The following is a 72,089-nucleotide window of genomic DNA, read 5'->3' on the forward strand; positions in this document are numbered from 1 at the left end:
AATTAGACCAATATCTTTTCTTTTTTTTTCAAAAAATGATGAAAAATTGTTATTATTTATATATTTGTAAAGGGGCCAAATTGTTTCAAATGTATATACATTTTATACTTATAATCTGCATATTGATGGCTATTTTCAAATTATTAAACTTTATGCAACTATATTTTGATTAGCCTCTTTTAGTTATCAGCTGAAGACAGAAGAAAAGTAAAGGGGGGAGGTGTATTTGGAGTCAGTGAGACAGAAAAAAAGACGTGAGTTTGGAGATGAGAGTAGTGACTTAAAAAGTAAAGACTATGACTAGTAAAGGGAGAGAGCTGGGTGAAAACTGCTCAAAGAAGTCCTGCCATTAATTAATTCTTCAATCTTAAATATGATCAACCTATCTCTAATAATCGGCTATGTACCACAGGCCTTCAAGATGGCTGTAGTTAAACCTTTACTCAAAAAGCATCTCTAGACCCAGCTGTCTTAGCTAATTATAGGCCAATCTCCAACCTTCCTTTCATATCAAACATCCTTGAAAGAGTAGTTGTCAAACAGCTAACAGATCATCTGCAGAGGAATGGCTTATTTGAAGAGTTTCAGTCAGGTTTCAGAGCTCATCACAGCACAGAAACAGCTTTAGTGAAGGTTACAAATGATCTTCTTATGGCCTCTGACAGTGGACTCATCTCTGTGCTTGTCCTGCTAGACCTCAGTGCAGCGTTCGATACTGTTGACCATAATATCCTATTAGAGCGATTAGAACATGCTGTAGGTATTACAGGTACTGCACTGCAGTGGTTTGTATCATATCTATCTAATAGACTCCAATTTGTTCATGTAGATGGAGAGTCCTCTTCACACACTAAGGCAGTGCTTCTTAACCTTGTTGAAGGTACCAAACCCCACCAGTTTCATATGCACTTTCACTGAACCACTCTTTAGTGAAAAATAAAATATGATTTTTTTCAAATTCAAGACATAGATATGTTTTTTACTGGTGCACAAAATGAGCCGTGCATGTCACGGCGGAGGCTCTGCCGAACCCCTAGGGTTCGATCGAACCCAGGTTAAGAACCACTGCACTAAGGTCAATTATGGTGTTCCACAGGGTTCAGTGCTAGGACCAATTCTATTTACATTATACATGCTTCCCTTAGGCAGCATCATTAGAAGACATAGCATAAATTTTCACTGCTATGCAGATGACACCCAACTCTATCTATCCATGAAGCCAGGTAACACACACCAATTAGTTAAACTGCAGGAATGTCTTAAAGACATAAAGACCTGGATGGCCGCTAACTTTCTGCTTCTTAATTCAGATCAAACTGAGGTTATTGTACTCGGCCCTGAAAATCTTAGAAATATGGTATCTAAGCAGATTCTTACTCTGGATGGCATTACCTTGGCCTCCAGTAACACTGTGAGGAACCTTGGAGACATTTTTGACCAGGACATGTCCTTCAACGCACATATTAAACAAATATGTAAGGCTGCTTTCTTCCATTTGTGCAACATCTCTAAAATTAGAAATATCCTGTCTCAGAGTGACGCTGAAAAACTAGTTCATGCACTTATTACTTCCAGGCTGGACTACTGTAATTCATTATTATCAGGATGTCCTAAAAACTCGCTGAAAAGTCTTCAGTTAATCCAAAATGCTGCAGCAAGAGTCCTGACAGGGACTAGAAAGAGAGAGCAGATTTCTCCTGTTTTGGCTTCCCTTCATTGGCTTCCTGTTAAATCCAGAATTCAAAATCCTGCTCCTCACATACAAGGTCTTAAATAATCAGGCCCCATCTTATCTTAATGACCTTGTAGTACCATATCACCCTATTAGAGCACTTCGCTCTCACACTGCAGGCCTACTTGTTGTTCCTAGAGTATTTAAAAGTAGAATGGGAGGCAGAGCCTTCAGTTTTCAGGCCCCTCTTCTGTGGAACCAGCTTCCAGTTTGGATTCAGGAGACAGACACTATCTCTACTTTCAAGATTAGGCTTCAAACTTTCCTTTTTGCTAAAGCATATAGTTAGGGCTGGACCAGGTGACCCTGAATCCTCCCTTAGTTATGCTGCAATAGACGTAGGCTGCCGGGGATTCCCATGATGCATTGAGTTTTTCCTTTCCAGTCACCTTTCTCACTCACTATGTGTTAATAGACCTCTCTGCATTGAATCATACCTGTTATTAACCTCTGTCTCTCTTCCACAGCATGTCTTTATCCTGTCTTCCTTCTTTCACCCCAACCGGTCGCAGCAGATGGCCCCGCCCCTCCCTGAGCCAATGTGGGGACATGGATTCAAACTCTATTACTACAGTGCAGATAGTAAATGAAATGGAGAATGGGGAATCTTGAAGGAGTGTTATGGAGCTGAAGAGAATGTCAGACAGGATCGTGAACTTGAAGCTGGAAACTAATGGGCGGATGTCAGAAATTGTCTACGAAATCATGAAATCATGAAGAAGAAGTGAGTGAATGCAGTGGCAAGGATTAAATGGAGGAAGTGAAGAAGGAAGAATGCTTTGCAGAGTTTAGTGGCGAGTTAAAACAGGCTCGGGATGTTAGGGAAGAATATTCAGATGACTGGGAAAGTACAGCTAAAGTGCTGAGAGAAACTGCCCAAAAGGTGGCATGTGTTTCCTCTGAGCAGAAGAAAGAGGACAAAGAGATGGTGGTGATGCATCATTTGCTAGGCAGAGAGATGAAGTTAGAAAGGATGTGCAGCAGGTTAGAGTGATTAAGGATGGAGACAGAAATATAATAAAAGAGTGTGCTGAGAAGATGGTAGAAGTGCCTTGATGAGTTGATGAATAGAGAAATTGAGAGAGAAGAGGACAAATGTTAGACAGTTAGTTAATTAGGAAGTGCAGTGGATTAGTAACGAAGATTAGAGTGGAAGGGTGCCGATGATATACCTTTGGAGGAATGAAGAAGGCAGTGGACTTTAAGCTATGGAAAAGAGTTTTTGAAGCTAAATGCAAAGAAGACAAGTTACAGTCAGTGAGCAGCACTATGGCAAGAGTGAAAGGGAAAGTTTACAAGACAGTAGTGAGACCGGCTATGTGTGGTTTGGAGATGGTGAAGGTAAAGCTGGAGGAGGCAGCACTGAGGATGCTAAGATTTTCAGTGGGAGTGGCCAGACCAAGAGTATATCAGAAGGACGGCTCAGGTAGGGTGTTTTGGAGTCAAAGTTAGAGAGGCAGGCTCAGATTATCTGGAGAGATAGTGGATACGTTGGATGAAGGATACTGGATATGGAGGAAAGAAGAACACAGAGTGGATTTAGGGAAGGAGGACACGCATACAGTTGGTGTTACAGATTAGGATGCTGGGTATAGGGTGAGATGGAGACAAATGATCCGCTGTGGCGAACAGTAAAGGGAGCAGCTGAAAGAAGAGGAAAAAGATAGCAGTGACTTAACATGCTGTTTTATTTGTACTGTTCAATTTTTTTAAGGGAAAATAAACTTATTAGCCCAATGGATGATTCTCAACTCTTGTCCCTTGATCAGAGTCTACATTACGTTTTAAACTAACATGTTAAATGTGGGTTCTCTCCAGGTAGTCCGGCTTCCTCCCACAGTCCAGAGACGTGCAGTTACTGAGGTTAGGTTAAATGGTAATTCTAAATTACCCATAGGTATAAATATGAGTGAGAATGGTTGTCTCTCTGTGTTAGCTCTGCAACAGACTGGTGATCTGTCCAGTGTGTACCCCTCTTCTCACCCTATGATAGCTGGGATAGGCTCTAACGCCGAGCTAGGGTTGCCAACTTTTTAATTATCAAATAAGAGACACTCTGACGTGCCAGGAGCACAATGCACAACCAGCTGGGTAGTGTAAATATGCACGTGACGTTGCGGGTAACGGTCAATATACGTGACATTTAAGGTAGAATACGGAACCAATTGAGTACATTCAGTGTTAAAAGAGAAGGTGTGCAGGTCTGAGATCAGCAGCTCTCTGAAAAACCAACTGAGGTAGTGTTTATGCTCCTATATAGTGAAACTGTTATATTGATGATTAATCCCTTTGATTTTTTTGTCTTTAAAAAGCTGCAACTTTCACCGGGGGCACATCATGTGGTACTTTAGACTTTGTACTTTTTTCAAAAGTTAATTTTAGAGTTTCTACAAACAGTGAACATACAGGATGATTTGTCTGTTGTCACTAGGTGGTGCTGAGGTCTGAGGGCAGCTCCTGTTTTCACAAAGAGAACAGAATCATCACCAAACATGAAATATAAAGTCTATCCCTCAAATCTGAAAGTAAGTTCTCCTCTTACATTTTTTTCAGTTCCACAGTTCTGCCAACAGCTGGCATATGAACTGTTTATTAAAAAAACAGACAAAGCCTTATACACTAGCACTTAATCCAGTATAATATTTACCTTTGAGTTATTGGTGCTTTTTAAATGTATTTAAATATAGTTTGAAACAGTCGGTGTGGTTTTGGAGCATGGACCTCCTCTCAGCGTCCCTGATCTATCTGCCATTCCAGAACAGACATATGCAAACTTCTCCATGATTGCAGCTGCCAGTCAAAGCTGTCATGATGATGTTGTACCCCAATTTAACAGCATTATGTTAATAATTAGAATCAAACTTATGAGAAAGGAGACCACTTGAACCAATAAAGCATGTTTGGGAAAATTTTTATCTGAGTAGAACTTATTTTAGTTTGACCTCCATCCGCTAAAATGGAGGAGGCGGGGTTTAGGACCACCCAGACACCAGGGGCCATTTTGGCTTCATTTTGGGGGCGATGTTAGGTCGTCCATGTGTGTCAAAAAACTAAAAAAAATATACACAAATTGATCAGAACAGATCTGTAATATTTTCTCTTAGGAGAAGTGGCTACACTGCCACTTAGTGGAAGAAATACGAACTGTACCAAACTGGAAACGGGAATTTCCCAAGTTTTGGATTCACCTTTCAGTTAAAAATAAATAAATAAATTAATAAATAAATAAATAAATAAATAAATAGTGCAGAATGGTTGTCTTAAATGTATTTTTGATAATAACTAATCCGCACAAATATCCATTACTACACTATCCACATCACAATTTCACTATGGCCTATTCTTGCTGCCTTCAGGTACTCCTCGTGGTTCAAACCATTACATTTAAGAACAGTATATATTGCACTTTTTGACCCAAAGACATTTGGTTGTCCCTCTGTTAATACTAGACTGTAAGTTTAGTTATCAGCTGTGGCTTTATTCGTTTTCTTAAATGTAAGGCTTCTGTGCAGAAAACTGAAGAGATGTTCTACCGACCTTGACAAAGCTTTGGTAGTTGCTAACAAACACCCGACTACCAAACCTTGTTGGTTCCTCCACCCCTGACGGTGAAATTTCAATACTGCCCCTGAACGCAACACTAGGCCCACTGGAAACCGTGTAGTGGCTCCATGGATCATATCCATATAGTAGGGCGGGCCTTTTTCCGTGTCGCTGCTACAGGGATACCAAGATGGAAATCCAGGGGCTTTCTGATGCCCAAAACATTCAGTCTCAACATGGCGCCCTACACAGAAGCATTTCGTCTTCACATCGATCGGCAACGGGGTCAATACCTCATTTTATTTCCAGCGAAAATGAAGCGGAAGGACTGCTGGAGTCGCTTGAGCTACACAGCGACAACAACAACAACACTAGGCCGAGAACATCGCCGTTTCGCCTACTGGCGGAAAATGGCAGCGAGGTGGCTTGTTCGCCTGTCAGCGCACCGCAAACTACGCTTAAAAGCAATTTACCGGGTAACAGACCGGGTGTGGGATTTCATAACGTGAACCCGGAGAAGGAAAATGAGCTCAGTGCCCTACTAGCTTCACAGGAGTTTGTCAAGACAGCCTGGAAGTACGGATTAGAAAGCGGGGATGTTGTAATGCAAATGGCGCTGCCTCTCTTTGAAGGGGAAGAGGAACCGATGCCGCAGCGGCAACCAACGTTTCCAGTTTTACGGCAGCAGCGTGAGGACGGCTCCTGCAAACAGCCCTCAGTAGGCAGCCATAGCGCTGCGGCGCTGGGGAACTTGAGCACGGTAAACCTGGCGGAACAAACCACCCAGGAGTTTTATGTTCTTTTTAATGTCGTTCAAGACGAAGGCAGCGGCGAGACGAGTAAACAGCGCCCGGATGTGCCTGAGGATGGCGATCAAATGAAAGGTAAAAAGCAGTGTTCCAAAGCAAGTCACTGTGGCCCCATGGAGGCTGGAAACCGCAGTAACGTTGTTTCCTGTGAATCTAATGACACTTTGAACTGCCTCGATACACAGGGCTTGAAACCTGAGCATGTTTTCAATTTGCTGAACGATAATCCCGCGGCGGGTAACGTTAAACAGACTGCCTACCACCCCACAGTCGAAGACGTTGTTTTGACAAACAAATATGGCGATAGGATTTGTGGCCAGATGTGTACCGAAAGCAGCGAAGGTAAACTGGTCAGGGAGCTCTCGTCGCAGCCTCGCGTTGACGAGAGCAGTACCTTGATTTCAGGGACTGCGGGGATCGTGGAAGCCATGGACACATCGGACTTTGGTACAGATTCAGCGGGGCCGCAGGGCGGTGCAAACCCGGTCACGGCCTCCACGAGTCCGCCTGCTAGCGAAACATTTTCCGGAACTATCACGATAAATAACCAAAGCATCATAGTGACTATTGAAAACGGGATACTAACTCTTGCTGCCCCACCCGAGGGCTATGTACATAAGGAGGATGACATGGTTAGCTTGAAGGAGCACTTAGGAATGAAAGATCATGAAGATATTGTTCTCCTTAACTATGACAGTGGTACTAAATCGATCGGGAAGATCAGCACACTGGCAGTAGCCAGTTCCAGCCATCAGGAAGAGCCCACACCTGGTTTGTCTGTCAGCGACTCAGAGCTGGCTCTGGTGGATGACTGTTCCCTGTCAGAGCTAGGTACTTCACTGGACTCCTGTGCCATTGTCAAGCAGGAGTCAGGGTCACTATGTGCAGTAACAGAGGCAGATCTGGGCCCTCCGCCTCCCGAAGCTGCTGTAGCTGGCTGTGACAATGTAGAGTGCCACTCTGTACCAGTAATCAGGTCCAAGAAAGACACCGTGTCCACCTTTGACTGCCCAGAACCAGGCTGCCCCTCCACATTTGACACACGACAGAAACTCAAGGTTCACCTCCTAAACCATGCTGAGGACCCACGTCCATATCAGTGCACTGTGGAAGGCTGCGGCTGGGCATTTGCCACCTCCTACAAGCTAAAGCGGCATCTCCAGTCCCACAACAAGCAGCGGCCACATACGTGCCAGTTTGAAGGCTGTGGGCGGCGTTTTACCACTGTCTACAACCTCAAGGCTCACGTCAAAGTCCACGAGCAGGATAACGCCTTTGCCTGCGAGGTCTGCAACGAGAGGTTTCGCAGTGCTACCCGGCTCACCAACCATCAGAGGGTCCACTTTGAGCCACAGAGGCCTCACAAATGTGAATTCCCAGGTAACTCATACATCAAACAGTGAATTTTGTGCTTTTATGTAACCATTTGGAATTTCTAGCTTTATATTCTACACTTGGAATTGGCTGATGGGTACTTCACAACATCATTGCTATGATACTAAGCACTTTACCAGAAGGTTTGACAAGTTTTGAACAACACAGGGCATTTGCTTATTTCCTGCTACACATTTCTATTCATTATCTGTGCTAGAATAGCTTCGCATGACTTGCAGTTAAAAAAATACTCCAAATTTATCTTATACTGGGACTCAGTATCAACCTCTGAAACGAGCTGTTTTAAACAAACTCTGTGGCTGCCCTACCTAAACAAACTTAAAGCAGCAGGTGGGTCGGGCCATCGTATATTGCCAGTAGTAGAAAAAAATGTTTAAAGGTGAGTGTTTAAAGCAGTCTAAACCCTGAGCGTTTGTCTCACAAGAGTTAAATGTAGATGCACTGATCTATGTTCAATATGAGGGTACATGATTATAACAGTTTCTGTTTAACAGAATATGATGAAAAAAATATATACATATAAAATATGCCTTTATGGTACTGTTGGTGTCCTACATGTTTGTCTTTCTGTCCTACGCAGGCTGTGAGAAAACCTTCATCACCTTCAGTGCTCTGTTCTCCCACAATCGCACTCACTTCAGAGAAACTGGCCACTTCATGTGCACCTACCCAGGCTGTGACAAGACCTACGATAAGGCCTGTCGTCTCAAGATCCATATGAGGAGTCACACGGGTAAATTGAGAATAGATTTAAGGGTCGGTTCAGCTGGGCCTGTTGTTTTCTGTGGTTAATTTTTTTAAAAGCAGCACGTAGCCTACTAAATTAACTCTGGCTTATTCCTAATACATTTTTGTGAAGCAGTCAGCTGCAGTGCCACAAATCCAAACACATTAGCTGTGACTGTTCTTCACAATACTAACACTAATGCAGAGAGTAAAAGTTCCTTCTGAGCTTGCAGCGACAAGTAAACTTGGTGCTTTTGTGGGGAATATGTACAGCTGTAAGTTATTTAAAAAGGCCAATAATTGTGTTGTTTTTTTATGAGCAATGAATTAAATAGAAATCACAAACATAAGTGTGTATGTTGTCACTTTTAGTTCTTAGAAGGACAAAACCAATCAGCAGCTTTAGCGTTCCGAAAGAAAATTGGCCAAAAAAATCTCGATCCAGCTCACAATAAAAGATTTGTGAAGTGAGGATCCTTGCAGCAGTAGGTGTAGTGTAGCATTAGGAATTAGAATAGAATAGAATAGCTTTTTATTGTCACTGTTACAAGAACAGTGAAAGGCAGTTTGGCATCTCTCCATGTGTGTGGAGTACACAATAGCGTAAGTATTTACACAATGACAAATTTACATTTACACAAGAAAGATATGTACAAGTTATACATACACCTGCAAACATACACGCACATACATACATATATGTATATATACATACATATATGTATATATACATATTTGCATCCGTACATGCACACACACACATATTTCCACATACACGCTTACATCTATATACATACACATACATGCCATCTAACTAGCAGGTGCATTGAGAGGTGCAGTGTGATCAGTGATATTGCACATTGAGTGGGGGGGTGCTGTTGGAACTATACTAAATAATGTTATAATAAATACAGTTTAAAGTGGTAAGGGTGTTGTTTGCATTGAAGTATAAACAGAAATACGATTTATAAATAAGGTGTAATGTCCATGAGTGTTGGCAGTGCAGTTATCCTCCAATCAGGGTGGAGGTAGGGCATGTTTGACAGCCTGTGGGTAAAAACTTCTGTTGAGTCTGTTTGTCTTCGACCTGATGGACCTGTAGCGTTTACCAGAGGGAAGGGGGGAAAAAAGTGAGTGTCCAGGGTGCGAGGGGTCTTTAATGATGATGCTGGCTTTCTGCTGAAGTCTGCCAGTATAGATGTCTCTGAGGGGAGTTAGTGAAGTGCCGATTGCCCGCTCTGCTGCCCTCACCACCCGCTGCAGTTTCCTCTTGTCCTCCGCAGTGCAGCAGTTGAACCAGAGTGTGCAGCAGTAAGTCAGAAGGCTCTCAATGGTGGAGTGGTAGAAGTTTACTAGTAGTCTTTGGGGTAATTGGGCCTGACGTAGTTTCCTGAGGAAGTACAGCCTTTGTTGTGCTTTCCCTACCTGGTGGGAGATGTTTGTGGACCAGGTAAGGTCGGCCGAGATGTGGACTCCGAGGAACTTAAAGCTTTCTACCCGTTCTACCTCCTCCCCATCAATGTAGAGGGTAGAGTGCTCAGATCGCTTTGTTCTTCTGAAATCGATTACCATCTCCTTGGTCTTGGCTGTGTTCAGATGCAGGTTGTTGTCGTCACACCATTGCTTCAGATGCTGAACCTCCTCTCTGTAGGCTGAATCATCGTTGTTGTCGATCAGTCCTATGACAGTGGTGTCATCAGCAAATTTTATAATGGTGTTACTGGTTTTTGATTAAAAACTTGTAACTTCCTTTCTCCAGGCGAGAGACCGTTTGTCTGTGACTCAGAGGGCTGCGGCTGGTCTTTCACAAGCATGTCAAAGTTGCTCCGACATAAAAGGTGAGTGAGTGCTTATTCATTTATGTTTTGATCATGGTATAAAATAGTGGACACACTCCATTTGTGTGTAACTTACTGTTAGGAACTAATGATACTGTATCTTTCTGTTTTTTACGTGCCCGGGACTGCAGATGGAAAATAGCTGATAGCTAGATCTGATGCAACACAGCTTTTCCTTTTGTGATTTGTGTATTTTCTACATGTGGCTACCTTTTGATTGACAGGGTGTTGCTCAGTGTGCTTGGTATTAGAGATGGACCGATCCGATATTACATATCGGTATCGGTCCAATACTGACGTAAATTACTGGATCGGATATCGGAGAGAAATAAAAAATGTAATCCGATCCATTAAATATCAAAAAAGCATCTCACAAAACTTGCGACACGGCGTAACTCGGCTCATAACCGTAGCACGTCGGAGCAGTGTGCTCACGTGATAGAGCGGCTGTGTGTATTTGTGGCCTCGCTACCAATCCAGCATTTCATCTCCGAGGAAGTTATCCCAGAGAGAAGTAAAGCAAGTGTGTAAGTTCATCTCTGAATGTTTGTAAAGCGTTCCCACGTTAAGCTTAACAACCGATATATGGAGCGACTGCCTCTCTCTCTCTCTCTCTCCTGCTGCTACTTCAATCGTGAAACTGATCAATGATCAGCTGATCGGCTTTTCTGTTGCGAGTCCGTCTCTCTTCTTTGTTTTTGGCCCACTTTGCACCAGAAAGAGGAAACCAGCAGCGGAACAACAGCAGCACGTTTAAGCTTGATAAGCTGTTGTTAGAATGTATTTAATATTACTTTCTACACCAGGATCCTTTTCTACGTAGCTGACGGCTGGTAACTGTGCAGGGGCGGATCTAGCAATGTTTAGCCAGGGGGGCCGATGGGGCGTGAACAGGGTAAAGGGGGCACAGAGACTTTTCTTTCTTATTCTCATTTAAAATGTCGAGCTTTTAATAAATAATTATCTGGATCTTACACCCAAAGTTTTAATCTGATGTAAAATGTATAGAAGTCCATTACTGTATATAGTAACTGTTAAGTCTAATATAGTAAGCTATAGTACTTTTTCCTTTGGGAAGGTACACAGCAAATCCAGCATGTCTAAATTAACACTGTCAGATTTGATTTCAACACTATTAAAGTGTCTATATGGGTCCACACCAGAGAGTGTTAATTTAACTCTTTTTGGAGAGTTGGTAAGTTAACTCTGATTTAGTGTTAAACACCAAATCTATCTGGAGTTGATAATTTAACACTTACTAATGCTAACTAGGTGTTAAGAGTTTATATATTAACTCTCAAAGAGTATTTTAGTTTAACTACATAAGAGTTATCTTCTAATTAATTCTAAAAAGTGGAAATTCTACTGTTCTGAAATTCTAGAAATTCCTTTGGAAATAAACATTAAAAAGATGCAATGGTTTTTGAAAAACATTTATTCTGAACTGTGCACCACAATTTCAAAACATTTTCTGAAAGATGTAACAGTGTACATGTTCTCACTTTCATTAGAATTTTGTTTATCAAAAGGTTCTCATCACTTATTTCTTCAATACAATATGCATGTCCTTCATTCATCACTTTGTGGAACTTCAACACACTTCTGCTCTCCCCCATATTCCACCTTCATATTCACAGCATATTCTGTGTGGAGATTGATTAAAAATTAGTTGACACTAATTAATTGCACAATTAATCCGGTAATCTATTGCAGCACAGTAAAAAAAGGAATCATTTTTGAGCCATTACTTGTGTAAAATATTTTCCCAAAAGACAAGGACACAGACAACAGGTAATACTGAACTAAATTTAAAACTTCACCTTTTTCATTTTTACCTAAACCGTGTGCACAAAACTCTGGAGGGATCTAAATGCTAATGTAGAACCCAGGCAGGACATATATAGAAAAAAACGAGCAAACAGCAGCTACTGCTGTTTGCTCGTTTTGTTTTGTTTTTATGGGAGATCGTTTTCAGGCTTCAAGTAGCACCATTATACCAACATTTCACATTCTAGACATTGTTTTAAGGGGAATTTAAGTTGACCAAAAATTTGACTGAAAATTCACATGCAAGTTTTTTTTCAAGGCTGTAGTATTTGCCCGCAAACAATACCTTTCAGCTAGCTAAAACAGAATATTATGCTATCACCGAGCAACATGGCTAATGCCTTTCACACAGCTTTGTCTCAACTCCAAAGAGCCACAGAAGTAAAAGCTAATAATAATAATTGAAACAATCTTTGAAAAAATGACTTACCAAGCATGGCAAACAACTCAAATATGTAGAGCAAAAGATTCTGAAAGGCTTGACTTCAGCTTCGATTGGAGCCTATGGTACTGGGGGCGGAGTCTGTGAATTTACTCTATTAGTGTCATAGCCCCTCCAGGAGTTCGGAGTTAAGAGTTCAAGAGTTAATGTTTCCATTGTAACACCTCCAGATTTGACATAGAAACACTCATTTTTAACACTCGGTTTTAACTACTATAATTTTACACCTCAGAGTTACATTAAAGGAATGTGACTCTACTAAGAGTAAAATTAACTCTACTTTTGCAAGAAGACTACTAACACCAATACATTTAACACTTTTGAATTTGCTGTGTACCATCTGTGAATTCTGCAATTCTGTTGAAGAAAGATGTTGAATCTATTTAATTATTCTTGAAAAATAATTTATTTCTGTGCATTTTTTTTTTTCACCCTGCATCAAATTAAAGTTGATTACATCGATTAAGCATCATGAGGTGGAGGGTGGGGGGTGGTTCCCTATGTTTTTTTTGCTGGGAGTTTGCAACCCTATTAGTTAGGTTGCTTAATATTTCTGCTAAGTACTCTTAAAAATACCAGAATAGGGAGGATGGAGTAGGTTCAAGTTTATTAGATTGATCAGTGTTGCTGAACTATGAAATATTTTGGGTGCAGTGTAGTTTTTTACATACAGGTATAACAGAATAGCTTTAGTGTTGTTGTTTATTTAAACTTGAGTATGAACTTATACAAAATGCAGCAAGATATTAAACAGTTTTATTGATTAAAAAACACAATATCGGATTCATATCGGTATCGGCAGATATCCAAATTTATGATATCGGTATCGGACATAAAAAAGTGGTATCGTGCCATCTCTACTTGGTATATTTGGGCTGTCAGCCAGACCTCTCATCATATGCTTCTTTTGGCTCCAAATAATCAAAACAGTCTTAGCAAAATATCTAAGTGGAGCCTTGCGAAAAGCAGCCCAGTAACAACACAGGCTGCATACACCCTCCTCTTCCGTGCTGTCTGTGGGAATGTTTTGCCACTACGTGAAGTGTGATTGCTGTTACATGCCTGTTTTTGTTTTAGTAAACTTGAGCTTGTCACTGCAGTTCTGTTTTACTGGTGCAATTTGACTTTGAAGGCCTTGATTTCTTGTTAAGTTTAGCTTCAGTTTGATCTAACAAAATCTAAATGAATTTCTGTTTTTGTGCTATGACTTTTCTTACCTTGTTTGTAAATGTATGTTTGTGTGTGTGTATAAGGAAACATGACGATGATCGGCGCTTTGTCTGTGCAGAGGAGGGTTGTGGGAAGTCCTTCACCCGGGCCGAACACCTCAAAGGACATAGTATTACCCATCTAGGCACTAAGCCTTTTCAGTGCCATGCAGAAGGTACAAACCTTTTATAAAGGAACATCAACAAAACTGTAATAATTTTCCAGGAGACAGATGTTCACATTTTCTCCCTGAAATATTTACTTAAGACCAGTGTTTCATTGTGACTGCTATCAGTAACATGTGCCTCCTTTGTGTTCTTCAGGTTGTAATGCCAAATTCTCAGCACGTAGTAGCCTCTACATCCACTCCAAAAAGCATAAGCAGGACGCCAGCACCCTGAGGACTCGCTGCCCTGTGGCCAACTGCTCCAAACACTTCTCCTCCCGCAGCAGCCTTAAGAGCCACATGCTCAAACATCACCACCTCAGTCCTGGTTAGTAATTGTTCTGCAGGCTCATGGCTGAAAAATAATGTAGAGAGGACTTAAAGTTCCCTAGCACTGTGCTGCATTTCAGTATACGAGTGTCATACTGTCTGTCAACATCTACACTCAGCCATCTTGATGGTAGAGCTGGGCGATATAAGATTTTTTCATATCACGATATGTTTTTTTCATTTCAGGCGATAACGATATATATCACGATATAAGCCAAATAACTATATTTGTAAGATTTAAATGTGCCGTTGCTCACAAGTAAAATGTGAAATAATTAGCAGTTTGTTTTGATTTAAATATTTATTTCCCATAATAAGTTCAACAGGGTAGATGTACTTAAGGAACATGAGACTTCAGTTTCAGATAAATAAAGGCAAATATTGCAAACTACACAAAAGGCAGCCGCTAAAGCGTTTAAGTTTCAAAATAGAACAAACAAAACAGACTAAATTGTCAATTCCACTTAGAAACAAAATATTAATTCTAAAAATAAATCTTAGGTCGTTTTACAGAAGAACAGACAAAATTGACTAACTTTTGTCAATATCAAATAAACTGAGAACTAAAAGGAAATTGTCAATCTCTCCTTGTTGTATAGCTTAGCTTTTCAAACAGTTTTAACAGTTACTTTAGTCTGACAAAAGCCGAATGACGAATCAGCGCTTTCAGTCAGAGATTGAGCATGCACCGCTTTATTGTATTTCCAGACTTGCTTTTGGCACAATTTACAGTGCGCGCTACTCTGTTTTTTGTCAGACTTGAAATAGCCGAAATACCTTCACACTACGGAACTTCTGTGGCCCTTCTGTTCGACAAGCTCTCCGGCACTGGAACCATCATCTGTTTTTTCTTCGGTAACCTTCGCTCACGCTCTCGGTTGATTTTTCTCTAGTCGGCAAACTCATTTCCTTCGTTACCCGGGCTGCACGGCTGCAAAAACAAATACACATGTGCACCTTGGCGCTTGTGCTGTACGTAACAAGTCACGTGACGTGACGCTGCAGCTGTGATTGGTTCGGCTCTGCGCTACTTAATTTGGATTGGCTGTTCTTTTTTTTTTTTTTAAGAGGACAAGAGCGATGAGGCCTATCGCAATAGTTTAATTTTTCTATCGAGAAAAAGTTATTTCGCAATACATATCGTTATCGTTCTATCGCCCAGCTCTACTTGATGGGAACAAAAATCTTGTGTAACAGAAACGAACCTTACTGGAACATGTTTGATAAAACATCACCCAACTGTTTTCTGTTTCCATGTGGGGCGATGGATTGAAACGATTCCTTCTTTCTTGTGTAACAGTTTTAATCTTTTATTCCACTTGCTGTTGTTCCTGACATGTTTTTTTTAATAAGTTTTTTTTTTTCCCCTGTTTTCCTTCCCAGATGTTCTCAGTCAGATGGAGACCACACCAACCCTGACCCCCAGTAATGAGCTTGTTAGTTCCACACCTACCACGGTTGCAGGACCTGGTATTGCTGGGGGCGACCAGCTGACAAACCTGGACCTCAGCTCTCTGTTCTCTTCTGTGCCTGGAGGAACTGCACCCACTACAGGCATTGGAGTGGGAATCCCAGTTGGTGGGGGTACGTCTAATGGCCCGTTCACAATGGACCTCTCCTTGGTCAGCTCTGGCATCCTGACCATCGACCCCTCTTCAGTGGGAACTACACTTGTTACCAGCACTAACACCACAATGGCTAAGGCTGTGGACCCTCTTATATTGGCAGGCAATGCCGACATGACCCCCCACCCCAACCTGGAGGGAACAGCGAGTGACGTCCTGCCCCCACAAGGCACCCTTAACCTGGACGATGTGCAGACAGTTACCCCAGAGGCACTGGGAACCCTCACTGCCCTTACTATGCAGGGTACTGGTGCCACTGTGGACCCCACTCTGCAGCACCCACTCAGCTCGTCCAGCTCCCTGAGCGTGGAACCCCCAGCCTCCCTGGCTGTAGCTCCTGTTGCCGAGCTCCTTGGCTCACCATCTAAGGTGGTGGAGGTGGGTGGCCAAGGAGGTGCTGGGACTCTTTTGGGTTGTGTGGAGGTGCTGGGACCCCAGGAGGGAGGAAAAGTGCTCACTCAGTTTGTTTTTCCTGGTCACAGCAGCAGCTTCAGCCCACAGAAAGAGTCGGAACTCAGTTCTGTGTCACCAAGCAGTTTCCTGGTGAGCATAGATACTCACAGATTAAATAAACCAATCGAAACACAGCTGATACAGAAAATACATTTGCGACTTTCAGACATACAAGCTTTCCTCTTAATCTCAAAAGGTAACCGGTTGGGTAAGGACCATGCTCACCTTTCTGTAACAGATGCAAAACCAAAAAAGACTCATAGTTCAATGACATATAAAGGGTCTTTGATAATGAATCGTGTCAGTCTCCATTCTTTCATCTAAAATGGAAAAAATATAGCCATCGTCTCAGATGTTTTTTTTTCTTTCTTTGTTGTTGTTCAGTCTTCTGATCTTTGAATGAATGTCCTTTTTTATTTGACAATATGTTGTTCAGTCGTGGCACATACGTATTTAACAACATTAATCACAATCAGTAGACAAAGCAGTCAACAGACAGATGATGAAAGGTGGTGCAAACCTAACATGCTCCCATTTTGCTTGACAGGAGAGTGGGGGCTCGGCTAGGACTGACTACAGAGCCATCCAGCTGGCTAAGAAGAAGAAGCAGAGAGCCCCCTCGGCCTCCTCCGGTGACATACATTGTTTAGTTTCATGCTAGCCAAAGCTCCAGTAACTTTTAGACTGACAAGAATTTCTTTTGACTTGTCCAGGGACTTCAAGCTCAAGTCAGAGAAAAGCTAAAGGAACAAAGGCTGCCACAGCTCCAGGACCACTCGCTCCCTCTGGGGCTCGCTATGGTGATGGAGCTGCAGTAGCAAATGGGGGCCTGACTCTCCGTGACCCCATCACCGGTGCTCAGTATGTCCAGATCCACCTGCTACAGGTGAGATATGACAAGTTGGGGAAGGTGGTAAATCTGCCCTGGTCAGAAAACGTAAAGCTGTCTAGACCAAACCGTGATATTTACGGTTCACATAAGCTCATGATTTGGATAACTCACCGCTGCTACTGTCTGGGTGCATGCCTTTGTTTTAATGAGAATTTGTTCCATAGATTTTAATTCCTTCTCCTGCATTTTTACTGCACAGTGTGAAATTGACCTTTTTGTGTACCGTGAAAACATATTAGTTGCTATTTGGGAACTAAGAACACACAATATGTGCAGAGCAACATCCCATAAGCTCATTAAGGTGCCAGTTTAACACTGGCTACAGGGAGTTGTTCTGTCTGAGGCTTGTTTTTACCATTTGGTCAAATGTGTGCCATTAAAACCAGCTGTATTGTCGTTTCCCATTACAATCAAGTCCCACCGAATGTGCGTGGGGTCGTTATAGCAACGTGTCCGTACTTTCTGTGATGTCATTTGTATGCCACACGAACCGAGGAGGGTGACTGGCGATGGTATACCTGCTGCTGTCTGTGGGTTTTTGTCACATTTGGGGACCACCGTGCTGTTTTTGTGCAGCCTTGTCGCTCGTTGCCAAGTTTCAAAAATGGTGGTTTTTGATTTTTATGAACTAGACACTCATGCCATTGAATAGCCAATCACTGGCATGCAGTCTGATGATGCCACATTTTCAGATCACTTCATGACTAAAAAAAGTACCAGGTACTATCACCTAATGGGAAACTCTAAAAAACCATGTCGAGCCAACCTGTGTAGGCACTAATGGAAACGGGCTATATATGCCAGAAGCTACAAGGACATTGGTGAAAGTGAAACCCAATTCCTCGGCTCAGTATCAGGAAACACCTGAAGCAAAGGCCTCTCTGTGGCGGCAGAAATGGAAAAAGTTGAATGATGTAAAATAACTCGGCTAGAGAAAAGTGTATAAACATTCTGCACAGACCTGTGGACATTAAAGTTGGTGCTGCTAGCACAGCTAATGCAAGCCACACCCAAACATAAAACGCTGTATGTTTCGTTTCAGAGTTCTAAGTCTGAATACTCCAGTAATCTGATTTCGTTCTCCTGACTGATCAACTAGTAAATTAGTAAAAAATGACTAGAAGCATCCAACTAGGGACTGTTTTTCTTTACATTCTTTTATCACATAATTGGGTGCAGCGTGCACTGAACAGCAGACTGATGCAGAGCGGTTGTTGGAGTGTCTAATCAATGTGTGAACACGCAGGATGACCCAGCCAGTGATGGAGACCTGGCCTTCCAGTTGAGCTCTCAGCCCTCCAGCTCCCACTCGCAGCTCACTGTTGACCTGCCTGTCAACATTTTACAGGTGGGATTTGTGTTGCTAATCTTTTCTGTCTTTAAAGAGACATTTGATGGCATTTGTGCTTTGACTTTCTGTTATGAAATCGGTTGTGTTTGTCCTTTGTAATAGCCACAGAATAGTGACACTGTCAGCCTTTAGAGAACTGAGCTGTGATGCCTTTCTCCACAGGAGTCTTCGGTGATTACAGAGGACGACAATGGCTCTGACAACTCCCAGTTCACAGGAAGCACAATCAACCTTCAGGACTTGGAGTGAACACCTATACTGCTGCGGGGTCAGAGGTCTATCAGCAGCTGCCCTCCATCCACAGTTTACATGGACAAACCCCCCTGAGATGATAGATTTCATCAAACCTCACCCTCGAAGGGCTTTTTGGACATGTGCTCCGTGGAGTTTGTGGAGGGGGTGGTCATGATTCAGCAGATAATGCACCTTGAGAAGAAGAAAAGAGGATTCTTTGTTGAGAATGTTATCGTATTATTTTAAGTCCAGTTTGTACCAAATTCAAAGCTGAGAGCACAGTTATGTCAGAGGCTGCTCCGTCCTCTGTGGGTGTTAACAGAGGACGTCTGATGATGATGTCTGTTCCACAGTGCCACATTGCCACTCACATGCGCACACACAGTGCGCTGTTTATTCTCCAGTTGCCTTATGAACTCATGCTTCACGCTGTGCACGCGTCCACTGGCAGGTTACCTGCTTTATTTGTTGTTCTTTTCTCTTGTGTTTTCTTAGATTTATTTTTCTATGGCAGCAGTAATTCCATGTTGAAAACATGCCTGTCCATGCATTTGTATACATGAGTAACTACCTTCTAATGATGATTTCAGTTTATTTATTATTAGCTACGGGTTTACAGAATGGCAGAGCCAAAAGCAGAAGAATTAAAGACTCAAAGCACAATCAGAAGGGTGTGTGAAGTAGCCGTCATTTCACTTTGTTTGGTTAAATGAAAAATGCAGATAAATGTGTAACAAAGGGGAGATTCATTTAGAAAGGAAGTGGTATCCCTTTACTGAATTTAAGTCGTAGTACTGGTGAAGCTGATCATCTCACAGTAGAAGAAACAGAGTTTGAAGCAAGGACCAGTCGGCAGCAGATCTGCAGAGTTTTAGAAAAGAAAAAACAATCCGAGGTTTAAAAATAGAGTGAGTGTAATTGAAGAAGTGTTGTCAGTAACAAATGGCAAAGTTTGGTCACATGGGTTTTTTGTGCTATCATTTATTTTGAAATGTCCCATTTAGCCAATATAAACAGAGTGGCATATATAATTACATAGATATATTTATCTATGTATCTATTTGAACTACCCAGTTAAACTACAAGTAAATCTCTAGCTGGGAGCACATCCTTATTTAGATGTGACAGCGTTTCTAGTAGAATAATGGCTGATGTCTTGAGCATGGATTGAGGCTGCTGTTTGTTGAAGGCCTCAGAGGGGACTGGCCGCAGATCCCCCTGTACTAATGAGAAGTGAATTAACTGAGGGAGGGGCATGAGTATGAACTGCTTGTAGTGCAGGGGGCCATATGGAGGTGTGGACCCACTCTTGAAATTCAGATAAATATTATCTGTTATCAGTTATCTCTGATTCTTGAAGGTCTGGATGACTTTTGATTTTCTCCTGAAATCAAACCAAGTTAAAGTGGCCTCAAACACCACAGACACATTTAACCACTGACACTGGCAGGAAAAAGGTTTGGGCATTTCACTCACCAAAAAGTGAAGCATGTAATTCCAATAAAAATGCTCAAAAATACTCTTAAAATGCAGCAACAGCACAAAGACGATGAGCAGGTCCAGTTCAGCGAGAAGAGGTAAATGTGCAGTTACAGCTTCCCATGTAGGCACACACCTAACTTAAGGATTGAATAAAGGGGTTATACGTAAGGGTCACTCACTGTATAGTTGTTTTTAAAAGTGAATTCAAATCACATTTCCTCATGGAAAAAATGAATCACTTTTGCCCTACCACGCCAGCCCTAAATCTACAGGGTGGGCCATTTATATGGCCACACCGTAATAAAATGGGAATGGTTGGTGATATTAAAGTCCTGTTTGTGCCACATTAGTATATGTGAGGGGGCAAACTCCTCAAGATGGGTGGTGACCATGGTGGCCATTTAGAAGTCGGCCAACTTGGATACAACTTTTGTTTTTTCAATAAGAAGAGGGCCATGTGACACATCAAACTTATTGGTAATGTCACAAGAAAAACAATGGTGTGCTTGGTTTCAACGTAACTTTATTCTTTCATGAGTTATTTACAAGTTTCTGACCACTTATAAAATGTGTTCAATGTGCTGCCCATTGTGTTGGATTGTCAATGCAACCCTCTTCTCCCACTCTTCACACACTGATAGCAACACCGCAGGAGAAATGCCAGCACAGGCATCCAGTATCCGTAGTTTCAGGTGCTGCACATCTCGTATCTTCACACCATAGACAATTGCCTTCAGATGACCCCAAAGATAAAAGTCTAAGGGGGTCAGATCGGGAGACCTTGGGGGCCATTCAACTGGCCCACGACGACCAATCCACTTTCCAGGAAACTGTTCATCTAGGAATGCTCGGACCTGGCACCCATAATGTGGTGGTGCACCATCTTGCTGGAAAAACTCAGGGAACGTGCCAGCTTCAGTGCATAAAGAGGGAAACACATCATCATGTAGCAATTTCAAATATCCAGTGGCCTTGAGGTTTCCATTGATGAAGAATGGACCCACTATCGTTGTACCCCATATACCACACCAAACCATCACTTTTGTTGTTCCAACAGTCTTGGAGGGATCGATCCAATGTGGGTTAGTGTCAGACCAATAGCGGTGCTTTTGTTTGTTAACTTCACCATTCACATAAAAGTTTGCCTCATCACTGAACAAAATCTTCTGCGTGAACTGAGGGTCCTGTTCCAATTTTTGTTTTGCCCATTCTGCAAATTCTGTGCGCCGATCTGGGTCATCCTCGTTGAGATGCTGCAGTAGCTGGAGTTTGTAAGGGTGCCATTTGTGAGTAGCTATTAGCTAATATCCGCCAAAGGGATGTTCGACTAATGCCACTCTCCAGTGACATGCGGCGAGTGCTATGCTGTGGGCTCTTGCTGAATGAAGCTAGGACAGCCACTGTTCATTAGTGACAGTTTTCTTGCCTCCACATTTTGGCAAATCCAACACTGAACCAGTTTCACGAAACTTAGCAAGCAGTTTGCTAACTGTAGCATGGGAGATGGGTGGTCTCGTAGGGTGTCTTGCACTGAAATCTGCTGCAATGACCCGGTTACTGCGTTCACCAGATATCAACACGATTTCGATCCGCTCCTCACGTGTTAACCTCTTTGACATGTCAATGGCTGTGAACAAAGAGAAACTTGTAAATAACTCATGAAAGAATAAAGTTACGTTGAAACCAAGCACACCATTGTTTTTCTTGTGACATTACCAATAAGTTTGATGTGTCACATGGTCCTCTTCCTATTGAAAAAACAAAAGTTGTATCCAAGATGGCCGACTTCTAAATGGCCACCACCACCCATCTTGAGGAGTTTGCCCCCTCACATATACTAACATATACTCATATATACACATATACTGGCACAAACAGGACTTTAATATCACCAACCATTCCCATTTTATTACGGTGTATCCATATAAATGGCCCACCCTGTATAACACTGTGCAGATATGGATCAAAATTCTGCTCAGATAAGTCTGTGAAGGTTCTCAGTCATCCAGGTCATCGTAGTCAAAGGAGTTTGCAAAGAAAAGCGTCTGGACTTCTTTAAGTTGCTTGAAGACGTTTCACCTCTCATCTGAGAAGCTTCTTCAGTTCTAAGGTCAAATGGCCGAGAGTCCCAGATTTAAACCCAGTGGGAGTATCCCCCCAATGAGGGACAAAGGACCCCCTGGTGATCCTCTAATCACATGCGCCAAGGTGTGAAAGCGGGTGTGGGACCTAATCAGCCAGGGTTTCGGGTGTGCCCATTGTGAAACCTGGCCCCACCCTATCATGTGAATTCCTGAGGTCAGATGGCCCAGGATGTGAGTGGGCGTTAAGGCGTCTGGGGAGGGAACTCAAAACTGGATTATAGATGGCAGACAGTTGGTGTCGTAAACCACCGCCTCTGTTCAAAGATGGTCGCTCACAGTGGACATAGATGGCCTCTTTCACTCCTCTTTCAAACCATCTGTCCTCTCTGTCCAATATGTGAACATTGGCATCCTCAAAAGAGTGACCTTTGTCCTTAAGATGCAGATGGACTGCTGAGTCTTGTCCTGTGGAGGTGGCTCTTCTATGTTGTGCCATACGCTTGTGAAGTGGCTGTTTGGTCTCTCCAATGTAGAGGTCTGGGCATTCCTCGCTGCACTGTACAGCATACACCACGTTGTTCAGTCTGTGTTTTGGAGTTTTGTCTTTCGGGTGAACCAGTTTGTGTCTGAGTGTGTTGCTGGGTCTGAAGTACACTGGGATGTCGTGCTTGGAGAAAACTCTCCTGAGTTTCTCTGATACACCGGCTACATAGGGGATGACAATGTTGTTGTGTCTGTCTTTCTTATCCTCCCTCGCTGGTGTCTGATCTTCTTTTCTGTGCCTCTTTGCTGACTTTATGAACGCCCAGTTAGGATAACCGCATGTTTTCAGTGCTTCCTTTACATGTGTGTGTTCCTTCTTTTTTCCCTCAGGCTTAGAGGGAACATGTTCTGCCCGGTGGTGTAGGGTCCTAATTACTCCAAGTTTGTGTTCCAGAGGGTGATGGGAGTCAAAGAGGAGGTACTGGTCCGTCTGTGTGGGCTTCCGGTAAACTTCAATGTTGAGGTTGCCATTCTCTTCAATGTGCACCGCGCAGTCCAGGAAGGGCAAACAGTAATCCTTAGTGTCTTCCCTGGTGAACTTGATGTTTTTATCCACAGCATTAATGTGCGCAGTGAAGGATTCCACTTCTTGTGTCTTGATTTTGACCCAGGTGTCGTCCACATATCTGTATCAGTGGCTGGGTGCTCCTCCTTTGAAAGAGCCAAGAGCCTTTCTTTCCACTTCCTCCATGTAAAGGTTGGCTACAATAGGTGACACAGGGGAGCCCATGGCACAGCCATGTTTTTGTCTGTAGAAGCCTTCGTTGTATTTGAAGTATGTTGTGGTAAGGCAGAGGTCTAACAGTGTGCAGATCTGATCGGGTGTGAAGTTGGTCCTGTCTTCCAAGGAGCTGTCTTCTTGTAGTCGTTTTCTGACAGTCTCCACTGCTTCCGTGGTGGGTATGCAAGTGAAGAGAGAGACTACGTCAAAGGACACCATGGTTTCATCTGGATCCAGGGTAAGTTTCTGGACCTTGTCGGTGAAGTCGGTGGAGTTCTTGATGTGGTGTGGGGTGTTCCCCACGAGAGGTGCGAGGATGGTAGCAAGGTGTTTCGCAATGTTATAAGTGGCTGAGTTTATGCTACTGACTATGGGTCTGAGTGGGACCCCTTCCTTGTGGATCTTAGGAAGTCCATAAATGCAGGGTATGGCATCCCCTGGATAAAGGCGGTGATATTTGAGGCGGTCAATGATTTTGTCCTTTTCAAGGTCTTGAAGGCAAGCTATAACTGCTCAGATAAATACGTTTTTTGACTTTTTAATGATGATTTTATTAGATTTTTTATAACACTGATTGTTACCGTACACCAAATACTACGGTGGCCCCTAGAGACAAAGCACGTACAAACTCCAAAGCACATGCAAACTCCAAAACACATGCAAACTCCAAAACACTTGCAAAATCCAAAACACTTGCAAACTCCAAAACACTTGCAAACTCCAAAACACATGCAAAATCTAAAACACTTGCAAACTTCAAAACACTTGCAAACTCCAAAACACTTGCAAACTCCAAAACACTTGCAAAATCTAAAACACTTGCAAACTTCAAAACACTTGCAAACTCCAAAACACTTGCAAACTCCAAAACACTTGCAAACTCCAAAACACATGCAAACTCCAAAACACAACGGAAGTGCTCCAGGACGCTAGGGGCAGTGTTGAGCTTTTGTTACCTAGTAACTACACAAGCCAGGAAGTACCAATGACCGGATTTGGGCTCTATCCCAATTCAGGGTCTGCAGCCTTAAAGGCCGCATTTTAAGGCCAAAGGCTGTCCCAATTCAAAGGCTGCTCGAAATGCGGCCCTCAAATGTGTCCTTAATTTCCCTGAATTTTAAGGATGGGTCGGTGTTGCCTTCATGGCCCAACATATCCCAGATTTCATAGCGCGGCGGTGGTGTGGATAATTTTGCCGAAAAAAAAACGGAGGAAGCGGAGCCGCCAAAGAGTAAACTTTCAGAAGTAAGTACTGAATATTATGTCACTTATTTATGCGCAAATGTTTTTATAATGAAGAACATTAAAACATTACTGTTGGCCACATGTCAGCAAAGTTAAGTGACATTAGCGATGTTTGTACTAACTTGGGTTTAAAGCCTTTACTTTAAAATATACGCCGTTCAATAGTTGACTTTAATCTTACAGAGAATGTGATGATTTTATGGATAATTAAAGTCAGTCATATATCCACAAACACAACAAGCTGAAAGTTAGTGATGCTGCTCGGTTTGCAGTCCTGAATATGACGGCACAAGCAGGATTCACTGCACTGTTAATGTTAGCTATGTTATATTGCTGCCTCTGTTCGGTGGTGTCGAGCCAAACGGACTTTAACGTGTGTTTGAACGAGCTGACGGTTCACTCGTTAAGCTGAAAGAAAGATGCTTTAATCACAGGAGTCACACATGTGTCCACTGCACCATCTGGGAACTCTTCTTGTTTAGCACTCGTAATAACACAAACACTAAATCCTCCTTCTCTTGTGCTGTTTTGTAGCAGTGTGTACACCTGAGACTGTCACCTGTCTGTCCTGCACTCTCTCTCTGTTTCTTTCTCTCTGATTGTGGAATAAAAGTATGAACATGTGTTTATAAGTTACACTTGTGTTTGAATCCTGCAGCTTATCACACATTTGATTTCCATGTGTGACAACTGCAAGTGTCCAGAGTGAGGACAGACTGAGGGACCCACTGCTGCACATCATCTGTGAGGCTTTGCACCCCTGATGATCCACCAGGACAAACTCAGCAGTGTGTGAGGAAGAGGAGGAGGAAGAGCCAGCAGCAGCTGACAGATGGAGAGAATAGACAGACTGTTCCCTGTTTGTAAAGGACTGCTAGAAAAGTTTAACATCACTAATTGTCTGTCCTGAATCAGTCTTATTAGGTAATGTTCAAATAATGTGATCATCCCAGTGTTTTCAGTGTGGGAGAAAGTACTCAGGGCCTTCAAGTTACACACTATGAAAGGCAGCAACAAGTTTCATATTCAGAAACCTAAAGTATGTATCAGCAGCAGAATGGAGCTAAAAATAAATGTTTGTTTCAGTTCTATGAAGCTTTGAGTATTTTGGATTAGTAGCACTGCTGTGTTTGTTGCATCATATTGCTGTAACTGTTTATATGCTTTATATATTCTGAGGTAAGTTGATCTATAGTGTTACATCATATTCTATAAGGATGTTATGTGTTTGTATACTTTCTGCCCAGTTTGACCCATTTAGCAGAAGTCAGCCTGTTTAAGGCTCTGATATCTATTCTGTGTGACTTAAAGCAGTTATGACATGGTCTGATTTTCTCACCCAATAAAGGAATATTTCATATATCAGTCTGATCTTCATTCTATCAGAAACAGTTATCACAGTTTGTACATTTTCTTTTTATAAATATATGTAAGCAATGAGCTAAATTTAGCAATGCCAACATACTGAAGGAACAACATTTGTCTCTTATATATGATACACCTATATATGCACTGTCAAAGATACTTCTCTTTGAGTGAAGATTTAAGGTGATAAGACATATAGATAACTGCAACTAGAATCTGTACTGAAGCTCAGTATTTGACACAGAGTTCATGTTCACTGCTGTAATAACTTATGATGATTAATATAATAACTATAATATTGGCCATATTATATTTACATTACCACAGTGAGATGACTTTAGTCTCATGAACAACATTAGCTAATTGTTATTTACTAACTAATCTTAAATGACTGTTCAGTACAGAAATGAAGCCCAAAAATCGTGTTTTACTGTCCTGTGGTCTCAGCCTCAGATACTTATCAAATCACACAAAGCTCTTGTAGAAACAAACAAACAAATGAACAAAATATGTTCTCCTTCATTTCTGTCAAACAAAGTTGTATGACACGTTTCCAGCGGTTAGTATCATGGTTGCTAGGCAACCTGGGAAGCGCGACGGAGACTAGACCGTCCCATACAGACAAACTTGCCGTTTATTTTGCAAATCGAGCTCAACACTGCCCCTAGCGTCCTGGAGCACTTCCGTTGTGATTTGGAGTTTGCATGTGTTTTGGAGTTTGCAAGTGTTTTGGATTTTGCAAGTGTTTTGGAGTTTGCATGTGTTTTGGAGTTTGCAAGTGTTTTGGAGTTTGCAAGTGTTTTGGATTTTGCAAGTGTTTTGGAGTTTGCAAGTGTTTTGGATTTTGCAAGTGTTTTGGAGTTTGCAAGTGTTTTGGAGTTTGCATGTGTTTTGGAGTTTGTACGTGCTTTGTCTCTAGGGGCCACCGTAAAATACAGTGGATGAAAGTAAATTTGAATTGTCTATAGAACGGTGCAGTATTCTTTTACTGCTTCAATGTTTTGTTATAATGTATATTCAGATGTAACTTAAATAATCCTTTCGATATCAATCTTTAAACAAAGTATATCTAACCAAAATATGCCTCTGTCCTGAGACCTAGTGGAACTCATATAGTGATTACATGTTGCCTAAAAGAACTCAAACATATTATTTTCTGTTAGAAATGAAGTACTACTACCACGAACTCACTGCTATTGGCAGAATGCTGGTTTTTACTGAAGTGAACTGGCTCCATCTTTTACAGCACATTGTTAGGTGATCATCCTGCAACTGTGACATCCCAATAATTTACCTTGATTGGTAAATCCATATCATATCATATGGTGTGTGACTCCTGTCCTCCTCCCTGTTTAGGATTTCTGACTGTAGTAAAATTCCCTTCATCCATCACCTACTCCAGCAGAACTATACTGAAGTAAAAATGTATCCTAAACTGTGTAAAACAACAAAGGACATTACTAATGAAGACTGATTATACGGAACCTTGAGCAAATATGGCATCCTGCGTTCTTCATTCAGCAACAACTCAGCAATAAAAAGTTTTTATTCCAGCAGTGTGATGTTCAGAGTTCAGCTGTGAGTTCAACAAATTGTTGTTAAAATTATAAATATATCAGGAGGCTATGAATGAAATGGAAAATGCAGTTACAGTTAAAAATTTATATGATCTGCATAGCTGTGTTTAATTATGTCGATTGCTTTCACGAATGATTGGATGGCATAGCAATGAATTATGGGACAGCATTTTCTCCTCTCTTTTCATAAAGGATGGGCCAGTGTATCATCTGCTAAAGAAAGCCATAAAGCAACCGTTGGAACTCCTTTTCTTAATATTTGAAGAGTTGGAACATCTGTTATTATGGCTGCCATGCAGATACTTGGTCACATCTCTCATTAAGCGCCTTGAGGCGACTGCTGTTGTGATTTGGCACTATATAAATAAAATTGAATTGAATTGAATTGGATTCATTGAGAAATCTTACTGAGCAAAATACATGTGTGAAACGCACCCTTACTTTTTCCAGCCACGTGTGACCAGGACAGGTGTAGAGCCATCATCTTTCACCTGTTTATAATGTATGTATAAATGTATAAATAATCCCCATTATGGGCAAGCATATATTAAAGAAACCTGTTTAAAGTTATAAAAGTTGAAGATAACTAATCACTGTACCACTGAATTAACATGCACAGACATTTTTTTTCAAAATGAATGTAGTTGTGACAGAACCAGGAATATTTGGAGGTTTTTTTTAGATGTCTTATACAGTAATATTATCAGTGCTAGAGATTTTCCGGATTTAGACTGTTTTTATACTTAACCCATAAACCTTTGTATAGACTGTCCTCTCCCCATTTCATAAGGGGACAAATATGTTGCAAAATCATTTCTAGTTGGTCTCTCTCTCCTTCCATGCAGTCATGCAGTGCTTATTTACACCAGTAGATGGAGACCAAGTCATATAAAGCATCTCCATGACTTCCACAGGGACAGCAAATCCTGATAAAGGCATCATATGAGTCTCAGCTCTTCATAATCCACAGTGATCTTTCAACCATTCTTCCAGCACTTAGGTATGAGGAGTATCATAAATTCTTGTGGAATTATAATGTATTGTCTTACCTGACCTAAGTCTGCATGCAGATCAGTACACTAGAATAGCATGTGGAGTCAAAGACCTGAGTTGGAGGTTTTCCCACTTAGGGCTCAAAATAAAAATATTACAAAGCACATTGTTTCCTGAATCTAAATAAGTAATCTTCAGTGCCTAAATCTAACCAAGTAGTCTTGACTGCTTAAACCTAACCACATTTTAAGCAAAAGTAAAAAAGTGCATGGGGAAAAAAAGCTAAATAAAGTGCAGAATACAAAAGTCCAAACATGACCCTAGCTGCAGTTTCTTAGATGACAAACATGCAACTTCTAGGTCTTAAAAACAGGAGCAGTGTCTCTTGGCAGTCATTACTGCTACAACCAGTTTGTCAAGGCAAGAAACACCTTACATGTAACAGGAACACGGAGGTGGTATCTGCCAAAATGGGATAATGTTAAGCCCAAGAAACAGTTTCCAAGGTGCACATAGCATACGCAGCCCTTTCTGATTCACAGTGTGTCAAATACACGTATATAGTTTTTAGTAACTACACCTAATCAAGAGGGAAAATCATGAGTTATTTCAAATGTGGATTTTATTGTTCTTTAATGAGAAGTTATAGGTCTGTGCAGCTAGTGTATCAATGCACACCCACACCAAAGTGCACTTTACACAATTTTCTGTGACACATGTCACAGTATGGCAGTATTATAAAATGTACTGGTGCACCTATTGGAAGGTCCAAATTTAGCAAAATTATGAATCCCTCAGTATTTCTAGGAATGGGATTTAGCTGGAGACAGCATCTAATAGCTGTTAGTGATATTGCATTTTAGTTACTGATTTTTGATAGCCGTGCTTCACTGCTTTCTAGCTGATGCATAAGAAATAAAATACATGCACAAGATGACTATGCTAGCTGAGGGCTTGTTAAGATAACTACCATTAGCAAATGTTGCTATTTGATGAGGGTCTAGGTTTGAAACTTCTAAGTTAAACGTACAGAAGGCCCACGGGTGCCACCTTAGTTTGTTTAATAAACTTTAGGTTTAATAAAGCAGACAATTTATCAATATTAATAACTTCTGGATTACATTCAGTTATGTCAATTCTAGGCTTCTGGTGTCACTGGAATATGGAATTAATTAATATAGCTATAGCATCCATAGCAAACATGACATTCTCACCTGATGTCATGTTATCTCAGATGGCCCCGCCCCTCACTGAGCCTGGTTCTGCCGGAGGTTTCTTCCTGTTAAAAGGGAGTTTTTCCTTCCCACTGTTGCCAAAGTGGGGGTCATATGATTGCTGGGTTTTTCTCTGTATGTATTAGAGATGGACCGATCCGATATTACGTATCGGTATCGGTCCGATACTGACGTAAATTACTGGATCGGATATCGGCGAGAAATAAAAAATGTAATCCGATCCATTAAATATCAAAAAAGCACCTCACAAAACTTGCGACACGGCGTAACTCGGCTCATAACCGTAGCACGTCGGAGCAGTATGCATGACGTGATAGAGCGGCTGTGTGTATTTGTAGCCTCGCTACCAAACCAGCATTTCATCTCCGAGGAAGTTATCCCAGAGAGAAGTAAAGCAAGTGTGTAAGTTCATCTCTGAATGTTTGTAAAGCATTCCCACGTTAAGCTTAACAACCGATATATGGAGCGACTGCCTCTCTCTCTCCCTCTCCTGCTGCTACTTCAATCGTGAAACTGATCAATGATCAGCTGATCGGCTTTTCTGTCGCGAGTCCGTCTCTCTTCTTTGTTTTTGGCCCACTTTGCACCAGAAAGAGGAAACCAGCGGCTGAACAACAGCAGCACGTTTAAGCTTGATAAGCTGTTGTTAGAATGTATTTAATATTACTTTCTAGACCAGGATCCTTTTCTACGTAGCTGACGGCTGGTAACTGTGCAGGGGCGGATCTAGCAAAGTGTAGCCAGGGGGGCCGATAGGGCATGAACAGGGAAAAGGGAGCACAAAGACATACTTTTCTTTCTTATTCTCATTTAAAATGTCTAGCTTTTAATAAACAATTATCTGAATCTTACACCCAAAGTTTTAATCTGATGTAAAATGTATAGAAGTCCATTACTGTATATAGTAACTATTAAGTCTATGTAACCTAGTAAGCTATAGTAATTTTTCCTTTGGGAAGGTACCATCTGTGCAGTCTGCAGTTCTGTTGAAGAAAGATGTTGAATCTATTTAATTATTCTTGAAAAATAATTTATTTCTGAGCATTTTTTTCACCCTGCATCAAATTAAAGTTGATTACATCGATTAAGCATCATGAGGTGGAGGGTGGGGGGTGGTTCCCTATTTTTTTTGTTGCTGGGAGTTTGCAACCCTGTTAGTTAGGTTGCTTAATATTTCTCCTAAGTACTCTTTAAAATACCAGAATAGGGAGGATGGAGTAGGTTTAAGTTTATTAGATTGATCAGTGTTGCTGAACTATGAAATATTTTGGGTGCAGTGTATTTTTTACATACAGGTATAACAGAATAGCTTTAGTGTTGTTGTTTATTTAAACTTGAGTATGAACTTATACAAAATGCAGCAAGATATTAAAAAACAGTTTTATTGATTAAAAAACACTATATCGGATTCATATCGGTATCGGCAGATATCCAAATTTATGATATCGGTATCGGACATAAAAAAGTGGTATCGTGCCATCTCTAGTATGTATTATTGTAGGGTCTACCTTACAATATAAAGCGCCTTGAGGGGACTGTTGTTGTGATTTGGCGCTGTATGAATAAAATTGAATTGAATTGAATAGATGTTGGTAACAACCCATCCAATCCACACCTGCAAAGAAATCAAACCATAGATGTCCATGAATTAAATTATGTGTAATAATGAAAAATGATAGAAAGTATGGTATTGAACACACTTACTAAAATGTAAAAGCCTTTGTTGGTGATGAGAGCTTGCAGTCATTCCACACCATCTTCAAATCAAATCTTTAAGGCTCTCTGGCCTCTTCTATGAACTCTGACCTTTAGTTCTTTAGTTCATAGTTTTTTAATAGGATTCAGGTCAGGTGATTGGCTGGGCTATTCTAGCAGCTTTATTTTCTTTCTCTGAAACTAATTAAGAGTTTCCTTTGCGTGTGTTTGGGATCATTATCTTGCTGACACGTCCACCCTCATTTCATCTTCATCACCCTGGTAATGGCAGCAGATTTTTATCAATAATGCCTCGGTATATTTTCCCATTCATCCTTCCTTCAAGTAGATGAAGCATGCCAATGCTGTAAGCTGAAAATAGCCCCACACCAAGATGTTCCCACCTCCAAACTTCACTGTTTTTGGGGTGATATGTAGTGCCTTTTAACTTCCAATAATGGTGTGCATTATGACATTCAAAGAGTTCAATTTGGGTCTCTTCTGGCCAGACTACTCTCCCAGTGTTTCACAGGCTTGTCTCAGTGTTGTTCAGCAAACTTTGAACGTGCTTCAACATGCTTTATCCTCAGTAATGGAGTCTTGTGTGGCGAACGTGCATACAAGCCATGGCAGTTGAGTGCATTACTTATTATTTTCCCAAAAAGTTGATTCATTTGGACTTAGTATTTCAAGTGGGAGAAATGCTTCATCACTCATCCAACTGTCTCCTTCGGTCTCAGCTGAATGCAGGTTTCGCCAACAGAATCTTGTTTTGAGGATTTCTTACGTGGATGATTGAACATGCATCAAGATACTTATTGTTTTCTTTGAACCAACTTTCTTTGTACCTGCTCATTCCAGGTCTTTCTGTAGCTCTCCACAAGTGGCCCTTGGCTCTTGGACAACTCCTCTGATAATTCTTTTCACTCTTCTGTCTGAATCTTGGCCAGTTTATGGTGAAATGACATTATTTCCAATTCCTGATTATGGCCTCAACAATGTTCACTAAAACCTTCAGTTCTGTAACCAGTGCCTTCAGTATGGTTTGCAACCAAAGGTCTTGAGAGGGCTCATTGGTTTTATCCATCATGCGATGTTTCTTGTGTGACAGCTTGGTAATTTCTGATTATTAATAGATTTAAGCTGGTGTCATGGCTGTCTTCAGTACTGTGTAATTTATCATGATTATGCATGACTTAATTTATGGACATCTATGGTTTGATTTCTTTGCATGTGTGGATTGGATGGGTTGTTACTGACATCTGGTGAGAATTTATTGTCAATAGCACCTTTAGAAATATATTTACTTCGAAAACAGGTGGCGTGTTGAATACTTATTTTATCATTCGTATCTACCATTGCAAAGCTATATTTTGCAGTTGCTGGGTGAATTTTAATAGAGCCTACTACTTTGCATTTGCACTTGTTGGTGTTGATGTTGGAGCTGATCACTTTGGACTTGAAGCTAATAAATAGTCAAGAATTTAAATGCAGAAATTAGACTTCACAACTAACCTGGTCTCTATACAGAGCTATGAAAAGAAACAAATCCAAAAGATTGCACATGTCTACATTGTGAGGATACAGTGTCAGTCTACACTGGCAGAAATGTGTTTAGCATAGATATCACGCTTTTTACTTAAACTGTGTTTATATGGCAGCAGGTAAAAATATCACAGATATGACAGTACGACACAGACAAACAACAGGTTAATGATTTGGTGAGACTGAAGCTTTGATCAAAAGCAGCAAGCCTAAAGTGGAATAACCAGGAGTCCACGGGTAACAGGAACAGGGAGTGGAGAAAAGTCTAGGTACAAGTTCAAGGGGCTTACACTCAAAGGCACTATAATACAGAAATGTGTACAGCCCATCTTGGTAGGCACATTTGGTTGCCAAGGTAGGAAACTAAGCACAGTAACTCATAGGTAACAATGGATGGTAGCATATTACTTACTTAGCAATGAATGTCATTAGTGGACCTGACATGGGGGAAAAAGTAAGACTAGGTTAATGTTCCTATTCTTATTTAAGAAAAATCCAGTTTTCTTACATTTTAAAGGATGTAGACGAGTCTGTTATTGTCCTTCTGCTAGCCATGGCCCGGGTCTTGATGAATTTGTTAAATTGTGTGATGAGTTCTAACTTCAGTTGAACATATCCAAGACAAAAGATATAATCATTGAATCTAGAACATGTACCCATATACAACAGGTCACACCCATTAAGGTTCAGATAGTCAAATGCATTCAATGTTATAAATATTTTGGAAAAGTTATTTATTCAAAGCAGAATTTTAAAGCAAACTGTTGACCTGTGTGCAAAGAAAGGGCGACTCATATTTGGGAGTCTCGTTTTCACACTGATTCAAGCGTGGCGGGTTTTTTTTATGTGCTTTTACAGAATATGTTTGATCTTTTTTTTTATCAGTCAGTCAAATTGTTGAGTAGTCTAACAGGCTGGTTGGTGAACCACAGCTGAACCTGGCATATCTGTACACCAGACAGTCACAGTGGTTGGCTGCTTCAGTTGCACTCTTTGGATAGTGAGGTCCAGTCTCTCACTTCTGGATGGTCCCAAAGTGTAGAACGACAAGGTTTACAAACAGCTTTGTTCCAGCACTCAGACGAACAAATCATAGCGTTACTTGTTTTGTCTTTGGCATTTTTTGTTGATTCAACTAAAGAAACAGGAACAAGTGATGTGTTTTTGCAAGAGGCTGCCTGTAATAAAGTGCCTAAAGACAACACTGACTGTGTGTTTGCCTACTGTCTGACCTATTTATGCTTGAATGATTCATAGATCAGTGTTAAGTGTGAAGCGCTGAAAGGTTAAAGGTTAACACTTCAACTTAAGAGAACACTAGCAAATAGAAAAGCAGTGCAAAAGCACACAAATGAAATGGAAGTTGACAAAGCAGCCAAGGTTTTTGAAAGACCTTCAGACTTATTTATATTTGTATTTATTTTGTGCCAAATCACATAATCTGTTACCTCAAGGTGCAATTAAATTAAAAATTAATTTAAAAAAAAATTAACAAATTTTAATAAATTTCCATTAGAAGATTTAATGTTTAGAAAGTCACTTGTTTCTGTGACATGAGAAAAGCTGTAAAAAGTTGTATTTTTATTTATTTTTTAAATCTGAGAAGAGAGAGCATTCCTAAATTTAAATAGGATTTACTTGTGTAACACAAACTTGTCAAAAAATCCTACTTTATACTCTTCCAAACTTAAGACCTAGATAGGGCAGATAGTTTCTGAGATGCAGCCCCAGATGGATGACTGGAATATAACCAGAGGGAAGTGAGAGTTGGCTGACAGTGACTAATTGTCATATCTGGGCAGTTCTTGTGACAGCAGAGCTGCAGATTGCATTTGCTGCTTCGCTGGTGCTCACGGCATTTCCACACAGATTTTTTTATCTTTCGGTTTGCCTCTGATGGACTGAGGAGTGAGGAAACTCCTCATAAGGCCACAGACAGACAAATCTCTGGCCTGTGACAAAACCTTCAGTGTTTGCAGTTTTAGATAAGCATTTGAACTTGGCCCTATTAAACAGTAAATTACATCATAAACTTTATTGCATTAATATTTACAAAGATCAATGGTATCTTACTGAGGAATTAAGTAATTATGACCTTTATCACAGCTCAGTAATGTGTGGAGTTTTCCTTTTTTCCCTTTGTGGGTTATATCCGGGTAGTCCAGCTTCCTTGAGTCCAGAGATATGCTTGTTAGGTTAACTCACAAACCACCTCCCCAACACAGGACACCCCAAGGGACATGGCTGAAGTCTTCACTAAGCTCACACAGCTGTAGACTGACTGGGGAAATACCCAACCAAACTCTACCGTAAAAAACAAGATAATCTACTGTTCCTCGATCAGAACAAAACCTGCTTTGTTACTCTAGAATCTGATGTTCAACAAGCAGGTGTTTTTTCCCCCAGTTCTCTAGTATTGACCATTGCTTTTCTCCAAAGTCTTGGCACTCAGAAAATAATTATTCAGAATGGCATCTATCAAAAAATGTTATACAAGTACAGCGGACAAAAAATTAGATGTAAAACATTACACATTTATGCTTCTATGTTTTGCACTAAAACAAAAAAAGGTAATTGTTCTCCCTTGAAATCTCACTCTTTGCATTTATTTGAATCATCTCCTGTATTTACACCCAAGCCTTTTGTCTTGAGTAATGCAGCCTCCTCAGGCTTGTAGCTACTTTGGAGGCAAACAGTAACCAGATTTCAACACCCCACATGTGAGAAGGAGAGATATACATCCCTGGGGAAGTAGAGCCACAGAAGAAGAAACAGGGCAAAGGCAAGTGGCTAATCCTCAAATCAGCAGCATTTCCAACCCTCTGCACTGAGCCTGTAATCTGTGGGCCAGGCAGAGGCAGGAGCAGTCTTGCAGGTTTGGCTCCAGCTGTTTGATGGCTTAATTAAGAGGTCCAGTGGGATCAGTCAGACAAGCTGCACTGCTTGTTGTAGGCCTGAAAACACTCAGTTACTGTAATACATTTAACATAGTTCTCATGCGGCGCCTGGTCAAGCTCTTTACTTTACACTTCACTGGAGACAATGTGGGATCTGAGGGGAAGGCAGGAAGTAAGTGAACTGTATAATAAAGGCTTGCCGATTTTAGATTTTGTAATATTTGTTATATTATTTCAACATTATTTTGTCATTACTTTGGTGGCATTCTATTTCAATAAGCAATATGCAGAGTCTTTAAAAAAAACTTTTAAAAATTTAATGAGTTGTAGGTAACAATCTATGGCAAATTCAGTCATGGTGTTATAAGATTAGCTTGGAATCTGGTAAGGAGGTATTACAAGGTGCCCAATCCTTGGGCAAGATATCCATCAGTGTGTGTGTGTTAAAGAAACCACTGACCATGGATACTTTGTGACATTATTTGTCAGACCAGAGTGTACTCTTGGTGCTTTCTGGTGTATTGGTGCTTGATTGATCTTATTGAGAAACACTAAGTCAACTTAGAAATTAATTTGAAAATGCAATTATTGAGAGGTAAATCATTTGATATTGACAATATCTTGCAGTTATCTCAAAACTTTTCACATCAGTTCCACTACAATTGGCTTCATGAAACTGATCTCCTGTCCTTTTTAAAACTAAAGATTATTTTTTAAAGTAAAATCCATTTCAGCCAATCAAAGGTTGTAAGGCGCATCACGCCTCCATCTTGGATCCCTGAATGCCGACCCTCCAGTAGTTATTCATCATGACAAGGTACCACTCTGCCCCCTGCCTGAACAACAGTCCCACATGTTATTCCACGCAGCAGATCCACGGAGTGACAGACCGGACAACCCGCCTCCATCTCTGCAAAAACCAACCAATGAGACTACAGAGCGGGGACGAGCCTTCAGCGACATCCTCTCGTTTCTCACTACGCTGAGGCTGTAAGGCACCCTGGCAGTCATGTGACGGCCCCATAGTACAACTCAGTCAGCACTCAGTCCAGTCTGAACTCTTCCTCTGCTGCTGCTGCTGTGCTGCATGGAGAACCTCAAGGGCAAACTGTGGCTCGTCGAATGCAACGGATAAAACAGATTCTCCTCGCGTATTTTGCTCTGGGATTATATTCAGGTTGCGCGATCGAGGTAAGATCGGAGTTTTTCTATCTCTCTTCCCCCCCCAGGTCGCTCAGAGCGTGCAGGACGCGTTTCCCTTTCGTGCCATATGCTGCAGCAGCAGGCAGGATGAAAACATGTTTACGTTGAGAGCGGAGACGCGTGCCTACTCATGCGTAATGCGCCGCAGAGAGGGACACTCGGGAAAAACAAAGCACACAGATCTATATTGAGGACTTTCAGGATTCACAGTTTAATCAGTTTGACAGCAGAGTGTAAGTGAATGGAATCTGAATGAGTTTTGCTGTCCCATTTTCAGCTGCGCCTGAGAGTCACTGCTGTCTGAAACCCGATGGCGTGGAAGAGTTAATGGTTACACATGCCAATATAATTATTAAGCAAGTACAAATAAGGAGAAAAAAACCCTCAGCCATAATTACAATTTTAACATATGATTACAAAATATAGCCTTGAAATGTTGCACGTAAGGCGACAACATTCTGTGAATATAAAAGAATCCTTTTGCGCTGTGACTGATTTACTGATCCTTTATCGTCCCGTAAACACGCCGAACAGGTGATTTACGCATTCAGAGGAGGGACCCACGCTGCTCCCGGCTGCCCCCTGCGGTGTTTCAGGATAATATGTTTTCTCTCTCTCTCTCTGTCTCTCTCTCTCTGGTCCGGGTTTACCCTCGTTCATTCAGACCATACAGGGGCCCCTAAAAAGGGAGGGCAAATAGTGGAGGCAGGGAGAGGGGAAGAGGGTCTGACCGACGCTCCTCATTCCAGGAAAACAACCTATTTATGAAGACTACACTAGGACATTGTAAAACTATGATCATGTGAACTCATACTGCATACTATCAGCTCTGATCTGGACACATGTAAAGAAAGTACAGCCAGCTGACTTGTAAACATAGATCAGATACAGATACAGAAACCAGCCTCAGTTAAGGTATGTCATTGAACCATAGTTCTATTAAGATATTATGAGAGGTCAATTATACTCCGAACTGTATTTAAAACTAGAGATTTGTTCCTGTAAACGCCATAGCGATGGTTAGACATAAAAGAACCCAAACTTAAGCAATGCGGTATGTAAAAATTCCAATATTTACAAGTTTAAAATGGGAAAAGCCTTAAATTGGGAAAAATAAAAAATAAAAATCCTGTGATTTTGTGAATAACATGAAAGATACTGAAGCAGAGATGCAGACAGATAAAGTCCAAACCTTTGTGACTAGTTTAAACATTAGAAGATCAGGGCCTCCAAAGTTGGCTGAGATTTGACACTTTTTTTAAAACAGATTTTGAAACAAATGTTGTAAGTACAGTATTGCTATCAAAGGGCATAGCACACTATTCCAAATCCAGCTGCAATTTTTGATGAACTGCAGGGATCATTTACATGCCCAAATTTTTGTGTGGTAGAAAAATAAACCAGGCTAATAATATGTAACATCCTTTAATGCTTGCACACTGGCATAGAAAATTGGGCTCCTGTATTATTGTATGTGGATTATTGACAAAATATGGGTATTTTAAAATAGTTATAGCCAATGTACAAGTATCGAGACAACACAGGGAGAACACTAACTTAGTAGATAAGGCCTCCAACATTACCTTTTATCAATTCATCTTTCCAACATATATATATATATATATATATATATATATATATATATGTGTATATATATATATATATATATATATATATGTGTATATATATATATATGTATAAAACTGCAGCAAAAAAAATATCCATGACAGCATCCACTGTAAACCCAAAGAAGTTAGCAGAACTAAAACAAAATTGGCTTATGAGTTTATGAACTCATCAGAACTCTTTCAGAGTCAAAAATGACCCTTGTTGTTTCTGCACTCAAACCTAATAAAATGAATCATTTTAAGAAGGTAACACAATTAATTGGAATGAATGCAGCATTGATACAGTTTAGGGACTTCTTTAACAATAAAGACATGGACACACTTTGTATACATATATTTGTTTGCAGTTTTTGTTTGTTTATATAATAATGGTATGCTTTCAGGCTTTGTCAAATGTGCAGTAGCTGCTTGTGGCATGGAGATTAACCGACTTCTCATTATCTCTGTTTATTCTTTTAGACATACTGTTTCCTATCTGGAGACCTTGGATTGTGAGCTTCTTTCTCCACCGCTAACACCAGGTGTTTTCGGTATCTCACCCGTGAGAAGTGTGGCCTTGGTGACCTGGGTATATTTGGTCTTCTCCACCAGCAGAAGGAATAATTCTCTTGCAAGTCATCCCTAAACACAGACTCTGAGTCCAGAAAGAGACAGTGGTTTGGCAGTATCCAGGGATGGTAGATAACTCCCTTGTGAGTGAAGACACTTTTCTTCTTTACAGCGGTGCTCCACCGGCCTACCAGCAATCTGACATGGTCACGGACTTGGGCTCCTACCAGGTTATGCCGTCACCATTTTCGGAGGAGGACCTGAGTGACTCATCCAGTCCTCGTTCCTGCTCCAGCCCAGACTCCCAGGTGCTTAGCTCCAGCTATGGTAGCAGCTCTAGTGCTGAAAGTCAGGACAGTATGCTGGACCACCTGCTGTCTCAGGCCTCCTTAGGGAGTGCCAACAGCGTTACCACAGAATCCGTGGATCCTATGCCATTATCCGCTTTCCTGTGGGATTCACGGAAAGATGAGTCGTTCAAACGTGAGCAAGTAAAGGAGGAGAATTTTGACTTCCTCACCTGGACCCATGGTGAGCCAAAAGAACAGCTTGGAGGGTGTTTCCAGCCCACGCTGGAAGAGATAGAAGAATTCCTGGAGGAGAACATGGAGGTGGTGACAATGAAACAGGAGATCCGAGAGGATTGCCCAGAGTTGGGAGTAATGCAGGAGTCTTTTGGTCTAGAAGTTGGCCTGGAGTGGTGCGCAGAGGCCTCCCCTGAGCCTAAAGTAGAGCCAGAGGCAAAGTATTCTGACCAAACTGTTCCCACTGTCAGCACTGCAGGTCTGGTGGCTGTTGCGTCTAGGGACACCAAAACCACAAGAGTTAACCCCACACAGGAATCCAGCACAGGGGCCAAGAAGGAATCCACTAACAAACCTTCATCTTCAGACAGTGACACAAATGGTAATGGAATGCCGGTCATTCTGCAAATCCAGCCTATACAGATCAAGCAGGAGCCTACAGTGGCACCACTTACTCCAGCAGCCCATCCCCCACAGCCTGCCCCAGCCTCAGACATCAAAATTGCACAGCTACTGGTCAACATCCAAGGTCAAACCTTTGCCCTTGTGCCCCACATCCTGCCCTCCCCCAGCCTTAACGTCTCCTCAAAGTTTGTACGAATCGCTCCAGTCCCAATTGCAGCCAAACCTCTTGGGCTCGGGGACAGCTCTACCAGCCAGGGATCAGGAATCCTTGTTGGCGGACAAAAATTCCAGAAGAACACAGTGGCGGATCTCATCAAAATGCACAAATGCTCTTTTCCTGGCTGCACCAAGATGTACACCAAGAGCAGCCACCTGAAGGCCCACCTGAGGAGGCACACAGGGGAGAAGCCTTTTGCCTGCAACTGGCAGGGCTGCGGATGGAGGTGAGTACCGAGGAACCGAATACTCTTACTTAAAAACATAGTATGTTTAGTATGTTTTCTTAACAGACTAGATTCAAAGATTGACTGATATATACAAGTGATTAAGTGTAACCTGTGTAAAGGTTTGTTTGTTAGCAGAGCAATAACAGCAGCCTCATAATTTCATTACTGGCCTAGCCGCAGTAATTTTTTGTCAGTTGGATGTATCCCTGTTCATCAAGTGTGGTGCAGAGTCCAAGTAAGTTAAACCCCTAAAATCCACAATCTAATATTAGTGTTTTCAGTTTAGGCAAAAATTAAAAGGGGCATTTCCTTAAAAGTAGATTATGTTACATTTCACATTCAATCTAATTCAGTTTGGTACTACACTTTTTCTGTTAATAGATTTTCCACATGGGGTATTCTAGACCAGGAAGAAATTATATCCAAACCCCAGAAAAGCAGCCCTGCAACATGAATGTCACTATTTGTAACCAAGTAGATTACCATGGAAGCAAGCACTTGTTGTCTTTCTGAAATCTCAGGAAAATGGCACAGCAATGAAACAGGCCACTCACAGTTAGTCAGGAAGATGTAACAAAAAAGCAAAAGATGCCATCCTGTGGTTTTTTTTCCTTTTCACTAACCCATTAAGCTGAGGAGCTCTTAGTAGCTGCCTTGCAGTCTAGCAAGTGCTAATTGGAGTGATGTGAGGTAGTGGCAACACAAATACACAATGCCATCTCGTCAGGCAGTGTGATATCCGAATTGGGTAAGAATAACCATTGCGTCTTTTTTCTGTGGATGTAAACTAAATCTGTCACAGTGCATGTGGACTGGAGTCACATGGTCACAACATGGATGCCTCCTGCTGATACCTGACCCATGTTCAGTTGCTGGGGCAGCATGAGTGTGTGTGTATATTTGTGTTTTTTTCAGTATAAAACAGCAAGAGTTAATGTAGAACCTGCTGTGTGTAATGGCAGAGGAACAAGGTGGATGTCTTCATCAGTAGGCAATTACTTTGCTAATTAAAATAAAGTGTCTTTTTGCTTTTATCATCGTGGAAGTGTGTTTGTGTGAATGTGATGGAGTTTGACTCGTGTTCAGAGTTGGCAGAGCTAAGCTGGCTGGTTTCCTGAGGACATCAGGTGGGATGTTCAGGCTGACCTTAAGCTAGTGAAGAGTACAACATTGTACTTTTTAATCAGTAGCTCCAAAAGGGACCCAGAACGGACGGAAAACAGACATTTTTTTAATTAACTTAAAAAAACCCTATTCTGGTCCTTCTGAATATTATATGATTCTTCCAATTCTGCCACTTTTCCTTAAATGTTGATAGTGAATAACATATTCTTGCCTATCTATCTATCTATCTATCTATCTATCTATCTATCTATCTATCTATCTATCTATCTATCTATCTATCTACACACACTGAAATTGTCTCACACAAATGTGTGAAATTAAAATACTGTGGGGATTATATACATACATTATATATTATATACATTAATATAAAACTGCCGCATAAGTTATCATAGGTGATAATTGTCAGCTCAAATCTACCCTGACACTAGGAGCAGGCCAAACTGACTTTTTAATATTTTTAGAAAAATATTGGAAGTTGCCACTAATGATGACTCGGATCTCAGAGGGTTAAGCTCTTTATGTACCATGTAGCCACAACTACAGCCAATTTAGAGTCACCAGTTGACCCAATATGTGTGTCTTTGTACTGTGGGACTACGATTTCCTGGAGAAAAGCCACACAGACAAAGAAAACCCACATAAACTTCACACAGACCATTCCAACTCAGAGCGTTTTTGCCTTGATGCAAGAGTGCTGTACTCACCAAAGTCTAGTCCCAAGTAACACCCCAGTGAAACAGTTTCTGTGGTGTAGCCATATAATTACAACACATAAAAGAGGTTGTGGTCATTTCACATATTTCTGTCAGATCAGGTTGATGTTATATTGACTTTGGACTGAACTGAAAATCTGCACTATGGATTTGTTAAAATGTGTTTGAATTAGATGACATGTTTTCAAATATGTAATTTTTACAAATCCAAAATATCTTTTTCAGTAAGGATTTCCCAAGAAAAGATTTAAAAAGCATGTTGACCACGTAGAACACTGACGCTAGACTGAACTTACAGCCAGTAACGATGAACAAAAACTGGCTAAAATATTTGGACAGATCAGATGCAGAGCCTCTTCAAATTTGCTCATAACGTCTTTTGCCTTTGAATATGAAATGAACAGTAAATAAATACAAAAATACTCCTACCAGTGTGTTTTTACATAATTTGACTTACAAGAACCAGTCTTTCAAGAGATAACATGCAGTCACTCATAAACTCAAAGCATGCAGGTAGCAAGCAATAAATAATATCTCCTAAAAGCTTTGTGTTGTGGTATTCCCAACCTGGCAACATGCCACCAGGCATGTACCCTACAGCGGGACTGCTGTGTCCTGATACATGAGCTGCAGAAATTTGTGCAGTAGTAATCCAGGCAGTGTGTCCCAGCTAACAAAGGGCTCTTGTCTGTACACAAAAGGCAGGATCTAGTTTGGATGAAAGTGTGTGTGTGTGTGTGTGTGTGTGTGTGTGTGTGTGTGTGTGTGTGTGTTTCAGAGAAAAAAAGAGAAAACCAGTGTGTGTGAAACCCACTGTATGTGTTGGGATAAATGAGGGGGCCGCCCAAAGGGGGAGTGGGGCAGGTTGGGAAAATTATTAAAGTAGCTGCTGATTGGGCCGAGGAGCAAAGACTAAGATTTTAAGAGAAAAACAGAGGGAAAAAATGTTGCTTATATTGTTAGCTTAACTGTTGTCAAGACGGTGGGAGAAAAAACGAGTTTTGCACACAGTCACTTGAAGGGAGCAGCAGTGAGGAAGTGAACAAAGACAAAGTGTTGAATAGTTACCATGACTGTGGGTTAGGAACGTCCAGGCTGCACACTGCATGAAAGGGAAGAGCGGGTATCAGGCAGGGTTCCTCATATGGACTAGGAGGAACAGGGAGAGAACGGTTAAAAGAACAAATGAATGCAGTACAGTGTATAACACGGTCACTCTAGATATTACTACATGTACAGTGTAAAGAATTAAGATAAGGTTCACCCTTAGATCTCCCCCGTTTTTGTAAGGCAAAAACTGTGAACTCTAAAACCAAATTGCATACAAGAGACTTCAAAGGTAACATTTGCTGGTTTCTTAAACTATGAAACTTTAGAGTGTAGCTAAAATGCACCCAACCCTAACTCTCTTAAAAGGAGCGCTAGAGACCTGTTGCAGTTAAAGTAAGTTATTAGTAGGCCGTGATGTCATCTTAACATGCCTCTGTTCACCCCTGCATTCAATAATTACATTCATGAATATGCTTCACCACAAATGATTTCAGACAAGCAGTGCATCATTTTTATCTCATTGGCTGAGTAGGATTTTTGTGGTAAAGTGAGTTGTGAGATTTGATTCAAAAGAAAAGAAAAGTTTTCACTAGTGATCTGGAAGCTGATTAACAACACAAGGCTCCAAAAGCTTAGGTCAGCCACAGATGCAGCTGTTCAGTACAGTGTGTGCCAGGCATGGTTTTGGCATTAACTGGCGTTAAAATACTGATTCCTAACACTGGGCCGGAAACAAAGACATAATACAGAAATTCTCTTTACGAGAAGGATCCAGGTGTCTGTTTTCTGGCTGAGTTGGACAATAGAATAATTTTTCCCAAAATTATTTGTGTTCCTTTCAATTTGAGTCAGTGCTGGAGGAACATAGTTGGATAAACACTTGGCTGGATACTGTGCAGCGCTGTAATTCAAGGTTAGAAGGAAACAGACTGTAGAGGGCTGATTTTAATTGTTTCCCTTTCTCACAGATGTCTTAACCCAATCTTTTATTTCTTTCTACTGCAGTTTAGTTCAAGTATGACAAATATAGATGCTGTTTGCTCTAAAGAAGAGTAACTACAACTAACTACAAGCTGAAATAAAACCAAATGAAGTTCATTGAAGGCAAAAAAATGGACACAACATTAGAAATCCTGTCACTGTTTCTCTGATGCTCTCTCACAGAGCAACAGATCTGAACCAGATGTTGGAATGTCAGAGCGATAGTGTTTCATCTATGCACGCCATGTAAAACTGTTTGCTGATCAGATTTGGGTGCACGTGGTTTATTGAAAGATATTATATGAGAAAATTAGATTCAGACTTTGGGCTCTGTTCATGTACCAGTTGTCGTCCACACACCCACCCTGCGATGAAGACACTGTCTGCCACTACACTAGGGATTACTTGTGCCTTGATTGTGAAATTATGAGGCAATGCTGATATTTATAACCCTAACCCTAACCTTGTCTTGTTGGAATATCTGATTTTGAGATAGTACAGTAGTCAGTGTGTTCAACTTTCAAAATCATTTTTATTTCTGTGTAAGACACGTGGTTAGTCGGGGTTTTAGAGGCGAGGATTGGTTGTATTCATCTTTATGTTTTTATTCTTTGTCACTGCTAGAATAACTTTGCGTGATTGCACCTGTCATTCCTTTTAAGACAACCAATTAGCTGCTCCTAACAAACAGCAGGTGCTTGGGCTTTCTGTGCCATAGCTGTTTTCCTGAGAGTAATTTCTTAGGGATATGTCAGTGAGATCCTACAGATCCAAGTGTAGAAAGCTAAACAGAGTGTGTATTCTGAGCTTTTTGTCCACTGAGATTATTTATACCCATTTAAAACTTTGGTCATGTATAATATGAGTGACCACAGTATATTTGATTAAGCACACTTAATTCATAAACTAAACTCCAGATATAACGATGGCAAAAAACTAAAAAAGTTTGAACATTACAGAGAAGATAAGTATCTATACACCGTCTATCCTCCACATGGAGTTTGAGTTTTGCTGTAAGTCTGCTGGTCTCTGTCGGGGACTCGACAGACACTTCTGGTCAGTAACTAGTCAATTACATAAGTCACAGTGTGGACTTGCACCAGTAGGCAACGGGTGAAGTGTCTTGCCCAAGGACACATGACCAAGACTGTCCAAGCCGGGGCTCGAACCAGCAACCTTCCGATTACAAGACAAACAGCCAACTCTTGAGCCACGATCGCTGTGGTTGGGCTTGGGTTTCATTGGCAGGGTCCAGTTTTTTAAACTGCTGTCAGGTGTTGCATGCAATTTAACTTACATGTGTGCAGCATCATTTTTAAGCTCTAAGCTTCTTGTGCCTGCCAGGGATAGATGGTAGATTGCATTTTAGTCTAGCTTTTTAAATGTTGCTCCTTAATTATAGGGTGCAATTGTACCAATTCATCATGCTGTCAAATCACCAGAGTAACATCTGGGAGGCAGAGCCCAGCTGGGGACAGTCAGTTTCAGAGAACCAGGGTGCTGGGAAGAAACCCTGGAGCTGTCATCCCCGTGACTCCAGCCAAGTTTTTGTTTGTCCAAATGAGAAGGAAATGAGTTGTAGCATCAGCATTTGAAGCATTCTTGCTTGTGACCAGATAATGATGCAGTTGCAGTAAAAATCTTGGGATTGGCAAGAACAAGTAAATGCTAAGGTAGTTTCCAGAAGTACAAGGTAAGAGACAAGGGTGTTATATATCTTTTTTAAATTTCGTGCCTTGAAATATCCATGCTCATTCAGGGATATTTATGTTGTGTGCCTCATAAGTGCTTCTTTTTGTTCAGAGCTGCCAAGCATACCGAGTTCCATCAAAAAGAGAAAAACAGGTCTGGGTGAATTATGCAACTAGGTTGACAAAAGTGAGGCAGGATTTTCTTGAAACCACATGCAGCTGAAACAAACCCATACACAGACCTGGACAGACTGTCCTGGTCTTTTGACAATAAACATATTTTGTGATTTATTGATTTTTTTTTTTTTTTTGTTACTGTCAAAGACAACGGGCCCATTCATTTAGAGCTGAACAATCCCCTCACTCATTGTTTTTTAGAGGACTGGAGTCAGCTCCCACTGGAGCTAACTGGACAAACCAATTGAGGCAGGTTTGTCAGGTTGGTCCTCAGTCTTATTCAGCTGTCTCATGGTCTTAATCATAACCCAAAGCAGGTGGAGAGCAGTTTTCTGAGGCTGCAGAGTAGAATAAGGCTGCCAGCTGCTGTCCAAGACTGTGTTGAAATCTGTTCATGGGATGAGGAACTTACTGAGAAGGAAGCTGATTTCTGTTCTGTTATTTATTGTCACAAAATATATATGGTGTTACTTTACTGATGTCCTTTTATACATCCTGCACTCACATGCTAGTGCACGTATATACATGCAAGTTCACTGCCATGCTCCTGCACACAAGTACAATCTAATTTTGTAGGAAACAAGCCACACCTGTAAAGCAAAGTAGTGCAAAATTATTCAAGACATTTCCAGACAGTTAACAAAAGTGAAATCTAAGGTCACCAGATTTGTGACCTGTGCACACGCCACCACCTCTCTCGGTTTGCCTTTGTTGAATTCTGAAACATTTCTGTTCTTCTTTCAGGTTCTCACGGTCAGATGAGCTGTCGCGTCACCGGCGGTCCCATTCGGGGGTTAAGCCCTACCAGTGTCCTGTATGTGAAAAGAAATTCGCCCGCAGTGACCATCTGTCAAAACACATCAAAGTCCACCGTTTTCCACGAAGCAGTCGGACAGTCCGCTCAGCAAACTGATGCTCCGCCTGCTGAGATTACTGGGATCACTGGGAATCCTTGGAACACCCTCATACTATATCAGTACTTTTTAAAATTCTCCCCCCCCCCTTTTTTTTGTCGCGTCATCAGCAAGTCATTTGGAATATGTGAGCTGAAGCAAACTTCACTTGGCGTTTGAGTGGTCTGGGATTGTTCTAAGTTATTGTAAGAAACCAACACAGTTACCATCCTGTTCATGTAATCAGCTGAAGGTTGATGTCGGTGCTTGGTCGGTTGTGCTCCTTACATTTGCTCTGTTCTTATCACCTGCCTGAGAAGAAAATAAGATAAGCTTATTTCGGTTCAGTCTGGATTACGTGATACATTTGGTAATAGCCTTGCATTTCCATTCTACCTGGATACAGGAGCTGCCGTTTATTTTCCTGAAAGCTGCTAATGTCTCAGACATGTTAAATTTATGCAATGTTTCAGAAGTGAAACTCCCTTGGATCCTCATCAGCTACTACCAGAGTAGTAGTTACGTTTCCTTGGGTCCAGAGAGCTTTCTCTCAAGGCTTTGTCCTGTTGTTTTTGCTGCCTTGCACCACTGTTAATTGACTAAGAAGGGTGGATAACTTTCTATTCAGCTTGTGTCTGAAACACAACGAGGGAACTGTTTTACTGACGTGGACATGAACTACTGATTGCATAACAAAAGGAAATAAAACATGATAAGCTATCAGGACCCCTCTTACTTTTTACAGGAACTTTGTAAACTGATGTAAAGAGGAGAGCTAAAAAGTGACACAACTCAAAGGTTAAGCGCACAGTGATTGTTAAAACTGGCCCTCTGATCAGTGTTAAATGTTATTTGTTGAATTTTAAGCCAAGTCATGTCTACCTGCTTCCTGGTCTTCTGTTTGTATCATTGTTTAAGCCTTACTGTAACAAAAACAAAATCATTGTTGGAGCGTGACATTGTTCTGGAAATCAAGCTTCTCATTGTAATGTGCTGTTTGACTGTTCACAACAGGGCCCTGAACTAAAATTGTTGCCTATATCTGCTAGTTTTACCTGATCTATTACTTTGCTGATGACACAATTTCTGCCTCGACTCTGCTATATCTGTTACTCGAAACGCCCTGACGGCCTTCCACCTCAGCCAGCACGTATCTTACCTTGAGGGGATAAATGGAATTCCCACACACCATGGTGCTGACCTGCCATGAGCTGGAGAATGTGGTGGCAACGTCCCCAAATTTTTGAATGTTTTTATTTCTCTCGAACATTATTTGCTGCGTGTACGACAGCCCGTAGGGGTGCGACCATGCCGTCCATGTATAACTCATGTCTGTATAGTGACAACATGCAGGGGTACACAACATTGTACATCATTCCTTTTATTCAATTTTGAATTTTGAATGCTTGTGTGAGCACAGGTGTTTTATCGCATCCTATGAATGTATGTAAATATACAGGCGCGTACGCTGCATCCAGGAAACACACAGAGACTATTCTGATGATTTATAGTGTTCAACCCTAAATGTGTACATAACATTTCAGTACATATGGATATATTATATATTTTTCCTTTGTTCTATCCAAGATGCATTTACAAATAAAAGTGAAAAGAATCAGTCATGTATTGTTTTTGTTTTAAGTGAATTGTGAATTGTATTGCTGTGTTTATTACTTCAGGAGAGAGCGGTGCTATTTCTGCAAACATACACATCCAGGTAAATATACTAAGATTGTAAAACTGAAACCAAGATGAAAATTCAGGATGGATTCTTTTCCAAGTTTCTTGTCCTACATCTAAATCTCTGACTTCAACACCTTACTTTATAATTAAACCCCCAAAGCATTATGGGAAGGGTAGGGCAGAGGTAAATTTCATCTTATTCCTGCAAGTCAATAAAAAGATACAAATATATTTTAATATTTTTTCTATATTCTTTGTATATTTTTGGTGACAGAACACATTTAGCTGTTTCTTCTAACCGTACTGAACCGGTGGTGACATACACCTGGCCGTGTTGGTATATTTAGTTTGGCTTGACCCAAGTTTAGTGTATTTAAATTAGCAGGGATAGCAGGAACAGCCTGCTCTGTTATTTGGCTGTAACACACTATTCTTGGGGCATAAAAGAAAAGCCAGAGGTGAGAAGAATAGCACAAGACCCCAGCACAGAGCAGAGCAGGCATTAGTGATAAAGGGATGTGGCAAAAAGCAGAGTTAGCTGGAGGTGGGTTGCAAAGCAGCCTGTAGACTATGGACAGGCTAAAGCACTCTAAATAACACCATTTGTCATTTGTCTTCCTGCGTTTCCTTGTCATTTCAATACTGCCATTGTTCAAAGCACGCTGAAAAACAACACTCTGGGTGGCAACACCTCTGTGCCAGACAGAAAGCCTCAGGGGACAGTGACCTGATCTTGAAATATAGAAGGAACCCTGAAGAGACACTGCTATCAAGTCTTCCTAAATTTAGACAACCGTTGGTGTTTTCAGTAATTACAGTGCTCACACTCATGTTTAGTACCTGGAGTAGTCTTTCTACAATAAATAGTATAAAAGACATAAAACAGCATCTGATGGAAAACTGTTGCAAATCTCTCCCATATTGCCACGTCTTACTCTAACAGTGTCCTCTGCTAGCCAGGACATAACCATGAACTAGACCATAGACACCACAGTCTGCAGTCCTCAGTAGAGCTAGCTGAAGAACCACTAGGTGTAATTTATTGGCATTGTGCATATGAACCCATGACAGGAATAAAAAAAGGATGCATACAGGCAGTTTTACAGTCTGGAAAAACTGCCCGGGTACTGAACATGACAAATGAGTATTTTGTCAAATTTAATTACTCATTAATTGAAGGAGCAACAACACTGCTCCATTTTAATTCCTGCTTATTACATAAAAAAAATTGCATTATTTGTAATTAAAGTAATGGTTGTTGCTAATGGTAGTCAACCCTGCAGATGACCCAGATAGCAAGGAAACATTGAAACAATGTTGAGTCAATATCAGGCGACGTCATTGAAGCAACGTTGAAGTGTGACGTTGACCCAACGCCACTCTTGCACCCATTTTTAACGTTGAAACAACGTCAGGTTTTGATGTTGAATCAATGTTGAAACCTGACATTGATTCGACGTTATATTTTCTAACACTGTTGACATTGAAACAATGTCAGATTCTGATATTGAAACACTGTTGAGCTATGGTATTGATTTTCCACCTCTTTCGCACAGTTGCTTTTTATTGAAAAAAAAAAACAAAAACAAAAAAGGTCAATAGACATGTATCATTTGCAAAATACTTTATTAAAAGACAAAGTTTCCTATTTACATTTCTATGTTTCACGTCACTTTTTATCATTTACTCCGGGATGGGGATGGATGATGTGCGTCCTGCGCGCCACCCGTACGATCTGGAGCATATCTGAGCCATTTCTGGACTGCTTGAGCAAAGACCAACTCAGACATAGAGTTCGCCCCTACCTGCTGCGCAAGGCCATCTAGGACAAAAATAGACACACACACAAAAAAACAAAGACAAAAAAAAGGGAATTAGAGCACATGAATAAGCTCTTGTTAATTGTCTTCAGCAGGGAGAAAGTATGTAAACTCCTAGGCTGATAAACATGAAAGTCACCAGGCGGAAATCAGCAAACTGCCGCATTTGATTCCCAAAGAGCTATAAGCTGAAAATGTGATATGTCTTAGCATGGTGTGCCGTTTTTTTTTTTAAAGGATACACGTGTATCCTTTAAAAAAAAAGAAAGAAAACATGGGGTCCTCGGGCTGTACAAAGTGTACAACCCGAGGACAAAACAAGCCAAAGACCAAAGACTCCATCTCCAGATTAACCGGACATGAAAGTCTTGTTATTAAGAAAGACAAAGTAATATAGCAAAAACCAGACATAGGAAATGTGAAACGCACCCAGCACATCAATTGATCCCTTTATTGTTCACTTTAGGCTCATAAAACTACAATAAATGTTAAAACTTACCAAATATGCATCTGCACAGCGCTGTCTCTTTAAATGCCCTTTTTTGCTTTGTCTGGTCCTTGGTTTTTTTTCCCCTGCCCAGTTGAGTACAGAGGCCAGCTCCTTTGTAATGGCATAAACCATTACACGGCGGACTCGCACCTCCAGTGTGGTCCAGCAGCACCAATCAACGCAAAGCGTCTCACCTATAGACACATTTTATGAGATGGAATTAGCGTGTCTCATGTCTTAAATGTGTATGCAAGTGCTTGTGTGTTTACTTCATGTAATTGATGATAGAAACATGTCATTTAGTTTTCCCTAAAGCCTGATTTTCAAGTCATACAAAGAATAAACCAAAGTATTGGCAGTACAATGTATTTCTATTCCCTTTTGTTGGATATTCATTTGTTAGTTCTTGTAACTGCTAAGTGTTTACTAGTTTTTGCCTGTCACATATATTTGTTATACCATGTAAACTGTGAAATTCCAAGATTTTCAAACTTGCCTTGTAATAGTGGCCTCACAGAGTCTCTGGAATCTACAGAAAAAAAAAAAAAAAAAAAAAAAAAATCACAACAAGATGACATTCAGGAGTATAAATTGGGGTTTTTTTTAGATAAGAGTACAATGACATTGTGATGCAGCTTTAAAGCTTTTTTAAAAGCATACCATCTATAGGGAAGACATCAGACTCTGCATGCTGGCGAGATCGCAAAGCTGTGTCGGCTTGTGCCGGAGTGGCGAAAGGTGCCGGAAGCTGGGTGGGGCATTATGATGGTTGCTATCAGTGGTCTGGGGGGCAGACTGTGGAGTGATGAGGGCTGTTTAGAAAAAGATAATTTTTTAAGTATTTAAGAATACAGACAACTTGTCAGAAAAGTTTCCTCGTGTCAGACACAGATATGTACACAGACACTAGTCAGTATTTTATTACCTGGTATTTTCACTCGAGGGGCCTGGGGAAACCGTTTTTTTGTAGGCTGCTCATCCTCTGAGTCCATATATGTGTACAGGGGATTTGGTCTAAAGAAAAGAAATTAAAAACGGTCTTAAGTAATTGTAAATATGCTTTTGGCATATTGTTTCCTAAAGTTAGTTTGATTTCTAACAACACACACAGGAAACAGAGACGTGCAAGAAGGTACAGTATACAATGAATTTTTGAAGTGCACAAGTGTACACGGCTTTGCATTTTTAAAAAGTTTACAAACTTCCACTTTTTGGACTATATTATGTGGTGATATTGCAGTATGCAAGCACCACAGATATGTATAAAAGACAAGATCATAAATTCTTAACAATCAAAGATATGTTTGTGAATAAAAAGGTTTTACTTGTGCTTTCTTTTAAGCCTGGTCTGGGTTTCTTCTTCGGACTGAAGGTCAGACGTATCACAGCGTTCACGTGGATATCTCTGACGACTGCGTTCTGCTTCGTGAAATGTGCCTGGAAATACAAACACAACGTACGGCCAGACATACATTACGTGTGGACAAAAGGTGCAAACGCATAGAAAAATCAGCGGTTTCAAAAATACGCTGGTACGTGTGGACGTAGCCTTATTCATTATTCAAGGCACAAACGGAAAGTCACGTACGCGTGCAACGTACAGTCACGTGGGCATGCTGCGTGAGCATTCAAACTGAGTCTAAAGTTTTCGTGTGCGAATTGAAGCGAGTGCTCTCCAATCATCAAAAGTAACAAAGTCATTGAACACGTTTATACAGTTAACTTTACGTTTATCAATCATATATCACAGATTTAGAATTTTTTGTAGTACTAAGCAACTACAGAGCGAAAGTCTGGGTCAAGCGCCTTTGTTCCAAGAACAAAGGAAACCTCGAAGCGTTAAAGCTAGCTTTGTAAGGGAATATAACGAAGAAATTATGAAACGAAAATGTTTTCTTTCTTGATATACTTTGTTCGCAGTGCAATTTATTTGTTGACGGATTGCAAGAAGTAGACACAATTTCGGACGTAAATAACAGTAAAAAAAAAACGAGTTTTTTACTGTTATTCAAATGTAAACATGGAAATAACGAGTAGGAAAAAAAAATCATTCATTCTTACCTTATACTAATCGTGGTGCAGGCCAGCGCAGTGCATGAACTGATGCCTTCTCCGGTCAATTCCGCTGAGAGTAAATTAAATGTCCCGCTCTACTGTAGAAGACAATGAATACCTGGGGGGATGTACCAATGTGAGAGGGGTGCTGCGGAATAGTCCAAGTGATCGCTGCTTTAATTTCCCGGTCAACTATACATAAATTGCACGTAGACACGATTTTTTAAAGCTGGTGAACTAGACCAAGTCATTGATAACAAATGAACAATAAATCTACTTTCTCTGGTACTTTATACCCGATCAGTTGCAATGCAATTTAATGCTCAACTACAAATCGATGGTTTTTGATGGTGACCGGAGCCGAATGATCGTCAACTATAAATAGACGTTTTCTCGATGTTGTTGTTGTCACCTGGTCGACTATAAATAGATCAAATATCAATGACAAAAAAACAACGGTGAATCAACATCGTTACAACGTCTCTATAGTAAGACCGTCGGTTTACCACAGTATTTCAATGTTGTTACAACATTGGCATTTCAACCCCGACCATATACGACGGTTCGGATGAAAAATCAACATAGATTCAATGTCGTCTTGCTATCTGGGGATCTTGTATTTTCATGGGAGTTCATAACTTGAACGCAGCTTTTACTGTATCTTTCCACTTTATGATGACAGTCATAAGCAGTAAATGAGGTAACTGACTGATATGCATCATTTATCTCAGAGTAACACAAAGCGCATTTGTTAAAAAGATGAAATGTGAGCAATGAGAGAACAGTGCAAGCTTTGTTTGAAACTTGTCTTACTGGTAGCTATGAGGAAGTCTTACAATCACGCACTCGCTGAGCGACCGCGCAGTTGTAAGTGTAATGGCCCACAGATGTGCTCTCAACTCTGTGAAGAGGATATCCTGATGAATGCCTGGTGCAGCTGCCAAACCTTTACAGAAACACAACAACAGGTAGACTGCAGATGAGAACATGAGTGGGGAAACATTTTTCTTGACGTGTTTCAGAGTGAACTTTCTTCTGGTGAGGTCACCATGTTGCACATGACGATGTTGAGATAGAGCCAAGAAGTATCCCTCGGATCCCTGCATTACTGTGCAACAGTATTGAGCCACTCCCCATTTCTTTACATTTTGCTAGGAAAATGGGGAGACTATAAGGCAAAACAAATTCCACTTCCCAACACTGTCAACCTCATTGCTGACATCACTGGTCTAGTCCAATCATGTTTGTTTGCTTGTTTATTTAGCGTATGACCAGCAGAGTCTACAGTTTCCATAAGCTGGAGATGGATTGTGCAGATGTGCAGGAGGCAATGTGTTCAAAGCACATGGGCAGGGATTAGTATGAGCTGCCTATTGTATGATTATTTCCTGTCTAACAGGAAATGTGGTTCCTGAGGTACTTCATGTTGCATGCTGAGCATACAGAAACACATGTGTACAGAACATACGGGAGCACACAAACACATCCAAAATAAAGGCTTTGTCCTTGGGCGCACATAGAGCAGACTCATCATTCATACGCTATATCCATCATCATGTCTACACTATAAATGACAGAGATTCTGAACAGCTTCTGACAACTGCAGCTTTCTGCGATGCCCAGTGGCAATTAATCAGCCCAGACAATCTGCTCTGTCCTAACTCACTCAGCTCAACTCAGACATAAAGCCATCAGCATGCAACCTTGAACCTCTCCGAACACTATACAGCCAGCAGGAACACTGATAAGATACTGCATGTTCCCTGTGTGTGGGAATCTGTTTAATTTAATATGTTTCTCAGTTCTAACAGAATGGGAACCCCAAAGTTTGGCTCTGGTGCAAACAAGCAGGAATTTATGTGGCTGAAAAATCTAGCCAATGCAGAACTGCCAAAACCCACTAGAGGCTGGTCCCCTAAAGGAAGTCAGTTCTCATAGATTCACATGTCTTTAGCCAGTGAGCATGTCTTGGTTTAGTCTATTTTCTCACTTTGATAAAAACCGTAATTTAAAAATTAAATTACATGTTGTGTTCAATAAGACCTGAAACTAGGCATGGGGCACCCAATTCTAACTTTTCAAAACTGTCTCGAGCTTCCAAAGTGCAGATGTTTTGAAATACTGCTCCAAGTGTGATTCCAAACACACAAATCATGTGGTCATGGCTAACTGAGGTTTTGAAAGGTAGCTTACCTTCTGCTTCTAGCCAGGTGCCAGAATTTCCATTTTTCATGAACCAGAGTCATTTGGACCGGGCCTTGTAATTACTGTTTTTCATGCTACTGCTTTTATTTATTACAAGTGGGCACACGCAAATGTATAAAAGAATTCTTAGCTTAGTCAAATTATTACTGACACATAGATGAAATGAAGAGAGAAAGAGAGAGCGGTGTACTCATTTAACTTCATTTAATTTTCTCTGTGAATGGAGCGGAAAAATAAAACCTGCAGGAACATTCAGGTCTAACTTCATCTATTCTGCTTTAAACAGAGAAGTTGTTTGCTATGTCATGCTAACCGATTGCCTGCATACTGGAAGAAGGAGTATTGATAGTGAAAAAAAAGCGACACCCATTACATACAGGCAACCTATTTCTTAACAATTGTCATGACAAATAATTTTTTCCCCTTCTTTTATTCCCATTGATTCAGGAGAAGGGAGAAAGGCAAGCAGCTTCATTATTACCAAAAGTCACTGAGTTAAACTTCAGGCCCATGTCCCCAGATACTGCATCCACAGCAGTACACTGTGCAAATGGAGTTAAGAGAAGTTTCTTAATAGTTCCGAGGCTGCTCAGAGGAGGATCATGTGTTTACCTGGTACCTGGAAACACAGTTAGTTTTTTTTAATTATTTAAATATTACTTTCTGAATTAATTTATGACTGTGTAGAATAAAGATAATGGCACAGCTTAAAAGTCACCAAAATCATTCAAACCTTTTACACAGCCTGTGGTACCTACACAGGTAGCTGTAGCTAATGAGTGTCTGCTAAGTCTTCAGGTCACTGAACAGGACCTCACCACAGTTTGTACTGTTGGTGCTTTTTGAAGATTTTGTGGATGCAACAGTTTTTTTCTTCTTTTCTCTCGAACTTCAGACACTCAGTGCTGTTGTTTACATTTTTACTTTGCCAAGATGATCCTTGGATACTCATAAAAGTTGGCAGTGACTGGATGAGTGTACTCTGTGTACTGTTCTGGTCCAAAGAAAATATTTATGACTCCACAATCCCTGATCTGACACAGTGACCTTCTTATCAGACTCAGACGTTGTGTAATCTGACTTGAGTATTGGTGAGAAGGTGTAAACATCATTACATAAGTGATTGTCCTTACCCTTCTCATCCTGACAGCAGCAGGTTTTTATCATAACTTAATCTGCAGACACAAAAGGTGGTGTTGTTCCAGATGGTTTTCACACTGCTAAAAAACAAAAACCGCTAACTACCATCAATCAGGTTTGTGTTTTTAGGCTTATTCTGCAGTTTAGCAGTAATGCCAGTATTGGATCTATGTTTAATATTACAACTGATGTTTCATAAATTATTTCTATGTAAACATAGAAGCTTTGGTACTGGCCCAAAATATGGAATATAATATAGCTGCTGTTATTCATTGAGGAGTCCAACCCACAAATTATACAGGGAGCTGTCAAATAAGATGATAAACATTAACCTTTGACCTACACAGTGTGGGGATCTCAGCTGAGTTATAATATTTCATAGTGTGTGAGGGCATTTTTCCTGGGTTTGATTCCACTTGTCTGCCTTTCGGCTGATGTGAAATGAAATGAATCTTATTCTATGACCTTTGTGATCACCGAGTCTCAAATGAGAGATTTGTGACCAGCATGTTAGAAAGCACCCTCCACATTATCAGCTAAAGGGTGCACCTTGAACATGTTATAATTTTCCCCCACTCAGCAACACACCCTCTGAGGAACAAACATGTGAAGCTAGAGACACCGGCAACCATAGTCAGTTGTCTTCCAGGGGCCAGAGCAGGCGACACTGAAGGAAATTTAAAACTGCTGGCTAAGGGTAAACGTAAATTCAGTAAAGTTATAATTCACATCAGCAGTAATGACACCCGGTTACGTCAGTCAGAGGTCACTAAAATTAATGTTGAATCAGTGTGTAACTTTGCCAAAACAATGTGGGACTCTGTAGTTTTCTCTGGTCCCCTCCCCAATCAGACCAGGAGTGACATGTTTAGCCGCATGTTCTCCTTAAATTGCTGGCTGTCTGAGTGGTGTCCCAGAAACGATGTGGGCTTCATAGATAATTGGTCTATTGAAACCTGGTCTTGTTAGGAGAGACGGCATCCATCCCACTTTGGATGGAGCAGCTCTCATTTCTAGAAATATGGACCAATTTATTAAACCCCCCAAAATATGACTATCCAGAGTTGGGACCAGGAAGCAGAGTTGCAGTCTTACACCCCTCACTGGTTGGGGAGAGAGAAGGAAGACAGGATAAAGACATGTTGTAGAAGAGAGACAGAGACTAATAACAAGTACGATTCAGTGCAGAGAGGTCTATCAACACATAGGGAGCGAGAAAGGTGACTGAAGAAGAAATACTCAATGCATCATGGGAATCCCCCAGCAGCCTAAACCTATTGCAGCATAACTGAGGGAGGATTCAGGGTCACCTGATCCAGCAGTAACTATAGAACTATATATATATATATATTAACTTATATGTAAAAAGAAAAGTTTTAAGCCTAATCTTAAAAGTAGAGATAGTGTCTGTCTCCTGAATCCAAACTGGAAGCTGGTTCCACAGAAGAGGGGCCTGAAAACTGAAGGCTCTCAATTTGTTCATGTAAATGGAGAGTCTTCTTCACACACTAAGGTTAATTATGTAGTTCCACAGGGTTCAGTGCTAGGACCAATTCTGTTTACATTATACATGCTTCCATTAGGCAGTATCTTTAGAAGACAGTATATATTTTCACTGCTATGCAGATGACACCCAACTTTATCTATCCATGAAGCCAGGTAACACACACCGATTAGTTAAACTGCAGGAATGTCTTAAAGACATAAAGACCTGGATGAGCTCTGATTTTCAGATAAAACTGAGGTTATTGTACTCGGCCCTGAAAATCTTAGAAATATGGTATCTAAGCAGATTCTTACTCTGGATGGCATTACCTTGGCCTCCAGTAACACTGTGAGGAACCTTGGAGTCATTTTTGACCAGGACATGTCCTTCAACGCACATATTAAACAAATATGTAAGACTGCTTTCTTCCATTTGTGCAACATCTCTAAAATTAGAAATATCCTGTCTCAGAGTGACGCTGAAAAACTAGTTCATGCATTTATTACTTACAGGCTGGACTACTGTAATTCTTTATTATCAGGATGTCCTAAAAACTCCCTGAAAAGCCTTCAGCTGATCCAAAATGCTGCAGCAAGAGTCCTCACAGGGACTAGGAAGAGAGCCCGATTCTGCTCCGGTAGGTTTCTTCCTGTTAAAAGGGAGTTTTTCCTTCCCACTGTTGCCAAAGCGCTTCCTCATATGATTGTTGGGGTTTTCTGTTTTTTCTTTGTATTATTGTAGGGTCTTTATCTTACAATATTAAGTGCCTTGAGGCAACTGTTGCTGTGATTTGGCTTTATATAAATAAATATAAATATTTATTTAAATAAATATGAATAAACATTGTTAATTGTTAATGTTAATAAACATTCAAGGGCATAAAACATATAACCCAGTAACTGACCAGTTTTTGATAAATGTAACATTGTTTCTGATCATTATTGGTATATTGTCAGCCTGATTGTTGCAACAGCACTTTTACTGTCATTCAAATCTATGCTTGTGCTTCTCTGTGATTCTCTTTGTGCATCTAGATTTGCATTTGTGTCATAAGCCAGCCAGTCTCAGATCCATCCGTTCATCCATTTGCTCCACATTTTTCTTTCTTAAGTCCATTATTTATGGTGAAACCATATCAAACTTGGCCTCTGTGGAGAGAGGATACTTGTAAGAACAACAGAATCCCAGTACATTATGCATGGACAGTGGTTGCTAGTAACAACTCTTTGTTTGCCCCTAATAATAAAGTAACTTCTGACCCAAACCAGCTTTGGTTTCTTATACAGCTTTTATGAGCAGCTGTTAAGGGTCGGGTCGTATGGGAATAGTTATCACATCCCTCACCTCACAGCTATTTTTGCTCTCAATAACCCCTCCTCCTAAAGTAAGGCACACACACACACAAAGACAAAGATGTACATCGCAATATTGCCCACTCTACACCTATGAAGTGCACATCTTTACCACTGTATCTTTTATAATCCAAGTCAACTGCAATACATGGTTCACAGCTTCTTGTATGTGCAGTTTTTTTTTAAATACGTCAGCGAAATCTGTTCAGCAGGGGTGCACCAAGACTGAAATTCCACATGAAAACCAACTAATGCAGTTTAACACAAAGCCATGATGTGGGTGGGTGGGGTATAGAATAGAGTGCTAACTGCTGCCTGTTTGGAGTACCAAACACAGACCCCTGCAGAAGAGCAGAGCTATGTGCATTAGCCAGCATTATTTTATGTATCATGACTATTTGTTGAATGCATGTGGTCAGTCTCACACTTTCTGCATTTCACTCTGTACCATTTTGTGTGCAGTACATTAGTTTTGACCACAAGAAATGGGCCACTTTCTGATCATATGAAAAGAATTGAGGTTAAAACATTTTGCCAACATTACAACATTACTGTACCCCTTTTTACTACAGATACACACATTCAACTATATTAACTCATATTTATGTCCCCTGGCAGAAAAAGTGCATAACTTGAGACTACATAAAAACCTAGCACCGCCCACTGAAACCCACCCAGCAGCTTTCTGAGCCCATCTAGTCTGCATATTGTCTGAGTAAGGTCCAATTTACAGCGGTTTTCTGTTGAAATCTACTTTTCTTTGGTGGTTTCAGGAGGAGAGCATATAAGCACAAAGACACAGAAAAATCAAAATAGATGCTGCATACATTTCAGCAGACAGAGAATTGCTTGAGATTGCTATCTCTATGGTTAAAATTGTATATCTGCCCCATCTGTGTAGGTGAAGTGTGGCTGGAGAAAAAGAAAGGCAAAAGGAGAAGATTAAAGGTAGAGTAGGAGATGTTAAAGGACATTAAAGAAGAGATGATAAAGTAGTTAACACATACATGTACACTTGAAGCTAAGATAAAATACTAGAGTAGCTTAGCACTAAAAGCGTACTCCTTAACCCAAAGCTTTAGAGAAAAGCATTTTTTGAAATGATTACCTAGACCTCAGAGGGATAGGAGTATTTTTTTTCCTATGGGTGTTCTATACAGACAAACAGCGTGTAAATGTGTCCTCTCAAGTCTTGAAAGTCAGGGGACCAAAACAACAACAACAAGAAAAAAAACTTAAAAGGATGAGGCTGAGGTCATCATCAATGATTTAGACCTTGGAGGGTTCGTGAAAGAAGAAACCCGTTCATAGTGAGTTAAAATCTTGGTGTTAAAACTGAACCAAATGAGTTGGTTTTGTTATGTCTCTACTTTGGTATCAAACTCCGATTTAAATTTCAGGTCATGCAGATCTGTTGCGGCATTCAAACACCAACAGATTTCTAATAAAGCCAAGTCTGTCAGGTAAAAGGATGGTCCTGTGTATCATCACTCACAGCTTCTCAGGGATCCTCCTTCACCCTCATCCCTCTGAGTTCATGGTGAAAGATTAAATTGATTTCTAGGTCAAGAAACAAATAAAGCATATATGATGTATGTTCCTCACAGAGCTCCTAACCTTATCAAATAAATCTATCTATTATAAAAATAATAGATAAATACTAGATATAAATATCTAATATAAATATAAATATAAGATATAAATATCTAATGTAATCAAATTCAGCTTCAAAAAGAAATTAAACATAAATAAGGGAAATATATTAGTGTGAGAAAGGACAATAATGAAATAACATTGTTGTTATAGAAACAAAGGGCATCTGTACTTGTAGAGTGACTCAGGGTGACTGCCATAATCACAACAGTTTTAGACAAAATTTGAACAAAACAATAATAATAATTATCCACAGAATGCTCGTTTAATGTATGGAGAGTTTTACATCAAATGTTTCCTTTTCATGCTTAAAGACAGAGGTGGGATACCAGGATGAGACTGAGCAACTGACATGCCTAATCACGGCATCATTTACCTGAAGATTGGGTACAAGGTAAAATAATTTTGTATGGATATGGACGAAAATAATAGCCCCCATAAATACTGCTCCACCAGGTGGGAGCCTGACAGTTTGTGAACTATGAGATCATTTTTGGGCTGCCAGGGTAAGCAGGCTACGCCGGGGCTATGAAATCATGCTGGTTCTTATGTAATGAACAGGGCGGTTGCACAATTGTGTTGTTGCTAAATTTGCTGCAAAATCTTGACATTCAGTGTCAGCTGTCTGTTTGGGTATTACTCACGGGTGAAAGAGGATGTGTGTGGGTGCGCTTGTCCACGTGTGTGTGTGTATCAGAGACTTTTGATACCCTGGCTAGGTGGATTGCATTGACCTTCATATAAGCTCTTTCAGCACTACTAGGTCAGCTATATTTCCAATCTTATTCTTTTTAGTTCAGGTTACACGTGCGTACTCAGTTGCATGTTTTTTTCTCACATTTTACACATTCACACACCTGCAAAAAATCACATGCTGTAAACCACAGTTCAGTCCATCTTAGACTTTCTTTAATATTAGTTTTAAGGTAATCTGTGTTTTTTCAATTATTATTGGTTTAAGACTGCACAACAAAGCCACTTGGTTATCTTTAAAAAATGTGCATACATTAACCCTTTGGGGTCATTGATGATGAATGACCCTTGCTGCAGCCCTAACTGTAAGCCTATATTTTGAAGAAGGACTCTTTTTTTCATATTTTGCATATTCTGAGACCCAGCTGCCTAAACAGAAGTGTCTGTCATATATAATTTTACCTATTAATTTCAATTTGATCTACATCCCAAAGTAATGGAAGGAAAAGGAAATTGTCTTTTCAATTTGAAAGAAGCGTCAGCAATTAAAAAAATAGTAATTCTCATGATGTTAGTGACTCTATGCTGCAGTCAAATATTTGTGCAGGCAGACGGTGTACCAGAAGGTCCCCTGAGGACCCCAGGTCGGCCTGTTTGTTGATAAGCAAGGCCAAAAGAAACACAGGTAAACAGCTGATGACGACAGCAAAAAAAAAAAATTGCATCACACTTCATATGACTTGTGAAAAATAACTGAACATCCAATTGAACACTGGATATTTGCAGTTAAATCAAAGTGTACCAACGAATGCACATTCTAGGTTCAGGAATCTTTAAGGTAGATGTAATGTTTATAAAGTCTTACATACCTCGCTGCACCGTCTCTCCTCTTATCCTCTTCTGTCATATGGCATAGAAACTGAACATTTTACAGTATTTCCTGAAAATCCTATTTTGCCTGACCATTTTTGATAACATTTAATCTTTCAATAATGGATTACAATGCAGATTCATGCCCCAGTTTGGATTTGGGAGACAGACGCATTATTTCTACTTCTAAGATTAATCTAAAAAACGTTCCTTTTTGCTAAAGCATATAGTTAGAGCTGGATCAAGAGAGCCTGAGCCATCCTTTAGTTAGGCTGCTGAGAGACTTCCCGTGATGCACTGAACATTTCTTCTTCACTCACCTATTTTCACTCCCTGTAGGTTTATTTATTATTTATATTCTAATATGCCTGGTTCTGCTGGAGGTTTGTCCCTGTAAAAATGTATTTTTTCCTTCCCAATGTGAAGCGCCGTGAGTTGACTGATGATGGAAAATAAAAATAAACAAATAAAGCTGAACTGAATTGAATTGATCATCTTTCAGTAGTTGGTCTGGTACCTCTCCACCCCATGATGTCCCCTTATTATTTACATGTAACTTACTAGTTGAACACAAAAGTCCTAGAAGGTTCTTTTTGTCAGGAAATCATGGAACATTGTGTAACTCTGGAAATGCACTGGATGTGGGTCCTTGTTTCTGTTTTAGCTTTCACATGACTGTTTCAGAAGTGGAGCATTTAGTCTGTAAAGTATTACTTATTATTAAAATTAACCAGATACTCTTTGCCAGTCCTGTCTAAAATTCAAATCCTTCTCATGTGTTCTTAGAGCGACTTCCATTATAAATAGACTTAGTGTATTTACAGTTGTGGGATGCTTTGAAAGCCCTCTGTGCTGTATTATATTACACAAGCAATTATCCAGCATCCAGGTCAAAGCCAAACGCAGGATTCAACGAGTTTTCTGAGATTTTCTGAGATTACAAAACAGATGGAAACAGTGCAGACGGATACAAGAATTGAATTTGTTTGTACATATAAAATATGTAGTATTCTGTGTATCTCCATTATATTTAATCAGATACAGAATTGGGCAACAACATCAATCTGTAAATACAGTAAAAAAAATTTCCTCATTGGGACTCTCGTCCCTAAAAAACAATTCCTATATTTCTCCTGTGGTGTTGTTTTTGGCAGCAGTCTTTTTGGTTTTTGGGGTTACAAACAGGGCCTGCTTGGACTGAAATGACTCGGGCCTTTAAAGTAGATGCTCAATCACATTGGGTTTGGGAGGTGTAATCCTTTTCCCTGTGAAGACCTACTTTATTCACCATAAATGTTCACATAACTGCAATGCAAAATTATATCTTCCTACCAGCAGAAAATCAAAGAGGACATTTTTTAGGATGTGTGAGACGAGTTGGGATGGTACATGTGTTTCTGATAAGTAAGAGCCTTGTCCACATGAAACCTCAGTGAAAGGGACAATTTATGTCTTCAATTACATTCAAAAGAACATAAGAACTGAAATGATGACAGATTTCCATATGAGGAATGTGCAGTCATGGTTTGGGATGTTCTTTTTGATGAATGAAGTTTGAAATATTCCTATTTCCAGCCATCCCAAACAGCCAAAACGTACGCAATGACCTCATGAAAAAACATATTTGTGTGTGTGATTTGATAATATAACAATATCCTCTAGATGATAATTATAAATTAGAATGACATAACACTTAAGCAAAAGCATGTACACAAAAACTGGTCTAATGACAAAGATAATTACTTTTGCAAAATAAAACATCCTGTTTATTAAAGCTAGAAAACAATGCAAGCAGAAACAGACTGGTCTACTTTAATGGTATGGCTGGATGATGAACTGGCATTCAAAACAAAAGAGAGTGTGAACAGGCCCCGACACGAGTCTGTGGCTCTTTGTATGGCTTTTATTTTGTCACTCTTTACACACTCTGTTTTAGTGTTTGCTGCCTTGGCTCCGGCACTCCACCGCGAGCAGCCCCTCGCGCACCTCCTCCACCTCTTCCACCTCCTCCACCTCTTCCACCTCCTCCACCTCCAGATGGTGAGCAGTTTTTAAGTAATTAGCTATTAATTACTGATTACTTCTCCCAAAAAAGTAATCCTGTTACTTTACTGATTACTTATTTTCAAAAGTAATTAGTTACTTAGTTCAGTTAGCTGTGGGATAAGGTATCAGCTCGCTTCAGAAAAGAAAATAGTTCTCCTTAACTGAAGATAATACCTTGTACTGTTTGTTAGTATTAATCCTGTAACTAATGTATGGCTTTACTGTAGAGCGATGCTGTTGTTTGACCCATCAGGACATCAGCAGCATGAGCTAAATGACTATTATAAAGAACACATTTATGGTTTCAGAGGATGCTTTACTTATCCAATCAGTGTTTAAAGCATACTCAAATTTATCCTATAATCCTACATTATTATCCTACATTGTACGTCGAGCACTAGTAGTCACTTTCCAGCACTGCTTATCAGTGTGTAAATATAGACATGTTGCAAGACCTCACTGTTCATCCCACATGCCTCCGCAAACCTCATGCCACTGACCTGCTTGCATCTCATGATGTTAGTGGCTCTATGCTGCAGTCAAATATTTGTGCAGCCAGACGGTGTACCAGAAGGTCCCCTGAGGACCCCAGGTTGGGCAGTTTATTGATAAGCAAGGCCAAAAGAAACAGGTAAACAGCTGATGACGGCAGCAATGATGCAGTCAATTAGCCTGTCAGTCAGTCATCCTTTTTATTGATCTCCAAGTGAGTGTGAGCCCATGTCAGCTGATTGTTCTTTTGACAAACATAAGTATCCTTGCTGTACATACAGTATATTTAGGTGCAGTATAATAGTTATATCAAAAAGGAAAAATAAAAGGGTCAGTGTTTATTAACTTCAGAAATACTTCAAGTAGTTAGCAACTTAACATGACACAGTCTGACTCTAAATCGCCATCTCCTCAGATTGTTGGTCTTCTGCTGCATGTGCCGTTCTCAATACTGAGAGGGAATCTAGTGACAGAAACACAGTTTTTAGTCATCAAATCAAACTATGATCAGTTTCCCTTCATTCCTATTCCTTTTAAACCTCTTCTGGGTAAAGACATGTATCATCTTTCTCATAAATTTTGAGTGCTGTATTTCAATTCCAAAGCAATCCACATCTTCAATGTACATCTCCAGAGATGTATATTGGCAAATGACACTATTATATTTGCCACTGGTCAATTCTACTGTTGTAAGTGTATGAACTGATTTTTCATATATTTCATAAAAATAAGCTGTTCTAAATTCAAAATTACACTACAATAAAGACTGTGCTCTTCACAAATTTTCAGCCAAATCCTTCATTGTACCTGCCTTAGTCCATAGGGCCAAGCCAGGCACAACCCAAAAGCAATACATGGATACATGGGCCCACCCTCCTGTGGGCCCACTACTAGCAGGGGAGGGCTGTAAGGATTCGGTACTTTGTGATTTGGCCAGCAGTCAAGGACACAGGTCCTGGCAGTCCTCTCCCCAGATGACGTATGAAAAATGTAAAACTAAAAGACACACACACACACACATATATATGTGTGTGTGTGTGTGTGTGTATGTGTGAGAGGGGGATATAAAATTCCCCCTCTCACCCCACGGTCTATCCTTTAAGCTTGGGTCCTCTACCAGAGGCCTGGGAGCTTGAGGGTCTTGCGCAGTATCTTAGCTGTTCCTAGGACTGCGCAGGACCCTCAAGCAAAAAGGGAGTGAAAAATAAAAGTAAAAATATATATTATCTGATTGTGAATGTGTCTTTTTGTACACTGTGGAAAAAGCGATCCAGAGCTCAGTGAGAACAAAGTTATGTTCTCTCTTAAGAGTTCCTGTGCCGCTAAAAGAAGTGAAATTTTCCTTTATTTAAAAAAACAACAACCCAAAACTAAAAAGCTTTAGAAGGTGAGAACGAAAAATCACATCAGTATTAAACATGTTCTTTCAGAATGCTTTGTTCTCCAGACGGCCCTCGATGTGTGAGTGTAATTCGCGCATATTTCTTAATCACACCTCCTTCCCTAATCACATGCTCAAGTGAGCTCAGTGCTTTGGCCTCCCTGCTGCTCACACCTGGCTGGATGCCGGAGCCTTATTTTTTCTGCACAAGGTCAGTAATAACAAACATTGTACAACCAGTGCTCTCAAGTTTAAAACTCAGTGCGTTCATATTCACTGTGTACTATTAGGTATGCCAGCTGGGAATCACTGTTTAAAATGTGGTGTTCACAGAGACAGAGAAGTGTTTAGGAGACATACTTTTAAACTGAGAGCTTTCTTTTAATTATTACAGGTTTTTAAACTACAGCCTTTGGCAATGTCTGTGAGAACTTCTGGGGACAACTGTCCATGATCTGAAGTCTAATGTGTAAGGTGAAAAACAACAGGTGAAACACTGTAACTTGTGGAGACCCGTACTATAAACTACCATCATCGTTGACAGTTTGATATCTGCCTATGACTGACAGGTTTTCAGTGGAAGACTCAACAGTTTCCAATCCCAGAGTTTAAAATTGATAGGAATCCCTGTCATTTTTTTTCTGCATTAATGAGACTGCATTGTGAATTTGTTCCTCAGGGTGAAACTGTGGGCTTAATGTCCTGAATAGCTCAGCAGAAATGATGGAATTGTTAGCAGGGGGGGGTCTAGCCTTACTGTATACAGATGAACCCACGACTCCCATATAAATATGTATATATATCTATATAGATATAGATATATATATATATATATATAGATGGCCCCAACTGACCGAGTGCTCAGTGAATACCTCAGGCAGCAGAAACCCAAGAAAGAGGAGGGAGACGAGGAACCATCATGGAAGGACAGGCCCCTGCATGGTATGTACCACCGGCAGATAGAGGAGGTGGCTGATATCCAGAAATCCTACCAGTGGCTGGACAAAGCTGGACTGAAAGACAGCACAGAGGCACTAATCATGGCAGCACAAGAACAAGCTCTGAGTACAAGATCCATAGAGGTTGGGGTCTATCACACCAGGCAAGACCCCAGGTGCAGGCTGTGTAAAGATGCCCCAGAGACAATCCAGCACATAACAGCAGGGTGCAAAATGCTAGCAGGCAGGGCATACATGGAGCGCCATAACCAAGTGGCCGGCATAGTGTACAGGAACATCTGTGCCGAGTATAACCTGGAAGTCCCGAGGTCAAAATGGGAGACGCCCCCAAGGGTGGTGGAGAATGACCGAGCTAAGATCCTGTGGGACTTCCAGATACAGACGGACAAAATGGTGGTGGCTAACCAACCGGACATAGTGGTGGTAGACAAACAGAAGAAGACGGCCGTAGTGATCGATGTAGCAGTTCCGAATGACAGCAACATCAGGAAGAAGGAACACGAGAAGCTGGAGAAATACCAAGGGCTCAGAGAAGAGCTCGAGAGGATGTGGAGGGTGAAGGTAACGGTGGTCCCCGTGGTAATCGGAGCACTAGGTGCGGTGACTCCCAAGCTAGGCGAGTGGCTCCAGCAGATCCCGGGAACAACATCGGACATCTCTGTCCAGAAGAGCGCAGTCCTGGGAACAGCTAAGATACTGCGCAGGACCCTCAAGCTCCCAGGCCTCTGGTAGAGGACCCGAGCTTGAAGGATAAAACCGCCCGCAGGGGCGAGATGGGTGTTTATACACATGTATACAATATACACACTGCTTTAGAGTGTGTAAAGCAGTGAGGTATTGATTAAAAGTAAGGGAGAAATGCTGATCAAAAAGTTATGCACCACATCTAAACTATATTCTTTTGCTTTCCTGTCAAACACAATAGTAAGATTTGAACTGGACATCCTTATCCTGATGGTGTTTTTCTTTAAATCGCTATTACTCTGCAGCTTATTGTAAATATTTTCAAAATATCTGAATGAAAATATGTAGGTATTTCTGCAGTAGGCGAGTGTTCACACCAGCAAGTTTAGAGCAACCTAAGCAATAGCTAGGCTGTGCCCTACTTTAGTTAGATTGTTTTTTAAAGTATAGATTATGGAGCAACAAGGTGCATTTTCTGGTTGAGAATGAGTTAAAAGCATAGCCTATAGTCATATTGAGTCTTTTTACTTTTGTTAGTTTGAAAACCCGAGAGAGAAGTGCAACTAACACCTTGCATATTTTGCTAAAATTACAGGGCATGAAATTGAATTTGCTGTGCATCATCTGTGAAATGCACACCTCAGTTATATTCAAGTGGGGAATGTCACACATTCTCCAAGAAATTACACCAGTTTTTTAAACCAGTGTGGCTCTTGCTGCAAAACTCGATACCTTCTCAGGTATGCACAGTAACTCCATAACAGCATAACAGCAGATGCTCTGTCATTGAATACTATCTAGTTTACATGTTGATCTGGCACATATCAGGAAGCATGTATCTATGGACATTTAAGTTGCTCTGAATGAGCCTTCAGTAAACATGTTACATCACATTCCATCAAAAGGAGCTTTTTTAGTCAGTGACTCGAAACCTGAAAAGCAAGTGTCTGTCAACCTTTAAAGTTTGTTTAAATGTACAGGCAGGTGTTTTTTGAGTTTATTTAATAGAAAACAAAAAGAATATTTTACTCATACATATACATTTGTATGAATAAAAGTGGGGAGCGGAGTAGGTGGGTCATCTACACACCCATTTACTACACCCTGCCTGGCACCAAGGTTGGCTGGTGATTGGGGGACCGGTTGGCTGCAGCACTGCTGGCTATGATGGGGGGGTCCACACTTCAAAGGGTGGGGTGAATGGGAATGGACGTCTCTGTGCAGTTTCTGTGTGTGTGTGTGTGTGTGTGTGTGTGTGTGTGTGTGTGTGTGTGTGTGGCTAGGTCTGGGTCTGGTGCTTCCTGGGCCTTGGTCCCTCTGGCACATTGTTTTTAAGGGTAGGGTCCCCCCTTGGACTTGGTGGCTCTAGGGTCTCATGACAAACGCTCATATAAAGACACTCACATCCTCTCTCTCTGTCTCTCTCTCACTCACACAGGCACACGCACACACAGCAAAGTTGTATTTTATGTTTGTGTACCTCCCTCTGCTTTGTCTTTCAGGTGTTGTGTATCGTTTAAGTGTGCTTTGTTACAGATGCAGCAGCTGGGGACCCAGCATGTCTGTTTGCTTCATCCTCACTTTTGCCCCCACCCCAACTGTTTTCTCTCTTATTTCTGTCCCCTTTTCCTTTTATTTCTCCATGTTCTTCTCCCGTCTTGATGCATTCCCACAAATTTAGAATTAATACATTAAAAATACATACATCGTTTTCATTTAGTAGGAAAATTCTATTCTACATGTTTCTACATATTTAAAGGGATTGTATAATTATAGTTTGGGGAAAAAACGGCTCTGTAATATATGTTATAGAGAAGCAAAGACAGTCAGAGTACTGTGAATGTTGCAGATCTTTTTGAAATCATTTTTCCACACAGGAGGATAGTAGACTTCAGGGAGCAGGGGCTTCTCTTTAAGCGAGCTCTGTGTACTTTCAGAATAGTCCAAGTGTGTGTATGTGTGAGCATGTGTGTAGATGTTTCCCTTATAGTTTTCCTTAGTCCCTCTGGGATATTCCCAGAACTAGGTTTGTTTTAAGCACTGCTAGGAGCCAAGTTACTGGCTCGATAGCTCTTACACCATCTCTCTCTTTCTCTCTCAAACACATACAGACCAAGACAGGAATTATCCCCCACTTCTTCTTACATAGCTGGTAGTGTGTGTTTCAGCTAATTTTGCAATATGCCAAACCACTGAAGACCAAAATTCAGGATTTGTTGAGTACAGCATAATAAAAAGTACTACTCCTATGACTAATACATAACAGCAGCTGCTACTACTAACAGTCATAATCAGGTTAATAATTGCATTATGCATTTTGCTTTACCACTAAAAATAATTTGAATAGGTTGAGAAGCACAGTGACCTTTAAATCAGCATGATTAGAGAAATCTAAGTGGTGATGGGAGCACTGGAGTCTGGTTACAGCTTGTGTCTGTGGATCAGGATATCATGGTGACATTACTTGCTGTTGAACTAGCTATACAGTTTCACAGCACCACATCATGACACTGTATAAGCATGCCAGCTATCATATTCACTGTGCCCACATGGAAATAGAGACAATGGAAAAATCACTCAATGCCCTGGAACAATGGTTTGATTCATAGAGAGAAGGTCCTTATTAAGCAATGACAAAACGACAAACGAGGACTTCCTATGGTTTTTTACTGTTTTATGTGTTTTATGTGAACGGTTGTGTCTTTTGATTTCTTGTCTGTCCACACTGCTCACTGACATTGAACCTTTGATGGCTTTAATTTGATTCAAAACAGAGCCTTGTTTTAGTTCCCAGAACCCCAGATATTTCCACTAACTCACTTACTGTTGAAACTGTGTCCATACAGATTAACACAATGCTGCAAAACTCAGAATTTTTACAATATGTACGGTTTTGCTCAGTTATTTTTCCCCCCATTTGAAAACCAAATGGTATTTCCTGACAAAATCTAGCCTAATCAGAGCCAAGAAGAGAATATTGTAAGGTAAAGACCCTACAATTATACAGAGAAAACCCCAACAATCACTCCCTATGAACAAGCAACTGGTGATAGTGGGAAGGAAAAACTTCCTTTTAAGAGGAAAAAACCGCAGCAGAACGAGGCTCAGGGAGGGGCGGGGCCATCTGCTGCAACCATAGGGGCTGAGCTTCTACCGATCTTGTGCTTAAAGCTTGCTCCCATTCCGCTATGTGCTGTCTTTCAGTCCAGCTTTGTCCAGACACTGGTAGGATTTCTTGATATGAGCCACTTCTTCTATCTGCTGGTGGTACATGCCATGCAGGGGCCTGTCCTTCCATGATGGCTCCTTGTTCTTGCTCTTCTTACTGAAACTTAAAACTAGAAATACACACTATAGCTAGAAGCTCTGCATGACACAAGGTTAGGTAAACTGGCACGGGAACATAAACAGATGAACTGACAAAAGACAAGGGGAGATAGAGACTATATATACATAGAGGGGCACTTAGGTGAAGTAGAAACAGCTGCAGGGTGGACGATCCAATCATCAAAATTGTGCAGAGAGCTTCCACCTGTATAGACAGTAGTGAATTACTTGAAAATTATCTTCCTTGATTTTGTATTTAACACAAGCCAGCAACTGCTACTTATAGAGAAGCTGGAGGAAATATCACTAAACAAGTCCATCATTTCATGGATAATAATCCATGAAATGGTGGACTTGTTTACAAAGAGACAGCAGCAGTATGTGAGCCTGGGCAGCGCTCTGAATATTTTG

The 72,089-nt window shown here is 40.7% G+C and overlaps 2 protein-coding genes and 1 long non-coding RNA gene across 3 annotated transcripts; all 3 read left to right on the forward strand.

Annotated features, from left to right (window-relative positions):
• The first annotated feature begins 5,372 nt into the window (after positions 1 to 5,372).
• Positions 5,373 to 19,241, forward strand: si:dkey-156n14.3 (zinc finger protein ZXDC). Its single transcript, XM_003446512.5, has 10 exons — positions 5,373 to 7,464; positions 8,060 to 8,212; positions 9,965 to 10,043; positions 13,566 to 13,696; positions 13,845 to 14,015; positions 15,401 to 16,185; positions 16,643 to 16,727; positions 16,809 to 16,981; positions 18,234 to 18,335; positions 18,501 to 19,241. Exons 1-10 carry the CDS (start codon positions 5,466 to 5,468, stop codon positions 18,585 to 18,587), a joined length of 3,765 nt encoding a protein of 1,254 aa, XP_003446560.1. The 5' UTR covers positions 5,373 to 5,465; the 3' UTR covers positions 18,588 to 19,241.
• A 5,241-nt stretch (positions 19,242 to 24,482) lies between these two features.
• On the forward strand, positions 24,483 to 25,337 carry LOC112846835 (uncharacterized). Its single transcript, XR_003220013.1, has 2 exons — positions 24,483 to 24,647; positions 25,306 to 25,337. It is a non-coding gene; the product is annotated as an uncharacterized LOC112846835 (long non-coding RNA).
• An 11,423-nt stretch (positions 25,338 to 36,760) lies between these two features.
• On the forward strand, positions 36,761 to 48,960 carry klf15 (Kruppel like factor 15). The gene is made up of 3 exons (XM_003446513.5): positions 36,761 to 37,145; positions 39,245 to 40,706; positions 47,194 to 48,960. Exons 2-3 carry the CDS (start codon positions 39,460 to 39,462, stop codon positions 47,360 to 47,362), a joined length of 1,416 nt encoding a protein of 471 aa, XP_003446561.1. The 5' UTR covers positions 36,761 to 37,145; positions 39,245 to 39,459; the 3' UTR covers positions 47,363 to 48,960.
• The last annotated feature ends 23,129 nt before the right edge of the window (positions 48,961 to 72,089 follow it).

The sequence above is a fragment of the Oreochromis niloticus genome, linkage group LG5 (genome assembly GCF_001858045.2).
Source record: "Oreochromis niloticus isolate F11D_XX linkage group LG5, O_niloticus_UMD_NMBU, whole genome shotgun sequence".
Classification (NCBI taxonomy): Eukaryota; Metazoa; Chordata; class Actinopteri; order Cichliformes; family Cichlidae; genus Oreochromis; species Oreochromis niloticus.

Coding starts and splice junctions, on each gene's coding strand:
- si:dkey-156n14.3 (XM_003446512.5), top strand. CDS start 5,466: ATGGAAATCCAGGGGCTTTCTGATGCCCAAAACATTCAGTCTCAACAT. Junction 16,728..16,808: donor AGCCCCCTCGGCCTCCTCCG/GTGACATACATT, acceptor TGACTTGTCCAG/GGACTTCAAGCTCAAGTCAG. Junction 18,336..18,500: donor TGCCTGTCAACATTTTACAG/GTGGGATTTGTG, acceptor CTTTCTCCACAG/GAGTCTTCGGTGATTACAGA.
- klf15 (XM_003446513.5), top strand. CDS start 39,460: ATGGTAGATAACTCCCTTGTGAGTGAAGACACTTTTCTTCTTTACAGC. Junction 40,707..47,193: donor TGGCAGGGCTGCGGATGGAG/GTGAGTACCGAG, acceptor TTCTTCTTTCAG/GTTCTCACGGTCAGATGAGC.